Source organism: Rattus norvegicus, chromosome 10, assembly GCF_036323735.1.
Source record: "Rattus norvegicus strain BN/NHsdMcwi chromosome 10, GRCr8, whole genome shotgun sequence".
In the NCBI taxonomy this organism is placed as follows: Eukaryota; Metazoa; Chordata; class Mammalia; order Rodentia; family Muridae; genus Rattus; species Rattus norvegicus.
In genome coordinates, this window is record NC_086028.1 from 15,910,186 (window position 1) to 15,979,163 (window position 68,978).

General features: G+C 50.3%; 3 protein-coding genes and 1 pseudogene across 16 annotated transcripts; 2 read left to right on the forward strand and 2 right to left on the reverse strand.

Moving 5' to 3' along the window:
* The first annotated feature begins 1,096 nt into the window (after positions 1-1,096).
* On the forward strand, positions 1,097-14,029 carry Rhbdf1 (rhomboid 5 homolog 1). 10 transcript variants are annotated; one of them, XM_039085879.2, is made up of 21 exons: positions 1,120-1,235; positions 3,961-4,064; positions 5,073-5,169; positions 7,219-7,359; positions 7,437-7,567; positions 7,783-7,935; positions 8,367-8,580; positions 8,821-9,030; positions 9,132-9,254; positions 9,330-9,487; positions 9,923-10,180; positions 10,268-10,379; positions 10,489-10,563; positions 10,647-10,808; positions 11,722-11,822; positions 11,942-12,005; positions 12,399-12,493; positions 12,704-12,779; positions 12,848-12,948; positions 13,056-13,209; positions 13,383-14,029. In XM_039085879.2, the coding sequence occupies exons 4-21, from the start codon at positions 7,243-7,245 to the stop codon at positions 13,800-13,802; spliced, it is 2,724 nt and encodes a 907-aa protein (XP_038941807.1). In that variant the 5' UTR covers positions 1,120-1,235; positions 3,961-4,064; positions 5,073-5,169; positions 7,219-7,242; the 3' UTR covers positions 13,803-14,029. The 10 variants fall into 10 exon arrangements, with proteins under 10 accessions (XP_038941805.1, XP_038941809.1, XP_038941806.1 ...); XM_039085878.2 differs by lacking the exon at positions 3,961-4,064 and having other exon boundaries at positions 1,103-1,235; XM_063268949.1 differs by lacking the exon at positions 7,783-7,935 and having other exon boundaries at positions 1,131-1,235.
* Positions 14,030-14,746: 717 nt separating this feature from the next.
* On the reverse strand, positions 14,747-18,094 carry Snrnp25 (small nuclear ribonucleoprotein U11/U12 subunit 25). Of its 5 annotated transcripts, none has more exons than NM_001398566.1 (5): positions 17,847-18,067; positions 16,910-17,000; positions 16,169-16,274; positions 15,290-15,364; positions 14,747-15,023 (listed from the first exon to the last, which is right to left on the reverse strand). In NM_001398566.1, exons 1-5 carry the CDS (start codon positions 17,886-17,888, stop codon positions 14,966-14,968), a joined length of 372 nt encoding a protein of 123 aa, NP_001385495.1. In that variant the 5' UTR covers positions 17,889-18,067; the 3' UTR covers positions 14,747-14,965. The 5 variants fall into 5 exon arrangements, with proteins under 5 accessions (NP_001385495.1, XP_063124641.1, XP_006246140.1 ...); XM_063268571.1 differs by having other exon boundaries at positions 14,750-15,023; positions 16,169-16,257; positions 17,847-18,094; XM_006246078.4 differs by having other exon boundaries at positions 14,750-15,023; positions 16,169-16,257; positions 16,917-17,000; positions 17,847-18,071.
* Positions 18,095-25,970: 7,876 nt separating this feature from the next.
* Il9r (interleukin 9 receptor) lies at positions 25,971-37,428 on the forward strand. The gene is made up of 9 exons (NM_017021.2): positions 25,971-26,010; positions 30,848-30,955; positions 31,275-31,380; positions 31,467-31,645; positions 32,117-32,262; positions 32,598-32,808; positions 33,257-33,362; positions 33,938-34,022; positions 34,719-37,428. Exons 1-9 carry the CDS (start codon positions 25,983-25,985, stop codon positions 35,151-35,153), a joined length of 1,404 nt encoding a protein of 467 aa, NP_058717.2. The 5' UTR covers positions 25,971-25,982; the 3' UTR covers positions 35,154-37,428.
* A 5,769-nt stretch (positions 37,429-43,197) lies between these two features.
* Positions 43,198-44,086, reverse strand: Rps2-ps36 (ribosomal protein S2, pseudogene 36; annotated as a pseudogene).
* Between the last annotated feature and the right edge of the window lie 24,892 nt (positions 44,087-68,978).

Sequence of the window (68,978 nt, forward strand, 5' to 3'; positions counted from 1 at the left end):
TGGGTGTGTCTTCACAGTGAGTCTCTTGTACGGCTTCTTGCAGCTGGGAATAGATTTCTAGGTCTAGGTGACCCCTGCAGCACCCACAGCAGGAAGAGGAGGGACCTAGAGGCACTAGATTCCCAGCTGTGGCGGGTTCCTGATTTTGTGCCTACCCCACACCTCTAGCCAGCCCAGTCTGGGCATCCAGACCCTGCTTATTCCTAGCATGAGTCAAGAATGCTAGGTATGGAGATTGTCCCATCTCTGGCTTGGCATATGTGGGCTATAGGAGCCCAGAACGACTGCACCACGACAGCAGCCTTCTTCTCACTGGTTTTCAGCCTCAGCTGAGAGCAAAGGAGCACTTCGTGGCCAGCGTACAGGGGGATGAACTATGCCAGACGTGATGCGTGAGCACTGAGGCAGAGAGGAGAGAAGAGTGAACGCACACGCGGATGTGCAGATCAGTGCTATCGCTCAGCACAATGGCTTGAGGGGTGGCAGGTGCAGCCTGACCCTTGTACCTGCTGGGAAAGAAGTAGGGGAAGGGATAATCACTGAGCTGCGGTTCCCGTGACACAGTGTAGCAGGGTATGAACGTGAGGGTGCACACGTGTAAATGTGTTAGGGTAGAGAGTGTGAGCCCATGGGAATGAATTTTGAATAGGTGCGCGCACGTGTCTGTGTAAACAGATGTGTGAGGGCTTGAATGCGTCAGTATTTATTAGAAAGATCAGGCGCGTGTGCACTGGGGAAGTGAGGGCTTGGGGACCCTAAGTCATGTACCAGTGCGTGCCTTCGGAAGGGGCGTTCAATCTGGCCTTTGGGTCCCTCCCACCCCACCCTCTTGCTCTGGAGGTCCCCTTCCTCCCTTCCCAAGCACAGGGACAGCACGGGGTGAAGAAGTCTGGAAAGATGAACCCATGACAGATGTTGTGATCACAGTGGTCGCCGGCGAGCCCGACTCCCAGCTACAGGTGTCTCTGCGAGACCCCTGGCAGAGCGCAGCCGGAGGTCTTCCCGGAGGAAGCGCCCCGGGCTGGCGGCGGGCGGCGGGCGGCGCGCATTCCTCAGCCCTGAGTCAGGCGGCCGCCCCTCGGCCGGGCCCGCCCCCGGCGCGCACGCCCCTCGGCCCGTGGCATTCCCAGGCGGACGGGCCGGGCCGGCGCGCGGGCGCAGGCAGGGACTAGGCGCGGGCGCCCTCCCGGCCGGCGGCGGCAGCCGGTGCAGACCCCTCCGAGGACCCTGCGGCGGTGAGTGGCGTCCGGGGTCTTTGCGCGGGGCTCTAGGCGGGCGGGTGCAGGGCTTAGGTTCCGGCGCGCGTCCTCCGATCGCTGGCAATCGGTGCGCGGAGTTTCCCGAGCGCCGGCGGAGGCGGCGCGGCCCGGATTCCAGCCCGGCGCCCCACAGAAATAGCCCGTGGTCGGATCGGCGCGGCCTGGCGGGCGGGGCAGCCGGGCATTGGCCTCGCCGGGTCTCCGGGGCCGGGAGTCCGAGGGCCGCAGTCGCCCGGAGCAGCTCCTCTGCTGCCAGCCCCTCCCCCCATGCCCTCCTTGCTCCCAGGCCCCCGAAGGTGGCGTCTGAAACTCTGCGCAGAGCGCGCGACTTCGGGCCACCGGGTCCGCTTCCTCCCACTCACGGGAGTAACAGCGGCAGCTGCGGGCCGGGGAACTCGGCTGGGCCTGCACGACTCGCTTCAGCCCGGTTTGCATCGGGAAACTCGGGAAGTGCTTCCAAAGACCTCTCCTGCCCCGTACAGTGGCCCCGAGGCCACTCTCGGGGTCTTAAAGTAGTCTGGGCGCGTTGGGGTGACCACGGACCCTAAGTGCCCTGGGATAGGCGAGAGGGCCTGTCTGTCCTGCTGGGAGCATGCTAGTAGAGCTGGGTGGAGAATGGTCAGGGGACTCCCCCTAGGCTTTCTTTCCGCTCAGATAGTCCCGACCAGAGTTCCTGCTCCGTGTGCCTCTTGGGGTAGTGTGTCTGTCTGCGTGGGCGGGGCCTGGATCCGGAGGTCCCCCCCCCCCCCGCTCTGTCCTGGGAAAGCCCCCCCTCCCCACTTCCTGTTGAAGCAGGGAGAAGATTCTAGGATGAAACTGGCTTTTCAGGTTTAGACCAGCTAAGAAGTCGGGGCAGTCCCAGGCTAGGTGCTCCCCACCTCCATGGGGCGAGCCACAGCCCCTTGCCCCCGCCCTTAAGCCTAGAGGATGCTGGGGAACTCAGCAGCTGGCGGGTTCTCAAGAGGTTCCAGAGCTGAGTCCTATGCTACCAGGGTCATTCTGAGCAATCCGGGTAAGAGGGCAAGGGTGTCCGGTAGGCCCAGATTGAAGGTACAGGTTCTGGCACCCTTCCACAGTCCTCCAGGCGGCCTCCATGGCTGGCTAGCTCCTCTGCAGGAGCCTTACTGGGAAGTCCTCTTGGGTGAGCCAGCCATAGCTCCCCTGGTGGGGGGGGGGGTGTCTAGTGGTGCGGTTTGGGTCTCCTGTTAAGGGACAGTCAGAGCCCTTCCCTCCTATCGCCCTGGCTCTAGTCTGTCCTCAGCGTGCCCCTTCCCTGCAAGTAAAGACTTTGCCCAGCTCCAAATGCTTTGCAGCCACTGGAGCTAAGGATCCCTCCCAGTTCCCTGGCAGACCTGACCGAGGTGCTGAACTCCCTTGAGGCCCTGTAACCTCAGGCAGTGAAAGGCCTCTCTGAGTTAATCTGTAAAATGGGTGGACATGGTGATCACCTTTTACCATCGGTTATTACATCACCAAGGCTAGTTAGGCTCAGGTCTGAGGCAGGTGTCCCTGGCCTGTGGTGACTGAAGCTGTTGTTGCAGACTCAGTTTACCCTCCTGGAGCCTCTCCAGTTTTGTCCTGCTCCTTGTGGTTTCTGGGAGGCGTTTCTGAGTCAGTCAGGGCAATTCTGGATCTCAGTACCTCTCCTTTCACTCAGAGACTCAGCTGTGCTGCTGATTTGGGACCAGAAGTGTCCAGCTTAGTGGGCACTAATCTAGAATTTGACCTACGGTTAACTCCTTACTCCAAGCCCCTTTCTGAGAGCCTGGCTTGGGCAGGCTCCCTTTCCTCTCTGAGCCCCATCTGGGTCCGGGACTTTGACTGGCCACCAGGGACGTTTGAGTTATGGTGGGTGCTGTCTTTTCCAGGGATGGCTTCTTTCCTCTTGTGCTCTCCCATCCCTTGATCCCTTGATCCCTTGATTCCTTGATCCTTTGGGTCCCAGGGCTCCTCTAGGGACTAGGAGCTCCCCACATACCCCCTTGTTCTGTTGCCCTCTCTGTGTGTTCCTCTCTGAGATGGTGACAGGTGAGGAGTGATGGGGAGGGGCAGAATCTAGAGTGTACTGGGGATGAGAGAGGGCCCCCTGCAAATGCTTGCCCTGTTCTGCAGCGCCCTGTTCTGCAGCGGAAACAAAAGGAGTCAGAGACAGCCTAATGGTTCACAAAGGGCCCAGCCAACACTCCACATGATCCCATTGATAAATGAGGCAGAGAGGCTGGGGGAAGTCACAGTGTCACAGTGCCTTGTGGCGATGGACCAGCGGAGAGGATGTAGAAAGCTGGTCCCTGGCCCCTCCGCCAGGCTGAGGCTGGGTATCCGATTGGGGGACAGGTCTCAAGTGGGATGCTGGAGTGCAAGGTGGCCGTAGCCCACACCAGAGGATGCAGTGTCACGGCAGCTGCAGTCACTATGTCCTGAATGTCTGTGCTTCGTGACTGCACTTTCCTACACTCTACGTGTAGGAAACGTGCAGGGTGCGTCTTCGAGACCGCGTCCGTGTCACAGCGCCAGCTCCCACCTGCAGCTCCGATATTTTTGTCTGTTTGTTTGCTTGTTTGAGACAGTTTTCATTATGCAGCCTGGCCTGGCTTCCAATTCAGAATCTTCCCTCCCGAGCTGGGTGCTGGGGTCACGGTTGTGCAGTACCATGCCCGGCCACACCGGAAAAAAAAACTTCGACTGTCTTCTTCCCACTCAGGCAACCGCCCCTTCTGACCATTCAGCTGCTGCTTACTGAGCACATACTGTGTGCCAGGCACTTTCATCAGCCCTTTTCCAGATGAGGAAATGAAGGCTTGCCAGGTGTGGCGGTGCATGCACATCTGTAATCTCAGCACTTAGGGGGTGTAGGCCAGCATGGGCACACGAGATTCCGTCTCATAAAACCCAGAAGAGAAAGCCCGGGTATGCTGTTTGTAAGGGGTGGAGACTACGGTGTAGGTTATAATATAGATTTTTGACCCGTTGTTGTTCCACCTGCCTTCTGGTTTCCTGGCTGTTCTAACCGGACTCATGAACGGGGTAGCCTGAAGGGTCTCTTGTCCCACCGTGGGGTAGACTTCTATCTCCTCCACAACCTCCCTCCTACCCGTCACAGTCATGTCCACCGGCCAACAGTGCATTCTGAGATTTGCTGCTACCTGAGCTCCGGGTTGGCTCTTACCCTCCACTGGAATCTTGCTTAAGCTGCTTGGGTCCCTGACAAGGGTCTGTCGCTGGACTTGACTCCATTCCCACCTCCAACCCCTGAGCTTGCTTTCCAACTCGTCCCACTTACTCTGGATCCCTTTTGGGTGGCTCCTTATGCTTCTGGGGTGACTCATGGTGTGTGACCCCAGGCAATCAGCCTCACCATGGGCCATGGTTTCCCACTGCACCGGGGCCAGCAGAGGAGAGAGTAAGGGCTGTTTGGGAACAAGAGCCCACTGTGTGCCAGGGGAGATCTAGACACTGAGCCACTGTGGGCCGGCAGCACGCTGCTCCTTGGCCTAGACTCTTTGTCTGGCCTGGTATGCCCCTCCCCCAGGCCTTGTGAATCCCACTAGCTTGAGGCCCTTTTAGGAATAGAGCTTAGGGTGGGGCAAGTTGGGAACAGGGCACTAGGGAAGGGTGGGTGTCCTTTCTCCAAACTGCAGGCCTAGAGTGGTGTGTGTGGGTTCTCTTCTTGTGTTTCCTTTCACCATAGTGAGGAAGGGGACCCCAGGAAACCCAGATGTTTGGGCAGAAGCTGGTCATGGGGTAAGGCCCATATGCTTGCTCACAGCCCTCTCAGCTTGTCCCCTCTTTCCCGCCCCTGTCACACTTGCCTAGGCTGGTCAGCTGTTCTCTCTAGGTCCTGCTAAAGGGTCATCTTCCAGAGTCCCCACATCCCGACTCAGGAGAACTGGCGCTGCCACCCTGTGCTAAGGTAAGGCAGCACCAGTGGACAGCCCTGGAGGCAGGTAGAAAGCACATTGCAGGACCCATGGAGAAGAAAGGGAGGTCAGAGAGAGTCGTTGGTTAGGGGGATGGAGTCATGGGTACTGGGAGTTTTTACAGGCAGCAGCTTGCATTCCCGAGAAAGGCACCAGTTCGATACCTCCTAGACGTGCTGAGCACAGGCACCTAACCTGTTGGAAAGGCCAGTTTCCAGCGCTCACCTGTGGTTTACTCCCTATGATCCCGTGACTGCTCTTGGCCACGTTCCCTTCTGGAGCTCCCGAGTGGCTGCTTGGGATGGACCAGAAGGCAGGAAATGTTAGGTGTCCTCCATCTTCTCTGGTACCTGGCCCCCTACCCACTGGTTCTCACAGGGCTCAGCCCTGCTTTGGGGAGTTCACTGCTTTCTGGGCCTCATTTTCTCAGTTTTGTAGTGAGAACGGAGCCTCTGTCTCCTCCAAGCATCGAGAGGGAACAGGCTGGTTACACGGTCTAGAGTCTGTTCGGGTCTGCAGATTCGAAGGTCCAGGCCTTTGAGTCTTCTGCCCTCTGAGCCTTAACTTCGAGGAGCCCTACCCTTGCCTGCGTCCTCATCTCCAATTTAAGGCCCTTCACTTGGAGCAGGGGTTACGTGTATATCTGCTGAGGCTGTCGTTTATAAAGGGGGAAGTGAGAGTCCCACAAAGGTCAAGACTTCCCTGACAGTCTAGAGCTGGGCCCTTCTGCACTGACTGGAACCTGGCTGGTCTCAAATGCACAGACACCTGCCTGCTTCTGCGCCCTGAGTGCTAAGACCAAGGGTGTGCAACCGGATGCCTGGCTATGTATTTCTTTCAAGACTGGGTGTCACTGTGTAACGCTGGCTGTCCTGGAACTCACTGTGTAGACCAGGCTGGTCCTGGACTCACAGAAGCCTGCTTTTGCCTCCCAAGGGCTGGTACCACCAACCAGGCTATCTTCTATCTATCTATCTATCTATCTATCTATCTATCTATCTATCTATCTATCTATCTATCCATCCATCCATCCATCCATCCATCCATCCATCCATCCATTCATGCATCCAGAGGCCGGAGGACAACTTTGTGGATTCAGTTTTCTTTTCCACCTTTTTGTGGTTTCTAGGGATTGAACTCAGGCTTATGTAGAAGGCAAGTGCTTTTCCCTTCTGAGCTGCCTTGGAGGACCAGCCTGTGCGATAGGCTTGGGTTCCTAGGTATTCAGGGTGCCTTCCCCAACCTGTCCCTGCCTCACTGCCTTTTTGGGCAGTTGGCGCCACCTCGTGGTCATTCACTGTGGTTTCTGCTCCAAGAGAATTTGTTTCGATTTGTTTTGTTTTAGGCAAGGTCTCATTGTGTAGCCCTGGCTGGCCTAGAACCCACTGTGTAAACTGGGCCAGCCTCAAACTCACAGAGATCCACCTGCCTCTGTCTCCTTAGTGCTGGGATTACCTGACACTGTGGAATTTCTCTTTGTAAAGTCCTCTGGGTACAGGAACCTGCTGCCCTAGTTATTGCTCTGAAACCCCAAGGAGTCCTCTCTTTCTCTAAATGTGGGGCGTCTTCTGTGTAAGTGTGTGATCGATCGTGAACCCCACAGAAGTGGAAGTCACGGTGGCTAAGATGGCCTAGGACGGGAGGGCCAGAGCCCCATGCTCACAGATTTTGTCCTCCTGCTCCCGGATGTGCACAGCCTTCCTTATACCCACTTCCGGCTGCCAGGAAGTAAATCCTCACTGCCTGCTGCCAGACAGACTGAGCACATCTTTGTTTGTAGGGAAATTGCTACCCAGGCTTTAAACTTCAAGAGAGCAGGGGTCCGTTACCAGCGTGCATTCATAGTAGGTTTAAGTGTGTTTCACCTTAGATTCCTATTGTCGGAGCCCCTATCTGTGGGGAGCTCAGGCACAGGGTGTGCCAGCCTAGATCAGGAGCTGTGAGCACCTCTGTTGGGCTTGCAGTGCTCCTTCTAGGTTTAGACCCACTATGTCCCTGGAGACTTGTCAGGGTTGTCACTCTACATAACCCTACACCCCCAGGCCTGTCTCACTGCACCCGGAACCATGAGCGAAGCCCGGAGAGACAGTACTAGCAGTCTGCAACGCAAGAAACCCCCGTGGCTCAAGTTGGACATCCCAGCTGTGGTGCCCCCAGCAGCAGAAGAGCCCAGCTTCCTGCAGGTAGGTTCCGGCCAGTAGGAGTTTTGGAATTTTGGGAATTCCCTGGCCTGGCTCCTCACCGCAACTCTGTGGTCTAGCCCCTGCGGCGACAGGCTTTCCTGCGGAGTGTGAGTATGCCGGCTGAGACAGCCCGTGTCCCGTCACCCCACCATGAGCCTCGGCGGCTGGCGCTGCAGCGTCAGACATCCATCACGCAGACCATCCGCAGGTACCACACCGTCCTGGCTGTCACCCAGGTTGGGGGTAGGGAGGGACCCGAGAGGTGGCATACAGAATCCTGTTAGGTACTGGGGGTGGGGGATGGGAACGGGGCAAAGGTCCCTTCTCTCTGAGCTTTTCTTCTCCATCTTAATCCCAACACTTGGGCATCCTCCTGTTCTGGGGACCCACGGTTGGCCCTCCGTCTGCCTCTCTGTTCCCCAGGGCACACACCCTCCTTTCTCCCTACTCTAACACCCTGGCTCCTCGTAGCCGGCAGGTACGCTTTGGGCGTGTTCATACTCTGCCTCTTTTGAGGCCCCGGGCTGCTCGCAAGGCCCACCCACAGCGCCAGTCTCTCTCTTGGTCCTTGCTCAGGTACCTTGCGTAGGTCTTGAGTGTGTTGGTGTTTTTCGGCACGTGCATGTCCTGTAGCCTCTTGGAGCTGCTGGAGTGCTTGGCAGTCTCTGGCTGTTCATGGCAGGGGCAGTGTTTTTATTTGCATGTTCAAAGACCGTGGCCATCCTATTGCTGCTGCCGCTACTGCTGAGTTCTGTAGTACCTGAGGGCGATGGGGGCTGCCTGAGGCTGAGCCCTCTCCCTGGACTCCGGGTTGGGTGAGGGCCTATGGGAACCTTCTACTGATTAGTAGGAATTGGGGTGGCCACAGTTGGAACTCCCCGGTCCTATCCTTGGAGTGACTGAAGCCTGCCGCAGGGCCCACTACCCAGGTTGGCCTTTGAGGATCCTTGACTGGGGAAGGGGGACAGGAGATATGGCTTCCCCTTGCTGAGTCCTTCTCATGCCAGGGGGACAGCTGACTGGTTTGGAGTGAGCAAGGACAGTGACAGCACCCAGAAGTGGCAGCGTAAGAGCATCCGTCACTGCAGCCAGCGATATGGGAAGCTAAAGCCACAGGTCATCCGGGAGCTGGACCTGCCCAGCCAGGACAATGTGTCGCTGACCAGCACTGAGACACCGCCTCCACTCTATGTGGGGCCATGCCAGCTGGGAATGCAGAAGGTGTGTTACACACTCCTCACTCTGCTCCTCTACTTGGGGTGGGAGGAAGAGAGGGTTGAGGAGAGAGAGAGTATCCCTCTGAGACTGTGGCTGGGAGAGCAGCCACAAAGTCTTAGAACAGCTCCTGAGATACCCCCAGCTAGGGACCCTAGGAGGAAAAGAGTCATGGTATCCCATGACTCTTCGTGGAAGTCTTGCCTGGTTCTGTGTACTGACCTAGCCTCTTTTCCATCCCACCAGATCATAGACCCTCTGGCCCGAGGCCGGGCCTTCCGCATGGCCGATGACACCGCCGATGGCCTGAGTGCCCCCCACACTCCCGTCACACCAGGTGCTGCCTCCCTCTGTTCCTTCTCCAGCTCCCGCTCAGGTTTCAACCGGCTCCCTCGGCGTCGCAAACGTGAATCCGTGGCCAAGATGAGCTTCCGGGCCGCTGCAGCGCTGGTGAAGGTAAATGCAGCAGTCTGGCCAAGGTTGTAGGTGTGGGAGCTGAGCCCGCTCCGACTTCCAGGGCCTCAGGTCACCTCCTCAGGTCACTTCCTCGTCCCCAGGGTCGGTCTATTAGGGATGGCACTTTACGAAGGGGACAGCGTCGGAGCTTTACTCCTGCCAGCTTCCTGGAGGAAGACATGGTGGACTTCCCTGATGAGCTGGATACATCTTTCTTTGCCCGGGTAAGAAGAGCCTGGGAGGTGGCGCCCCGTCTCCCTCTGTCTCTGGATCCCCTTTGACCTCACTTATTTGCTCAGGAAGGTGTCCTCCATGAGGAGCTGTCCACGTACCCAGATGAGGTGTTTGAGTCCCCATCAGAAGCAGCGCTCAAGGACTGGGAGAAAGCCCCGGATCAGGCAGACCTTACGGGTGGGGCCCTGGACCGCAGCGAGCTCGAGCGAAGCCACTTGATGTTGTGAGTGCAGCCGGTGGGTGAGGGGAGCAGAGGGAGCAGCTGGGCTCTCGGGTGCGATGCTACAGTGTCCATAGCTTGGGCTAGAGACCTTGGAATCTAGCCTGACCACAGTGGGTATGTCCAGGGCTAGGCACAGCCCTACTTCGATGCCCTCCTACAGAACTCCCAGAGCCCAGGGGCTAGAGTTTAGATGGGAGAAGACCATGACCTAGTTAACGCTGTTGAGAGACAGAGCCCGAGTCTAGGGGATCCCCATTCTCTCCCTTCCAAGCTGCAAGGGGCTTACTGGGAAGGCGGAGATGAAGAGGAATGACTCGCTGGGTGTCTTCACCCCTCGGAGGGCCGGAGAGACACTGCACAGTGCTCTGGTTCTGCCCAAGAGAGAAGGCAGTGTGTAGGTTCCGGGCAGGAAGTGAACACGCTGACCCCTTCCAGACCCCTGGAACGAGGCTGGAGGAAGCAGAAGGAAGGCGGCACGCTAGCCCCGCAGCCCAAGGTGCGGCTTCGCCAGGAGGTGGTCAGTGCGGCTGGCCCCAGGAGGGGTCAGCGTATCGCTGTGCCAGTGCGCAAGCTCTTCGCCCGGGAAAAACGGCCGTATGGTCTGGGGATGGTGGGACGGCTCACCAACCGCACGTACCGGAAACGGATTGACAGCTACGTCAAGCGGCAGATAGAAGACATGGATGATCACAGGTCGGCTGTGCTGGGATAGAGGCCGAGCTAGGAATCCCAGTCAGGACGCTCCTGGTCTCACCCCCGTCTCACTTACTCTGTCTTCAGGCCCTTCTTCACTTACTGGCTCACCTTCGTGCACTCCCTGGTCACCATTCTGGCTGTGTGTATCTACGGCATCGCGCCTGTGGGCTTCTCGCAGCACGAGACGGTGGACTCGGTGAGCCCTGCACCCAGATAACATGGAGTCTAGGCTGTGGATGCCGTGGTCCGGCTCTGGGAGGATGGAGCCCTACAGATTTGGTCTGATCTCACTTCCTACTTTCCAGGTACTTCGGAAGCGGGGTGTCTATGAGAATGTCAAATACGTCCAGCAGGAGAACTTCTGGATTGGCCCCAGCTCGGTGAGGGCAGGGCTGGGGGTGGAGCTTGGAGGTGCCCCACCCATCCTGGGCTGAATCCACAGCTGCCCTCTCCCTCTCCACAGGAGGCCCTCATTCACCTGGGTGCCAAGTTCTCCCCCTGCATGCGCCAGGACCCACAGGTGCACAACTTTATCCTTGCTGCCCGGGAGCGTGAAAAGCACTCAGCCTGCTGTGTGCGCAATGACCGGTCTGGCTGTGTGCAGACGTCGAAGGAGGAGTGCTCGGTGGGTGCCCTGTAACTGTCAGTGCTGTCTGCTCTTAATTTCAGACTTAGGCCTCACGGAGTTCTTTCCCAGCTCCTCTCATCCTTGCCCGTCACTCCTAGTTTCTGTGGAGGATGCTCATTGGACAAATCTGGTCTTGATTTGGCCCTGCTCTCTCAGCACATGATTGCATTATATCTTTTTTTTTTTCTTTTTCTTTTTCTTTTTTCTTTTTTTTCGGAGCTGGCGACCAAACCCAGGGCCTTGCGCTTGCTAGGCAAGTGCTCTACCACTGAGCTAAATCCCCAACCCCGATTGCATTACATCTTAAGTGGATAGGACTCATTTTCCTCTACCAATTTAAAGCTGGACGTGGTGGTGCAGGACTGTAAGCCTAGTCATTAGGGAGCCGAAGTAGGAGGATGGTTCAGTTCCAGGCCAGCCTGGGCTGCATTTCATGGTTCCAAAAGGAAACAAGAAAGAAAAATGCATGGGGCTGGAGAGATGGTTCAGTGGTTAAGAGCATTGACTGCTCTTCCAGAGGTCCTGAGTTCAAATCCCAGCAACCACATGGTGGCTCACAACCATCTGTAATGAGATCTGATGCCCTCTTCTGGTGTCTGAAGACAGCTACAGTGTACTTCTATATAATAAGTATAATAAATAAATCTTTAAAAAAAAAAAGAAAAATGTAAAAGACTGGTCCATCTTTGGCACCATAGTTGATGTCCCTTTTCTAGTTCAGGACGGAGGCTGTCTCTATACCTCGGTTATGCCCTAGGGCACCTTGTAATATTCCCCACATGTTTCTGAAGTTTAACTTAATAGCTGTGTGGAGCCAGGAGTTAGTTCCGGGGCCTTGCCTTTGATTCCTGACTGTTGCTAACTGAGCAGACGGTAGGATCTGACTGGGGCTGACCCCCTGTCCCTACAGTCTACGTTGGCAGTGTGGGTGAAGTGGCCGGTTCATCCTAGTGCTCCCGACCTGGCAGGCAACAAGAGGCAGTTTGGTTCTGTCTGCCACCAGGACCCCAGGTGAGTGCTCCTAATTCCCCTCTTACAATGCCCGTGGCATTGGTGTAGAGGATTCGTTGTTTGGGTGAGGAGGGTGGCATCATTGAGGACAAAGACTCTAACCATTTGGGCTCGTGCAGGGTGTGTGATGAGCCTTCCTCTGAGGATCCCCACGAGTGGCCAGAAGATATCACCAAGTGGCCGGTGAGCTGGGGTCTTCGAATTGCTGAATGGGGGAGGGCACACCCGCATCTTCACACTGCCCTAGCCTCTGCCCAGCCTGTCGGGCAAGGCTTGCCTCTGTGAGCAAGGAGTCAGGGCAAGGGAACTAGGTGAAGGCACGAGAGGTCAAAGAGCGTTATTCTGGTTTGCAGAAGGCTCAGCCCGGGCTCTGGGTGTGACCTACTTGACTCAACGGAGGCCTGGTTTCTATCTGAGTCTTACCTTTGTCTCGGTTCCCAATAAGGGTTAGGCCAAAAGGCGTGCCCTTCCCCTCCCCCGCCCCTCTCTCTCTCTCTCTCTCTCTCTCTCTCTCTCTCTCTCTCTGTGTGTGAGTGTGTGAAGTGACCCTGGCTCTTGTTTTTCTTTCTTACCCAGATCTGCACCAAAAACAGCGCGGGGAACCACACTAACCACCCTCACATGGACTGTGTCATAACGGGCAGGCCCTGCTGCATCGGCACCAAGGGCAGGTGGGTGCTCCCGTGTAGCTGGCTCAGAGCAGCACTTTTCTCCCTCATAAAAGCCCGACATAACCCGATTCCCAGTCACAAGGAGTAAGACTGGGCCAGTGGAGGCGGGTGGGTCTGAGATCCTCCCGAGTAGTGGGCAGGCGTCCGTAGACCTCAGCAGCCTCCATCTGCCAGGCTGGGCGCCCTCCAAACCCTGGCGTGACCCTCTAGGTGTGAGATCACCTCCCGGGAGTACTGTGACTTCATGAAGGGCTACTTCCATGAGGAGGCCACACTCTGCTCTCAGGTAGGCCTTGAGGGCACGCCCCTCTCCGCCCCCGCCCACTGTGGAGGCTGACCAGCCCCTCTGCACAGGTGCACTGCATGGACGATGTCTGTGGCCTCCTGCCTTTCCTCAATCCCGAGGTGCCTGACCAGTTCTACCGCCTGTGGCTGTCCCTCTTCCTGCACGCTGGGCAAGTGGGACTGGGGGCTGGGCTGGTGGTCTCATGCCCTAGGAGTAGTGGGACTGGAGGCAAAAGGGAAGCCGCCTTCTCTGCTGAGTGCCCCTCACTGCCCACAGGATCCTGCACTGTTTGGTGTCCGTCTGCTTCCAGATGACGGTCCTGCGGGACCTGGAGAAGCTGGCAGGCTGGCACCGCATAGCCATCATCTACCTGCTGAGCGGTGTCACGGGCAATCTAGCCAGCGCCATCTTTCTGCCGTACCGGGCAGAGGTAAGATGCTTCTCAGGGTGGGGACCCTCTATAGGTGTGCCTGTGTCTAGCATGGCCCCATCTGTGTCGGAGATCAAGTACACTCTGAGAGGTGGGATAGGAAGATGAGCTTCTGCAGTGGGGGTGGGCTGGTGCAGCCTCAGTGGCTTACGGCTCCCATCCCCCAACATCAGGTAGGTCCGGCCGGCTCCCAGTTTGGTATCCTGGCCTGTCTCTTTGTGGAGCTATTCCAGAGCTGGCAGATCCTGGCCCGACCCTGGCGTGCCTTCTTCAAGCTCCTGGCCGTGGTGCTCTTCCTCTTTGCCTTTGGGCTGCTGCCCTGGATCGACAACTTCGCCCACATCTCAGGTTTCGTCAGCGGCCTCTTCCTTTCCTTTGCCTTCCTGCCTTACATCAGCTTTGGCAAGTTCGACCTGTACCGCAAGCGTTGCCAGATCATCATCTTCCAGGCCGTCTTCCTGGGCCTGCTGGCCGGCCTGGTGGTCCTCTTCTATTTCTACCCAGTGCGCTGTGAATGGTGTGAGTTCCTCACCTGCATCCCCTTCACAGACAAGTTCTGTGAGAAGTACGAGCTGGATGCTCAGCTCCATTGAACCAGCGGTGGACACCCCAGGCCACCCCGGCCTCCTGTGGCCGAACAGACGGGTGCTTCCTGAACACTGACCTCTCGTGCCTCGAGCTCCCGTTGAACCCTCACACTGCTGGACATTATCATCCGAGTCCCCATGATAACCTTCTAACTACTCCCCCCACCCCCCTTGACAACCACCTCAGGTGGTCAATAAATGGACTGGGAGCGTTTTAGCTGCCACTAACGTGACCGGGGTTGCCACTCTTTCCTGATCTCTGGCTGGGGTCATGGGGGATGGCCTTGGACATACAGTTCGACAAGTCAGTGGTTCTCAACCTGTGGGGCATGACCCCTCTGGCAAACTTCTATCTCTGAATATTTATGTTCCGATTCAAGAGAGTAGCAAAATTAGTTATGAAGTAGCAACAAAATAACTTCATGGGTTGGGGGGCAGTCACTGCAACATGAGGAACTGAATTAAAGGGCCGCAGTGTTTGGAAGGTTGAGAACCAGTGTTCTAAGTCGAAGACATCACTGGCTCTCACCTCTCTGTGAGGTCTCGTAGGATGGCTGGTAGCCAGTGTTGGAACATGGATCTTGGGGTGTCCTGCTGTGTCCCCACAGTGGGGAGCATCTTCTACCCCTGTAACTCATTCCTTGTCATGCTGTCTCTTTCCACGGAGGCTGGGAGAAAAACTGCTATCGGGAACCTGCGGGTGGAGGTTTGCGGCCACCGTCACCACAGGCCCTGGGGTTGCAGGCTCCCGTTTCCCCGCAGCAGAAACAGCTGCTCGATGTATATTTCCTCCTTGCTGAGAGGCCGTAGTGAGAGAGGTGAGCAGTGCGGTCCCAGGGCTTAGGTGCAGCCCCTGAGACTTTACTGCTCCCCAGTACCAGCCACCTCTGCCCTCACCTCCCTCTGGTATGGGACAGATCCAGCTCACCCACACAGATACTACGGCTTTCTGGTTTTTACAAGATACAAAGCAAACATATTTATTCTGTAGTCCAGGCCCACAACCACATAGGACCCTCGGGCCAAGTTCAAAGGGAAATAAAGGGCAGAGGAATTTCCCACATTCCACCTGGGCACTCCAGGGATGCAGCTACACCAACACCCTTTCCCCTGAGGACAAGCAAAGGGCGCCATCTTGCTGGGGAAGGTCAGCTCCATGTGTCTGGTGTTCACTTTTGCCTAAGCTTCTTGATAAAGGAAACCTCATCTCGGTTCCGGATGCCATAGCTGGAAAAAGACGGAAGGGTAGTGGCTGACCTCCAGAAGGCTCACCTGGGCTTAGGAGGGATCAGGAATAATCGAGTAAGGGCAGCCATATTGTTCTTCCACCCCCAACACCAGCTGCTGTGAGAACAGCAGGGCTGTTTCTCTGCCCCGAATTTCATGGGAGGTCTCAAGGAAATGCCCACAGGACAGTCAATCCAGCCAGGGACCCTCTTACCACTGCAATTTGCTGGGGCACAGGGCACCATCCCACAGACCTACAGACTTACTCTCTGAGCTTCTTCCTGTCCTCTGTGAGCTTCTCCCCAGCTGAGGTCAGATGGTACGTCCGCCACACATAGGACCTGCAAGAAGGACGTAGGTGATGCATGTGCCACCCCCCAATCCTCTGGGTGGGTAGACTGAGCGGCTGGGATGACAGAGGCTGGCAGCACATAGCCCAGGGCATTGGGATAACTACATTCTCCTTCTGGACACTTTCCCTGCATGACATAGGCCCAAGGCAGTTGCAGAAGGCGCCGGACACATCTTACTAACAAAAAGGTGACAGACTATACTGAGGGATTTCAGATAATGGGATACTTGATCTGATAGAATAGTCAGAGCCAACAGCACCCTGGTGAGGAGGGAAGGGGGCCGCTGACAGGTAGGTATATACCATCTGTTAACTAGGGAGACATTAAGGTGTCAGGTGTCGGGCTGGAGAGATGGCTCAGTGGTTAAGAGCACTGACCGCTCTTCCAGAGGTCCTGAGTTCACCCAGCAACCACATGGTGGCTCACAACCATCTGTAATGGGATATGACACCCTCTTCTGGTGTGTCTGAAGACAGTTACAGTGTACTTATATATAATAAATAAATCTTAAAAAAAAAAAAAAAAGAGTGTCAGGTATCTCCAAGTGACACTATCCATGGGTAGGGCCATGTCAGTGAAAGGGCATGTTGTGAAGGGACCACTGGGGCAGGACTCTCAGACATAATCACCCCACTTTGACATGAGAAAGCTCTCGTGATATGGGACTGTCACCGCATCATTGGTAGTGGGGCACTGGGTGGTACACACATGAAAAGCTGAAAGTTGTCTCCTTACAGAGTGCCCTTGCAAGCCCAGGAGTGGGCACAGGGAAGGCATTTCTGCCCCACTCACCAGCTTATGTGCTGAACACCTCCTTCCCTCTCCTGCTTGAGCTGCACGTATCTCTGGATAGCCTTCTTCAGGTCCAGGACTGTGGCATTCTGTACAACGACCACAGCTGTAACCATGGAAACATGGGAGAACATCCATGTGGGTGGCCACACACAGAGCCCCGGGTGATGGAAGAGAAATCCAGGGCTCTGCTCTGTTGGTCAGGGTGACTGTCCCAGCACACGCACACCCAGACATGGTCTGAGTTTCTCACTGACTAGCTCTCGTCTAATTCCTTGCTGATGTGAAAGCCCAGGCTCAAAGAGAGAAGTATGGTTGTGGCTTGAATGAGAATGACCCCCACAGACTCAAATATTTGAATGTTTGCTTTCCAGTGGAACTGTTTGGGAAGGGTTAGGAGGCGTGGCATTGTTGGGGGCGTGGTCTTGTTAGGGGAGGTGTGACCTTGTTGGGGGAGGTGTGTCACTGGGGGTAAGCTTTGAGGTTTCAGAAGCCCACACCACTGCAATTAACTCTCCTTCTGTCCCATGCCTATGGATCAGGATGTAAACTCTTGAGTTACTGCTCCAGGACCACGTTTGCCTGCCTGCTGTCTGCCTGCTGCCATGCCCTCTGCCGTGACGGTTAGGACTGCAGCTCTCTGCGACCATAAGCTGTGGGGACAGCATTTTCTTTTATAAGTTCCCTTGATCACAGTGTCTCTTTCTAGCAAAAGAAAGTGACTAAGACACTGGTACTTACGCATTACCTCTCCATCCATCTTGCACACACGGACAGTCATCGCCTGGCCATATTCCAGTGCGATCTGGGAGTTGACCTCTTCTAAAGTAACCTAGGGAGGTGAATATGCCAATTCGTTTAACACCCCATCAACAAAGGAAACCAAGCTTGCCTACTGTGTGTTAGGAGTTTCAACTAACACTGGGCCCAGCGATTCTGAGAGTACTGTGTCAAGAGGCTCCAGCCTGTGCCTCAGGACCATGTTGAGGCAGGGCAGGGCGCAACTGACCAACTACCAAAACCTTGTGATAACAAAAACGCTTTTTGTTTTGAGGCAGGGACCCACTAGGTTACCTTGGCTGGTCTGGAGCTCTAAATGGATCGGGCTGACCTCAAACGCACAGAGATCCCCTTGTTTCGGCCTCTTGGGCTGAGATTAAAGGTCCAGCCAGTTCAAGAGATGTTTTAATAAAACACCGAGGGAAGTACAAATAAAGTTGTGTAACTCAGTGGTAGAGTATTTATTTAGCATTCGAAAGGCTCTAGGTTTGGCCCCTAGTTCTGTGAGCACAGAGACGCTAAATAAGGACACCATTGATTGGCAAGGTTAAAAATTACATTAAATAACTACTAAGCCACGCATATTAGAAGTTTCAGGCAAGGGTTGGGGATTTAGCTCAGTGGTAGAGCGCTTGCCTAGCAAGCGCAAGGCCCTGGGGTCGGTCCCCAGCTCCGAAAAAAAAAGAAAAGAGGAAAAAAAAAAGTTTCAGGCAAGTTAAAGGCTAGTCACACTCACTGATAATTGAGTTAAAATCTTAGTGTTTGTTTAATTCAAACTTCACGGCTAAGAGGGAGTGTTTTGGGGTTCCTCACCCTAAGCTTTACGCTTACGCGCAGAAGCGTCTTTCGCTGGCGGGACCACCAGTGCCCGTCCACACCCCCGAGCCCGGTTGTGCACCTGGATCGGAAGGTCGCAGAGCAGCGGGTCTTGCACCACCATAGCGAGACCTTCTTGGAACACGTCCACAGCCTCGGAATGGGGCAATGTCTCCTCGTCATCCTCGTCGTCCTCAGGCACCTCTGGTCGAACCTCAGTCTCCGGATTCTCCAGGGCCGCCAGTCTGTTGCTTTTCCGGCGCTCCTCCAGGCGGCCTTGCCTTCTAGGTAGGAAGGCAAAAGGCGCGTGCGCAGTAACTGTGCTCCGCCCAGACGAGATAGCTCAGCCATTGGTTCACTGCGTGGCTTCCGTAACCAATGAAATGTGCGAGTTCAGGGAAGGGGAGCCAGCAGACAGCAGGTTATTGGCCGGATAGAGTAGGTCACGTTGCACGGTGCGAGCGGCCGAGGAGCTACGAGCAGTCTGGTCCTCCGGGGTTGAGCTATGGTCCTCCGGGGTTGAGCTATGGCCAGACTGCTCTTCTCTACGGAATGGTCGTTAAGGAAGGCCAGCACTGCTATCGTTTCGCACAAGATGCCCGGACCCCGTTTTGCGCAAGACACCCGTGCCCGTGTACAGCATCACTCTACAAAGTGACGCTGGGAGGTGGGCGCCTCCTGCAGCCTGGGCGCTGCCTTTGCCAGCCAGGTCGCAATCGACCGAGATTCTACCTCCGGCTCCATTCCAAAAAGTGGCTTGAAAGGTCCACCTTAGGAAGCCGGTCATGGTGGAGTCGCCAGAGAGTGGTGGCACACGCCTTTAATCCCAGCGCTTGGGAGGCAGAGGCAGGTGGATCTCTGAGTTCGAGGCCAGCCTTGTCTACAAAGTGAGTTCCAGAACAGCCAGGGCTATACAGAGAAACCCTGTCTCAAAAACAAAACAAAAAGATAATAAGAATAAAAAGTGAGGTGGAGCCTTGGCGTGGTGGCGCTCACCTTTAATCTTGGCAGTCAGGAGGCAGAGGCAGAAGCAGAGGCAGGTGGATCTCTATCTGAGTCGAGAGCTAGGTCTGTATAGGAAAGCCGGGGCTACAGAGAAACCCGGTCTAAAAACAAAAACAAAACAAAAAAAAAATCTAGGCGGGACCTGTGGTCCTTGGAGCTGTCCAGGGCGGAGGTGCCATGATCTACAGTCCTCGTGTTCTTCCTATTGCTCTTTTTACACCACCAGTCACTGCAACAACTGTTGTTATGAGGACGCTGTGGAGTCAGCACTGAGGGCTTTTGTTTTGCCCCCGTCACGTTTCCCTGGATAGCTACTTTAGCCACTTGTCTCACTTTTTAAATCTTCTGTGTATGGGTGTTTTATCTGCATGTATTCCTTCTGGGCATGATGGGTGTGCAATAGTCCCAGAGGTCAAAAGGGGGTGTCAGATACCCCAGAACTGGAGTTATGGACACTTGTGAACCATCTTGTGAATACTAGGAATTGAACTGGGTCCTCTGGAAGAGCAGCAGCCAGTGCTGCCTCCTTCCCCTTCCCCCTTCTTCTCCTTCCCCTCCTCCTCTCCCTCCCGCCACTCCCTTCCCTTCTCTCCCCCATCTCACTCCCCCTCTTCCTCCTCCCTCCTCCTTCTTCTTCTTCCTCTCTCTCTCTCTCTCTCTCTCTCTCTCTCTCTCTCTCTCTCTCTCTCTCTCAATGATAGTTACCCTATTTAAAACTCTAACTCTAACTCCCGTGCCAAACCTGTTGTGTGCCTCTAATCCTAGCACTTGGGGAGACTGAGGCAGGAGAAATGGTTTAAAGTCCACAAGCAGAGATAAAGAAGAAAGTAAGAGGAGCAGGGTTACCTGGGGGAAACCCTGTCTCAAAACAAAATAAACAGAAAATCTAAGGTATAGATTAATGTGGGCCTAAGTAAGCATGATTTATCTCTTGTCTGTGACATTTTTCTTGTCGATATTGTTAGATTACGTCCTGCTGACTAGGGGCTTCCAGTTCTTTGGGGGCAAGTTTGATCTTCCTCATCAGGACATCCACTTTCTCCTTTTTCTCTCTTCGCACATAACTACTTGACAAACTGCAACAGAACGTGACCAACAGCATAAAACCACAAACCAGCCAACCAGAATTCCCTCTACCAGGGCCCTGGCATTTATAAACCCTCTGAAAAGTCCCCAGAATTCCAGATGTCACACACTCGCAGAAACCATCTGCAGCTGGCAAAGCCACAGCCCCTGTCTGAGTAGGAGGCAAATCACCATCAGCTGCTGGAGAATCTGAAGTAGCCCCTCCCCCACGCCTTCTGGGGTCTTTTTTTTTTTAGATTAAAAAAATTAATGTATGAGATAATTCAATGTATTTAATGTATTAATTTATTTAATTTAATGCATGTACACCTGTATGCCAGAAGAGGGCCCAAGATCTCACTATAGATGGTTGTGTGGGTGCTGGGAATTGAACTCAGGACCTCTGAAGGGCAGGCAGTACTCTTAACTGCTGAGCCATCTCTCCAGCCCGTACTTCTGTGTTTTGTTTTGTTTTTTTTTTTCTTTTCTTTTTTTCGGAGCTGGGGACCGAACCCAGGGCCTTGCGCTTGCTAGGCAAGTGCTCTACCACTGAGCTAAATCCCCAACCCCTACTTCTGTGTTTTTAAAAAGCCAAAATTCTCACTCTGTAACCCCATTGACTATGAATGTGTTCTATTGGCTCTGTCCCTCAGGGGCCACTGGGTGATCCAGAAGGACGTATCACCTCTCTGACATGAAACCCCCATTGTGTATTAGGTGCTGAACCATGGGAAACTGCACAGAGATGCACATCCACTCGGCCAACGAACTGAGAGCCCAGACGGCTTTGCTCATTCTACATACTGAGGTGTCAAGAAGCAACAAACTACCGACAATAGTAATAATTAGTAAAAATAACACAGAGTGCAGGCCTCGAGGAAGGTTTACATCAGGACTCTGAGGGTTTACAACACGAAGATCTGTTGCAGTTAGTGCTTTGAGTATGATAGATTCCTCTTATCGTCTCAGCCGTTTCCTTCTTTCTGATTTTTGGGACAGGGTCTCATGTAGCCCGGGCTGGTCACTATGTGGAGGAGAATTATAATAATGCATCTGTGAGCCTCCTGACTCTGGCTCCTCATGCAGGACTACAGGGTTTCTCTGTAGCGTTGGCAGTCCTGGAGCTCACTCTGTAGACCAGGCTGGCCTCGAATTCACAGGGATCTGTCTGCTTCTGTCTTCCAAGCCGTGGGATTAAAGGCATTCATCAACAAATGTTCGACTCTTTTTTCTTCTTTTCTATATCTAATAATCTTGCTTTTATCTTGAAAATTAGGAATGACTGATATTTCCGAGACTCTAGATTCTGCTTTATTTCTCTGGAGGATGGTGATTTTTGTTTCTGTGTTTTTGAGACAGGATCTCTACCCTGGGCTGACCTGAAGCTCGCTCCTGCCTCCTGAGTTCTGGGGCTGTAAGCGTGGCCCACGTCTGTGTTATATGGCGCCAAGGATTGCAGCAGGGCCTCAGGCATGCTGGCCAAGACTCAGCAGCGAAGCGACAGCCTCAGACCCTTGCTTTGTTTTTTAAGATGGGTGACCCGGGATGGCTTGGAACTTGTCACCCTCTTGCTTCAGTTTTAGAGCCCTGGGATTGCAGGTGTGTGCTGCCACACCTGCCTGTGATTATATATGTGTATGTGGATATAATGTATGTGTGTGAAAAGATTTATATGGAGTATAGAGATCCTGTCTCAAAAACAGAAACAGAAACAAAAACCACCAGTCTTCAGAGAAACAGAGCAGAATCTACAGTCTCAATAACGTTAATCATTCATAATTTTCAAAATAAATAGAAGACTTAGCTATACATATATGTGTATGACTATGAGTTAAGGTATCAGTACATTTAACTCTGGCTGTCCTAGAACTCACCACGTACACCAGGCTGGTCTCGAACTCACAGAGCTCATCCTCCCTCTGCCTATTGAATGCTGAATTAAAGGTGTGCGTCACCATGCCTGGCTTTGTCCTTGAAGTGGAAGCAGCGGGAGTCTCTCTAGGGCTGTGTGGCCCTGGCTGGGCTGCTGGGAGCTGGCTTGCACACTTCTAGTTCAGGGACATTCAGTCATTTAGAAATAGGGGCTTCCTTCTGTGCCTTTTTTTCCCGGGTTTTCTTCCTTCCAGTCTAACCCTTGTGGTTTTCACAACTGGGATTATGGTATGGGTGGTAAGGCTTGCTGTCATGTGTGTGTGTGTGTGTGTGTGTGTGTGTGTGTGTGTGTGTGTGTGTGCGTGCGCGTGCGCGCGCTACCCATGCCTGGTGGTCTACTCTCTTAAGGCAGTAAATTTCTGCTTAACCTACTTAACCACAATGAAGGGACACTGGGAAAAAGATGGTTCTTCTCACAGGATACCACAGAAGGGTGCCTCAAGGAAGTAGAAAGCATATGTTTGTAACAGATGTGTTGGAGATGCCCTGATGAGGACTTCAACACGAAAGAGATGTTTGTCCTGTGGTCACTGTGGAGCTGGTTGTCACTCAAGTCTTTGTTTCCATCTCCCCTAGGCCTGGAGTTGCAGACTTCAGGGAGTCTCCTCTCTGTGCCATTCAAGGTTTTATGACAAGGCACACACATAAGCACACAGGAACTCACACACGACTGCATATGTGTACACTCAAGTGTAAACACACGTGCACCCGATGTATGACCTGTTTGGCTCTCTAGAGGGCATACATACACATGTAACAGTAAACTCATTCATGCTTTGTTAGACTTAGATTGATTCAAGGAAGTGCAAAATAAAATTTGGCCCTGAAATGTGTTTGTTTATCAGCCTTGCAAAGATGAGTGGCTGATAGTGGGGGCTGGCAGAGCTGCTCGGCGGTGGAACATCTGCCCAGCCTGCACCACGCCCTGATTCCTTCAGTCAGCTTGCAGCAGACACCTGGTGAGGCTCACACCTAGCTCGTCAGGCGAGGGTCTTCTCACATCAATATTAGCAAGAGAAGCTGGTACAGTATATTTTTGAAATCACACTTAGACTTTTTTGTGTGTGTGCCAGGCTTAGTATGAGAATGTGTGTGTGTGTGTGTGTGTGTGTGTCTGTGTGTGTGTGAGAGAGAGAGAATGTGTTAGTGAGTGTGTGTCTGTGTGTGTGAGAGAGAATGTGTTAGTGAGTGTGTGTCTGTGTGTGTGTGAGAGAGAGAGAAAAAGAGAGAGAGAAAGAGAGAGAGTATATGTGAGTGTGTGTGAGAGTGTGTATTTCAGTGTGTGTCTGTGTGTGTGTGAGAGAGTGTGTATGTGAATGTGTGTGTCTGTGTGTGTGAGTGTGTATGTGAGTGTGTATTTGTGTGTGTGTGAGGGAGTGTGTATATGAGTGTGTCTCTGTGTGTGTGTCTGTGCGTGTGTGAGAGAGTATGTATGTGAGTGTGTGTGAGAGAGAGTGTGTATGTGAGTGTGTGTTTGTGTGCGTGTCTGTGTGTGTGAGAGAGTGCATATGTGAGTGTGTGTGTGAGAGAGAGTGTGCATGTGAGTGTGCGTTTGTGTGTGTTTGTGTGTGTGTGACAGTGTGTGTATGTGTATGTGAGTGTGTATGTGAGTGTGTGTGTGCGTGTGTGTGGTGTTGGTATCAGTGCTTATGGGGAGGGTATCAGTCCTTGACAGAGGACTTTCTATGGCTGCCAGCATGCTGCTCAGCTTTTCTGGCTTTCTCTTAGCATGGATGTGCATGGCAGGACCACACTATTTTAATACTCAAGGCTGGTGAGACAGCAGCCTCCCGAACAAACACAATAAATCAATAAAAGATTAAAAAAAATCCACCAGTCCAGCATGGTGGCACACAGCTGTATTGACAACACTCTCAAAGCAGAAGCAGGGGAATTGTGAATTCTGGGATAGCCTGGGTCACACAGTTACAAAACAGACCAAACAGCCAACCAACAAAATAATTTTTGGGGTGGGGAAAGGTGGGATTGGTGGAGATGGATCAGTGGATAAGGGCGTTTGCTGCCAAGCTTGAATGACAACCTTGATTTCTGGGACCCACTCGGTGGCAGGAGAGACTAGATCCTCATGATTTGTTCTTTGACCTCTACATGTGCACCACAGCCCTGCACAAGTGTGCACACAGACACACACACGAACACATATATACAGATGCAAAAACATACAGAGACATATACACATGCCTGCGTACATACACACACACATTCACACACACAGACTAGCCAACACAATAAGTAAATAATGTTTAAGGAAAAACAAGAAGGCAACGCTGGAGGCTGAGGCTTGAAGGTTGCTTGAGGCCAAAAGTTCAAGATCAGTGTAGGCTACATGTTAAGAGCCACTCTCCAAGCAGAATCAAAAATTCCAAACTTGTAGCAAATTTCATGAGGTACTGGTTCTGTTCATTAAAGATCTGCGCTCAGAACGTTTGTCTCCTTTGTGTTCTTAAGGGGAGCACACGGCCGTGGAAGGTGTGAGATGCTGTGCGCCCCGACCCTGAAAGATGTCGCCAAAAGCTAGGGGTGTAAAGAGGCTGGCGGAAAAGCTGGCAGCACCGTGATTCCAATGAAAACAAAAAACGTCCTTGACTTCAGTGACCTTCAGAAGCATCAGTGGCATCAGTGCTGGGCTGGAGAGCACTGGCTTCTCTTCCAGAGGCTCTGGCTTGAGTCCCAGCCCCCGAGTCGGGGCTCACAACCAGGGTTCTGACTTCTTTGGATTGGCCTCTGAGGGCAACAGGCACACACACGGTGCACAGACGTATGTGCAGGCAAAGCATCTATACACATAAGAAATCCCTCTGAAATGAAATGTGGCGATGCGCAACTTCCAGCCGAGCGCTCAGGAGGCAGAGGCAGGTGGATTTCTGTCAGGGTTTTGGGGTCAGCCAGGTCCAGGGTAATGAGAGTTCCAGGGTGGTCAGAGCCTCATAGTAGAGAGGCCTTGCCTCAGATAACAAATTAATAATAATAATAATAATAATAATAATAATAACAACAACAGGGTTGGGGATTTAGCTCAGTGGTAGAGCGCTTGCCTAGCAAGCGCAAGGCCCTGGGTTCGGTCCCCAGCTCCGAAAAATAGAAAAGAAAAAAAAATAATAATAACAACAACAACACATACATACATACATACATACACACACACATACATACATACATAGAACAAAAAAACTAAATAAAAATTTATAAAATTGTCTGCTCCCATGACACCTGTTGGGGAGAGTAAAGGATTTCCCATTTCTTTCTTTTTTTTTTTTAAGAATTATTTATTTACTTTTATGTTTAGGAGTGTACTGTAGCTTTTGTTTTTGTTCTAAGACCTATTTTATGTGTGAGTACACCGTAGCTGTCTTCAGACACACCAGAAGAGGGCATCAGATCCCATTACAGATGGCTGTGAGATCCCATGTGGTGGCTGGGATTTGAACTCAGGACCTCTGGAAGAGCAGTCAGTGCTCTTAACCACTGAGCCATCTCTCCAGCCCCAGGATTTCCCATTTCTAAATTTCTGTTGTACTGTTTATTTTTCTTTCTGTGCCTTTCCTTATTATCTATTCATTCTCCCTTCCTTCCTTGGAGTGGGCTGTTTTGAGACAGGGTTTCTCTGTGTAACAGAGCCTTGGCTATTCTGGAACTGACTATATAGATCAGGCTGGCTTTGAACTCACAGAGATCCACTTGCCTCTGCCTCCTGAGTGCTGGGTCTAAAGGCGTGTGCCATCAAGATACATTGTTGGTTTTCCTTGACTGAATCTCTCCTTATATTTAGCACCACTCAGAGACTTCCAGTGCTTGTGACTCAGAAAAACCTCAAAGGGGAAAAACCTAGTGAGGGTTCTGCTCAAGAACGGCTCTGTTCCCAGTCCTCGCCTCCTGTGCTGAGCCTGCTGTGTTTCCCAGGAGGATGTGAGCACTCTGTCATTCAGGAGACAAATGTCTGCAATGCTCAGTGTCAATGGAGTGGAATTCTCGCCATTCTCTGGCTTGCAACAGGTGGCGACAGGCACCTCTGAGCTCTGTGGAGGACAGTAGCTCTGTGACAGTAGTTCTTGTGGTTTTTGATGTGGGTGGCCCTGTGTCAGCCTGCTGAGAGGTTCGTCTCTCTTATCTCCTGGATCAGGTAAGGGGCTTTGCAGTGCACCCAAGGACAGTTGGCAGTAAGTCACCTCCTGGCTGGGGCTGCGTGAGACTCTCCATGGCCCTGGGAAGATGCTTTCCAGAAGGTGAGTCTGTATTTAGGGCTTCCTTGACATGAACTTGAGGAGACAAGGAAGATACCGTGTCCTCCGCAATGTGGGTAACATCACCCTCCTTTGACCTAGTCTAGTCTTGAATATCTCCCAGACATGACATCTTCCCAAAGATAATCATGAAAAGAGAAATTGCGATGTTCAGGGCTGGGGTGGGGGGTAGGGGTGGGACGAGGGTGTCTGTGGTCAGTGTGTACGTGCCCTGAGCAAGAAAGGGAAGGGCACCAAGTTTGTCAGCCTGTATTATGGAAGAAGCTTTACTTTCTGAAGTGATTGAGCTTTTTCGAGGGGAGCAGAACCTAGCTGCGTAGGCCCAGGGTTGGTTAAAGTCCTCTAAACCTCTCCATAGCTCTTGAAAACTTTGTGGTAGGAGAGGGTCTGGGAGGCTGAGTTTGCTCATGGAATTCCAGAAGATGAGCTTGGTGGGGCTGGGAGAGCATACGTCGGTAAGTAGAATCCTCTGTTTCTGGTTACGGAGCTTTAGAAGGTCTTTCTGCTGGGACTCCCCCCTTCCCCCCAGCTTGATCTTCCGTGGACACTGATGCTCTAGGCTTACTCTTGGCCAGGGCTCAGCCTCCCAGGAGTAAATTATAACCCACGACACCCACTCTGGTAAAAAGGTATGGATACCACGGCCAGAGGCAGGGTGGCTTTGGTAGGGAGGTGGGAAGGGCATTTTATTACAGAGTTGGACTGGGTGCAAGAGACTCACAGTATCAGGTGCTCACCCTGGATTACCAGACTGGCTTAGTCAGCTTTGCCTGCAAGTGGCTGCCGGGGAGGCCCCTGCTAGTGCAGGGAGCACAAGGCACAGCAGGCACTTCCTCACGGTGGCAGAGGGAGTAGTGGAGCACCATTTCCTCCCTCCCACCCACCCACCCTGCAAGTGTACACTGTCAGTACATCTGCTTGCGTCCTGTCTTCTTCAAGTGCTGGGGGGGGGGGTGCAGAGCCGGCTGAGCCTGGGTGCAGACATCCCATCAGTCAAGGGAGCTGGGCTGGAAGGTGGGCAAGCGCTTTAGGATGGGTACGGAAGCCAGAGGGAGGCACAGAGTAATAGTGCCAGGAGGAGCTTCCCAACCCCCGTGCCCAACCACTTCTCAGTGCCACTCAGACACATCCCTCTTTTTCTTCCCTGGCACATCCATCACATCCGGCTCCTGCCTCTTCTCCAGCCACACGTACCATGGATATCTAGTTGCCTTTTCTGTAGGAAGTATACGGGAAGGTGCTGTTGGAGGGCATCTTTCTCTGCTCCTTCTGGCCTGTTACCCTGGTCCTCACCCACTGCTGGCTCCAACCTTCCAGCTAGTAGCATCCGACTGCATCAACTCATCAACGTCCGCACACCCTGTGCTGTAGCACAGGGATCCCCTGGTGCTAGAGGAGGACCTCACAGTCTGCAGTACTCCAAAGGGAAGCTGTGTCCTGTGCCCACCTCCAGCCCCATTTCCTGGCACAACTTCCATATATCATAGGCCCCCTGATGCTTCTGGAGAGCAGGGTGTCTGCACTGCTGTCTTCACCTCCAGAGGGAAGACGCTGCTGGACAAGGCTCACTTTCAGAGCGGCCTCCTTCCGTCCTCCACTTCTGTGGACTTTTCAGGTGGTCAGGGGAATGGGGAGTTGCCCCACCCCTGTTAAGATAGAGGGCAGGGTGCAGGGCTGTAACTCAATTGGTAAGTGAACGTTCAGCATGTACAAGGCCCTGGGTTCAATACCCAGTGCTAGGGGGAACAAAGAGAAGAGGAGACAGAGAGATGGGTTAGCGGTTAGGAGAGCTTGCTGTTCTTGAAGAGAATGAGGTTCAGTTTCCAGCACCACACAGTGGCTCACGCCTATCTGTAGGCATGCATGTACTACATAACACACACACACGAGCAAAACACTCGTGCACTTAAAATAGGTAAACCTAAAAAAAAATAAAGAAGAAAAGAAAAAAAGTTGTAAGAAGGATTCAGGCCAATGGTACAGTTCTGCCATTTCAGCTGCCTGGGAGGCTGAGGCAGGGGAGCTGTAAGCTCAAGGGCAGCTTGGGCAACTTAGTGAGTGCCGTCTTCATTAGGTTTCTTATTGCTGTGCTAAAACACTGTAAGCAAAAGTCACCCAGGGAGGAAAGGGTTTATTCTGTTTACACGTTTACATCAAAGTCCACAAAGGAAGTCAAGGCAGGGGCCGGTGTGGAGACCATGGAGGGGTGCTGCTACTCACGGCTTGCTCAGTCTGCTTTCTTTTACACCCCAGAACCACCAGCGCAGGGATGACTGGCTCTACTGCACCCAGTCACTAAACGAGAAAATATATTACAGACTTGCCTGTAGGCAAATCGTATGGAGGTATTTTCTTAAGAAATGTTCTTCCTCAAGGACCCCAGCTTGTATCAAGTTGACATAAAATTAACCAGGATAGACCCTGACTCAAAATAAAAAGTGGGAGAGAGAGGACCAGGAATGTAGTCCAGGGATGGAGTATGAAAGTACCTTATGCGTGCGTGGACACGGATACAGACACACAGACACACAGACAGACACACAGACAGACACACATCAGGACTTGGCTACAACTCCTTGTAGAGTTCTTACCTAGCCACAACTGTGCTGTTGTTGTTGTTTTTGTTATGTCATCATTGGTTTTGTTTTGGAGAGGCTGAAGGGGCCGTGTTCTCAGATCTGCTGTGAAAAGCCTTTGCTGGTGGGAATCCTATAGGAGGACACCTACCAGCCAGGGAGCATTCATTCCAAGATGGTAGATGTTGGTCTCTTTAGGATCTATGTGGTTCTATGGCCTAGTGCGTCTGGGTTGTGGTCAGATGTTTTTGGTCCCAGCCCAGCTTCTTCAAGGACCAGTGAGTATTCCATTGTTCACGAATGTCCTAAGTACCTGGTCCAAGGTCTGCCTGTTAAGGTAGGGAGTCCTCCTGTCAGTGATACGTCCAAACCCGTGGTGGTCGAGCTCCAGGGAGAAAGAGGCTTATGCCACCTTTGGCCTCATTGATTAGGTCAAGCCCCGGGACTCATACATTGCTCTCAGGAAGTTCATGGATGTTGTGGGAGTTTGTGGGACCCCCTTCCCCAAACAGAAGGGCCAAGAGTCACTTGCTGGTTTAGTCTCCGGTTTCTCTGGGTCTCTTCTCATCATCAGAAGGGTAATGACCCCACCCTCTCCAACAGAGCAGGTGGAGGTGCCTGGGCAGAGGAAACGTCCGCCCACACAATGGCTTTATTTGCATCAGATTGCATCAGACCATTTCTAACTCTGGTGCACTTGCCTCTGTCCCTGGCTAGAGAAGGGGTCCATTGGGCCAGAAGTCACTCCACTCCCTGCTCTCAAGTCATCTGCTCACAGGTCAGCCTGAGACTGCCGTGGACTGATTCCCTTCAGTGGTGGCAAGGTTATCCCTGAGGTCTGCGTCAGTTCTCGGCTGGATGTGGTGGCAGTGCCAATCCTCTCTCCAGGTCCTGGCACTCCGGATCCTGCTCTCATATGTTCTAGGACCGGGCTGAGACTCTCATCCCCACTGTGCCAATAATTATCCCAAGAGGAGACAGATACTGCCCAGAGAGCTTAGCTTTGATACCCTTGGAGACCCAGGGGGCAGCCTCTATCCCAGAGGAGGGCAAAGCCTTAACAGTTTTGTCTAGAGATACAGATGGGCAGGCTGCTGAGCTGTGGGTTGAAGTTCACACAAGTCTGTCTTGAGGTTGTGAAGACTGGGTTTCGGGTAGGTGGGTCAGAGTGCTGTCTGCAGAGGCTGTGCTGGCTTCTGAAAGGCCAGTACTGTGGTCTCTGTGCTTGTGTTTCCTTCTCCCTTATCACTAATCAGACTTGTATAACCAGGGTGGCCCTGTTTCCTGCTCAGAGACTATCAGTGAGCCATCTGTAGATGCAAATGACTCTTCTGACAGGGCCTCAATAGAATCATGCAACCAGGCACTTCCTAAGACTTAGCTTCTGGTCTCCAGCCACTTGTGGTTCCCCAAGGTTCCCAGGGTTCAGGGGCTCTCTCTGTTCAGGAGGCTCCCTTTGGTGAGACAGCTCAGAACAGTGGATGACAGGCAACTTGCTGTCTAGACATCTGCTGCCTGCCTTCCGAGGGCAGAACTCTGGGATGAGCCTATTTCAGGAGTAATGAGGGAAGAGAATGTGTACAGGCTTACCCTGTGACCCAAGAGAAGAGCCCTGGTCCTCTTTGTGAGTCTACTCTGCATAGTGAATGAACAGCCTTTCACATGAGAGTTGTCAGAACCGAGGCAGAGCCAGTGTGGTGGCTCGTGCCTTTAACCCCAGCATCCCTGTACTCAAGAAGCAGAGACTGGAGTGGAGGATCTCTGAGTTTGAGTCCAGCCTGGTCTACACAGTGATTCCAGGACAGCCAGAGATACATAGACTCTGTCTCAAACCCCCTCAATGTCCCCCCACCAAAAAAAAAGACAAAAAAAAAAAAGAACCAAGCCAAAAAGTGCAGGTATGGCAGAACCCAGGGTAACATAGGGAGAGGTGCCCAGTCTCAGAGGACGGCACGAGACTGTGGACACGCTGCTACCGGAGCCTAGGATCCTGAAGATCTGAGTTGGAGGGGACTGCCTGCATGCGGAAGGTCCCAGCCTTTGGTTGGTTGGGCCAAGGGTCTTTTCTACACTTCAGCTAATCAGGGAAGCTGGAGAGATGTGTCCAGTCCTGTCCACAGGACACACTAAAGGTACCTGCTGGGTAGAATCCTGTGGAAAGCACACCTCACACAGAGTGCCTAGCACAGGGGGCACCTCCCACAGGGTGCCTAACTCAGGCCCTAGAGTTTTGTCTTTTGCAGGTTGTACCGTGGAGGGAGCAGCAGTGAAACAGGTCTCCTGGTTCCTGATCTACAGCTGTGTCTGCTCCTGTGTCTGCTGGGGAGTCTCCGTCCCAGCGCAGGAAGGAGGTAAAGGCTGGGTGCCACATCTCCCTCAGGTGGCTGCATAGAGAATTAGGGGAGTTGGGGACAAGTTAGCACCTGTAAAACATGGGCCCAAACTCTGTTGGCACGTGTCTTCGAGTATCCCGGGGTTTCCTACCCAACAAAGCTCTTAGGTCTGACTGGCCTACATATCATGTTCAAAACCCAGCCACCCCCAAGCCTCTCATCCTGCCCCTGACCTTCCCTGGGGATTTCCTTTGGAGTCTGTCTGGTCAGATCCTCCCCACCCACCTCAGCTCTGCCTTAAGGCCCTACTATGTGCTCCCACCATCTCCATTCCCAGGGCGGAAGGCTGGGACATTCACTTGCTTCAGCAACAGTGTTTTCAGGATTGACTGTCACTGGTCAGCTCCAGAGCCTGGCTCCAGGGCCTGGCTCCTCTTTACCAGGTGAGGATGGAAGGCCTACTTGGGGAGGACACAGGGTCCCTGTGGCGGCACCGTCTGAGCTACTAACACACGGTCTTCCTTCCCAGTAACCAGGTGACTGACATCAAGCACAAGTGCACCTTCTGGGACAGTAGGTGTACCCTGGTGCTGCCCAAGGAGGAGGCGTTCTTGCCCTTTGACAACTTCACCATCACACTCCACCGCTGTGTCATGGGACAGGAGCAGGTCAGCCTGGTGGACTCACAGTATCTGCCGAGGAGACACAGTGAGTGGGGCAGCCCTGACCGCTGTGAGGTCACGGCCTTGAGCTTTTGACTCTTCCTGAGAATCCTAACCCAGCAAGATGCAGGACCGGAAGCAGATTGGACCCTGGGAAGGGAGGGAGGGCGTGATGAACACCAGGGTCTATGCAGAGAATGGAAAGACATAACCTGCTGGGGGTAGAGACCACAGTCTGAACTGCTGGAAATGTGTGTCAGACACAGTGGGAATTACTCCAGGAAGATCTTCCAGTAGCCATTTGTGAAGGAAACCAAAGGCAAGATTCAGAAATTTACCTTGCTGCAGAGGCTTAAGGAAGTTATTGCCTGACTTTCCTGAATTAGTCTTCAAATGAGGCCCTGGTCTGAAGGAGCCTCACCCATGTCCTCTTGGGAATGCTCTTGGTCTTCAGTTCTGGCTATGCTGAGGGTACACAATGACAGCCACAGCCTCACAGGGCCCCTCTTTGTTTCAGTCAAGCTGGATCCGCCCTCTGATCTGCAGAGCAATGTCAGCTCTGGGCGTTGCGTCCTGACCTGGGGTATCAGTTTTGGTCTGGAGCCCTTGATCACATCCCTCAGCTATGAGCTGGCCTTCAAGAGGCAGGAAGAGGCCTGGGAGGTAACATGTTGGGAGTTCCCAGGGGTCTCTCTCCCGGGACTGGCTAGAGTCACTGGTGAGAACAGAGGCGGGTCAGAGCTGGACGTGTGTGTGTGTGTGTCTACAGACAAACCTAAGCTTGTGTGTACGTATGTCTACGAAGGTAGCATGTGGGTGTACCTATTTGTACATGCATGTTTGTATGTGAACCTGTAGATGGGTGGATGTGCTAGGCGGAAGGTGTAAATGTGACACGTGTGTACGTGCACCCATACATGTGTGGGAGTGGGTGTGTTGGTGCATGTGCACCCATTCTTTAGGACCCTGCACTCAGTCAAATGCTTACAACCCTGCAGCAGGCCCGGCTCAAGGACCGTATCGTTGGAGTGACCTGGCTCGTACTTGAAGCCATCGAACTGAATCCCGATACCATCTACGAGGCCAGACTGCGTGTCCAGATGGCGTTAGAGAGTTATGATGACAAGACGGAGGGGGAATATTATAAGAGCCATTGGAGCGAGTGGAGCCAGTCCGTGTCCTTTCCTTCTCCCCGCAGGAAGACTCAGGGTGGGTGCTAGGTGGTGGTTGCTTTGTCACGGCCGGGACTGAGCGGAGTCTCTCCCTTGGTTTCTCCTGCCCTGCCCCCATTTCATCAACCTGCAGCCCTTCCCTCATTTCTGAGACATGTGGAGTCCAGAGATAACGGCCATCCTTAGGAGCAAGTGTGTCCAGGGCTTCACAATGGCTGGAGCTTCCGGCTGAGGCTGGACAAGCCCTGGGTTTCTCTTGTGAGAGTTGGGCTGTACAGTGATGACCACCGGCCGTGTGGCAGACAGGAAGGGGGAGGTACAGAGGAGAGCACCCAGGGACATCAGATGTGACACAAATGCCAAGGCCCATCCTAAACCCTTTCTGCTTTGGCTCAGAGAAGTAGTGGTGACTTCTTTGCCATGTGGACTTGGGAGAACATCTTGGTTCTGAGGCTACTCACCGTTATGGATTCTTCTGCCTACAGGGCTCCTGATCCCACGCTGGCAGGGGTCAGCCAGCATCCTTGTTGCTGTGCCCATCTTTCTTCTGCTGACTGGCCTTATCCACTTTCTCTTCAGGCTGTCTCCCAAGTAGGTAGCCAATGAGTGTGTGTGTGCATGTGCATGTGTGTGTGTGTATGTGCTTGCACGTGTGCGTGAAACTGGGGAACTGCAGCGGCCTGTTCATGGTGCAGACGTGACCTCTGGAACCATTGGCTTCATCTGAGAGCTAAGGACACAGCTAGTTGTTACCAGACCCTGATCCTACTCCTGGGGATGGGTCTGTGAAAGGGTGCAGACCGTGGTGTAAATGGATCCATAGGGCATTAGTCAGAGAGGCCACTGTCCTGGGGTCTGTCCAGAGGCTGGATTTACTTGCTTGCTTACTTGTTTGTTTTTGATGGGTGTTACTATATGCCCGTTTTGGTCTTCAATAAATGGGCTTATGTGATCTTCATGCCCCAGCCTTCTGGGTAGCTAGAGTAACAAGCATGTGTTGGTGTGTCCAGTAGCCCTCCGAGGACAGGTTTGAATACAGTAGGCACATCTGGTAGGTAGAAGAGAGCTCTGGTCTTGGCAGTGACCTAGGTTTTTCTGGAATGTGGCACTGGGAAAGGCCTCTCTCTGGGTCCCTTTGGTTCAGACTTTTCTATTTTTGGCTGCAGGGTGAAGAGAATCTTTTACCAGAATGTTCCCTCTCCCGAGGCATTCTTCCATCCTCTCTACAGTGTGTACCATGGGGACTTCCAGGTGTGTACAGGGCAACTTCAGGGAGGTGGGGTCGAGTGTAGTATTACCGGGGCCGATATGGCTTAGAAGTCTGCCTTGTGTGTGCAGAATCTAGGCTTAGACTGGCGCCATGAGCAAGCATGGGGACCTTGTTCGTGCTCCGAGCCTCTCACAAACATAGTAGGTTTACATTTGTGCCCTAGCTTCAGTGGGCGCATATTGTGTCATTTAGATGGGATGGTGTAATGGGATATAGCAATGGTGGACGGGGTGAGATACAGGGGCATTTTGTGGAGGCTTCTGGGCCCACTGAGAGGCACTGAGGTCTTTGGGAGGTTCAGTTCTCCTGTTGCTTCCAAGGATCCAGGCTCCAGTTCTGTGCAGCTGCATTGGGGGTGGGTTGGGGTGGGGGATGCTGGCTGGGCCTTGGCAGCGTTCTGTCATGGTTTTGGTTTGTCTTGGGCACCTGGTTCATGTTGCCATAAGCTTGTGACCCTGGGCTGAGGAGGGCACTGAGGGACCTGAAGAACTCGGGGCCTGCTGAAGGTTTACACATGGGAGGAAGGTAGACTGGGCACGGGCACTGCTTGGCTGCGGGAGTGCAGGTTGGAGCCTCCTGGAGGAAGGGGTCTGGGCTGTGCAGGGGAGAAAGTCGCTCCCAGAGGGAGTCCCGAGTATGTTGTCTGAGACTTCCTCCTGCCCCCTGTTCTGATGCAGACCTGGATAGGGGCCCGCAGAGCCGGACCACAAGCAAGACAGGATGGTGCCAGCGCTCCGTCGGGAGACTCAGAGTCCAGCATCTGGGAGGCCATCGCCACACTCACCTATAGCCCAGCATGCTCTGTGCAGTTTCCTAGCCTGAAGTGGGAGGCCACAGCCCCTGGCTTCCCAGGACCCCCAGGCTCAGAGCTTGTGCTGCCGGCAGGGTGTCTGGAGTTGGAAGGACAGCCATCTGCCTACCTGCCCCAGGAGGACTGGGCCCCACTGGGCTCTGCCAGGCCGCCCCCTCTAGACTCAGACAGTGGCAGCAGTGACTACTGCATGCTGGACTGCCGTGAGGAGTATGACCTCTCAGTCTTCCCAGAACACACCCTGAGTCCCGAGTTCACACTGGCTCAGCCTGTGGCCCTTGCTGTGTCTAGCAGGGCCTGATAGCTACCAAGGGATGTGGGCATTCTCATCCCTCCTTATTCTCAGATGGCACCAGATGCAGAGCCAGCGTATCTCTGCTAGATGCACCATGTCTGTTTCGGGGAGGTGAACAAAAGGCCCTGGAGCTGGCCCTGGGGCGTGTATAGAACTCCGGAGAAGAGGCAGCTGTGCACCGATCAGAGGCTACGTGGATGGAAGCAACAGACTGAGTCTCACCCCGCTGCTCTGCCTCTCTGGTGGAGATGTCTCCGAGTTCAGCATCTTAACACCCGCCTTCTCTTCTTTCCTCTCTCTGGCTTTTTCCCAGGCCGGAAAAGAGGGTGTGACAGGCAGCCTGGTCTATCCTCGTGCCCCTAAAGGGCTAGCCTGAGCCCAGGGACACTGATGAGACGACATCAGTGAAAAAGTGTTCTTTCTCAGTGCCTTCCCCATTAAGACCGGAAGGGACGCTTTCGACTTTGCAGACCGTGGATGGCGGGGGGTGGAGGGAATGGCGGAGCTTTGAGCAGGTGGGGAATGTCCATCTCTGAGCTTTTGGGGTTCCAAGAACAGCTGGAAGGAGTCTCACCGAATGATTCACAGATGCCTTACCAGTCTGTGGCATTTTCTTTCCTGGTGTTGTGATAAAACACCGTAATCAAAAATGACTTACAGAAGGAAGAGTCGGTTTTGGTTTAGGGTTCCAGAAGTGTGGAAGCATGGCAGCAGGAACCGGAAGCCGAGAGCTCAAGTCTCAACCTAAAGCTGAAGCAGAATGGACTGCAAGCGCTGTCCCCGCCCACTCCAGCAAGGCTCCACCTCCTAAAGGTTCCGCAGCCTTGCTGAACAGTGCGGCGGAATAGAGAGCAAGTGTTCCAGTATCTGAGCCTGTGGGGAACGTTTCTCATTCAAACCACCTCACTGCCTGCCCCTAACCTTCCACTGTTCTTAGGAAAAAAGCTGACACCCAGGGCCATGAGACACGGTTGGGAGTGGCTATTTTTCAGCAGCTGTGGCCTATGAAGAACACCGATACCCCTAACTGCCTCGTGGGGTAGCCGGGAGAGAGCGATGGTGGGCTAGAATGTGGCTGTTATTTTCCTTGGCTTGCCGTAACAGAAGACCAGAAACCGGGTAGCCAACACCGTGGATTTGTTTTCTCTCTGCTCTGCGGTACACGGGTCTGGAATGGAGACACCAGGAAGGCCGTGCTCCTGGAAGGTAGGGTTTGTTTCAAGCCCTGCTTCACATTTACTTTCCTCTGAGCCTCCTCTTCCAGACTGAGACCGGATGTCACCCAATGGCGGGGACAGGGCGTTTGTGCAGATTTGCAGCTGTAAAGCACTGGCCCAACAGAAGTCCTCTTGCTACTCGGAGGGTTTTTAAAGGACAAGCGTGGAAACTGTGTTAAGTGTGAGGATGATTTCTGATCCCTGAACACTGTGCAAGAGAGGGCCGCACTACTACATGGAGGTCATGGAAGAGCGGGGAGGACGGCAGCATTGTGGGCTCAGAGCTGGTGTTCTGGGACTGCTCACAATGGTGACAGTGATCAGGATATTTAGAATAAGTCGGCATTTCTCAGGTAGAAGAAATTTCTAGTTTGTCAGTAAGCCCTCAACTATTTTAAAATTTATCTTTCATTTAAATAATTACCCTTTTCGTGAAGATAGGCACAGTATATAAACCTGCATAAATACTACCCTGGCTTCTACTATTCTCTTCCTGATTCCGAGGCTTCCTGTTATGCTGTATAAATCAGCCGATGTAAACCAGCACCAAGGTTTGTGTGTTTTGTAGGTCATGGAATCATCTGCGAAAACAAGGAAAGAGTAAAATTTTACAAAAGGCAATTTAAGATTTGGGAAACCCGGGCTTTTTAGTATACTCCTGTAACACCATTCCCATGACCATCAGGGCCCTTACAAAAAGAAGTAAGATGTAATTGGTGAGAATAATTGTCAGCAAATATTTCAAAACATTGTAATTAACCCTGGGCAGTGGTTACTGGACAGTCCTCGTGTCTTTTGTCTGGGTGTTAGTATCAGTTACTTAGAAGCTTGAAGAGGATGGAAAAGCTCAGTGTCTGTAGCAATTCATTCAAAAGACAAGAGAACTGTCCCTTATTCTCTGTATCTGTGCTTTTCATCTCTGTGGCAATTATCTTAGGGTCTGAAATGTGAATAAAGGCCTTCCATATTCCTTTTATCTTCAAATAATCATATTCTCTTATAAATAGATAAGTATATCAGGCTGTTCTTTCATGTATGTATTTTAATAAAGATTTTTTTCCATTAAGAACTGTTCTGTGGATAGATGTTTTGCCTGTCCATATGTATGTCCACCATGTGTGTGTGCAGTGCCAGAAGAGGGCGTTAGATCTCCTGGGACTGGAATTACAGATGGCTGTTAGATGCCATGTGGGTGCTGGGAATCGAACCCTGATCCCCTGGAAGAACAGCCAGTGCTCTTAACTGATGAATCCCCTCTCCAGCCTCACCTGGACCTTTCACGGTCAGTATATTTATAAGAATTCTCTCCAGAGTGAACCTCAACATCAAAAAGGTTTATATGTTCATTAAAGGTGCTATCATGCTCCTCACATTTGAAGGGGGCTTCTCCAGCATGAACCTTGCAACATTCTGTAAAACTTGAACACTGGTTAAGGGTTCGCAACATTCATAACATTTGCGGGGCTTCCTCCGCTGTGGGCTTTGATGTTTACTAAGGACTGAACACTGGCTGAAGGATTTTCACATTCTTTTGTTTGTTTGTTTGTTTTTGAGACAAAGTTTCTCTGTGTAGCCAGGGCTGTCCTGGAAGTCCCTCTGTAGACCAGGCTGGCCTTGCACTCAGAGATCCACCTGCCCCTGTCTCTCCAGGCCGAGATTACAGGTGTTCACCACCGCTGCCCGGCTGGATTTTCACAGTCGTCACACCTATAGGATCTCACATCTGTGTGATATGTATGTGTAATTATAGACCTTTTATGTACTAATGCATATTATATATAATTACATATCATGCTTAATAAAGCATGGACATTATTAAAAACCTTTCCATTCTTCTCCATGTCGACATCCAGTTAGACCAGCACCGTTTGTTAAAGACGCTTTCTCTTTTCCATGGTATGGTTTTCGGCTTCTTTGTCAAAAATCAAGTGTCTAAGGGTGTGTGTGCCTGTTTATTTCTGGGTTTTTGATTCGATTCCATCGATCCACCTATGTGTTTCTATACCAATACCATGCAGTTTTTATTTATTTTATGTATGCATACACTGTAGCTGTCTTCAGACACACCAGAAGAGGGCATTGGATCCCATTACAGATGGTTGTGAGTCACCATATGGGTGCTGGGAATTGAACTCAGGACCTCTGGAAGAGCAGCCAGTGCTCTTAACCACTGAGCCATCTCTCCAGCCTGCAGGTTTTATTACTATTGCTCCGTAGTGCAGCTTGGGGTCAGGAGTAGAGAAACTCCAGCAAATCTTTTACTGTCCAGGATCGTCTTGAGTTTTTTGCTTCTCCATACGAAATTGAGAATTGTCCTTTTGAGGCCAGTAAAGATTCGTGCTGGAATTTTGATGGGGATCGTATTGAATCTGTCGATTGCTTTTGATGACATTTCACTGTGTCGCGCCCACCTCGTCCAGCAAGGAAGACGCAACACGGTTGGATTCTTCTCAACAGCCTTTACTGCAGGACACCTTCTTTGTTGATACAGGGAGGCGGCGGCAGCCAGCCCTAAGTGTTACAGCTCCAAGTGTTACAGCTCCAAGTGTTACTGCGCCGAGCGGCAAAGCCGCTCGGCTTATATACACAATAGTATGCTAATCTTCTTTCAGGGATTGGTGGGGCACGAGTCACCCCACTGCCATCCCAGCTACTTGTCCTCCAGAGATTGGCGAGGCATGAACTCCCATTTAGCATAGTACCGCCCCAGCCAGACTGACGTCAGGTGCAAAACTCCACGCATGCTCAGTACTGTTGTTAGGAGGGCGCCAGATTCACCTCATTATCATACAGCTGTCGCACCGCTCCCTACATCACTGTGTTAATCCTGCCCATCCACGAGCACGGGCGATCATTACATTTTCTGATGCCTTCCTCTATTTCTTTCTTCAGAGACTTGAAGTTCTTGTCATACAGGCCATGGTATTTTAGATTATATGTGGCTATTGTGAAGTACATTGTCTCCCTAACATCTTTCTTGGCTTGTTTGTCCCTTATATAGAGGAGGGCTACTGATTTCTTTGAGTTAATTCTGTATCCAGCCACTTTGCTGAAGTTGTTTATCAGTCGTAGGAGTTCTCTGGAAGAATTTTTGGGGTCTTTATGTATACGATCATATCATCTGCAAAAAAGTGACACTTTGACTTTTTCCTTTCCAATTTGTATCCCCTTGATCTCCTTTAGTCGTCTTACTGCTCTGGCTAGAACTTCAAGTGCTATATTAAAGACACAGGAGAGAATGGTCAGCTTTGTCTTGTCCCCGATTTTAGCAGAAATGCTTTAAGTTGCTCTCCATTTAATTTAACGTTGGCTATTGGCTTGCTGTCTGCTGCCCTTTTTTGTGCTGTGCATAGGCTAGCTGGGCTCTGGTGGAGCCATATTGCCCTGGTTCTTGTTGATTGTGTTCTCACAGTGTCCTTTAGGCATCTGGTTTTCCTTGGTGTTGCCTGGATGATCCTGATGGCGGCAGGAATATGGGAGGAGCCATGAACCAGACAATGGAAGTCAGGGTACTCTAATCTGTTGGCTGTGCCTCAGGAAGACCCCCCCCCCTGCAGGCTGTCTTAGTCAGACACAGTGGAGGATGGATCCAACTCTGTAGGCTGTCCCAGGCAGACCAGCTGGGTGGCGGGCAGAGCCAATTAAGATACGTGGTCGGGCAGGGTTCTAAGCTGGTTAGTTTTGGGGCCCTGAAAATTTTCTCAGGGTGGGGAGCAGGAAGCTCTTAAGGTCCAGCCAGGCTCCTCTAGACTGAGGAGTGAGCCTGGAGCTAGACAATGGGGTTCTGGGGACCCCACTCCATGAGGCAACTCTTGTAAAGGAAAGCATTTAATTAGGGGCTTGTTTACGATTCAGAGCAGTGGTTCTCAACCATCCTAGTGTTCTTCATGTTGTGGTGACCTCCAGTCATAAGATCGCTTTCATTGCTACTTCATAACTGCAATTTTGTACTGTTATGAGTCATAATGCAAATATCTATGTTTTCCAATAGTCTTAGGTGACCCTCGTGAAAGGGTCCTTCTACCTCAAAGGGGTTGCAGCCCACAGTTTAGAGGGTTCCGCCCATGATCATCGTGGCAGGAAGTGGACAGGCTTGGCGTTGGAGCAGTAGCTGAGAGCTTTACATCCTGATCTGCAGACAACAGGGGGGGGGGAGAGACAGAGAGAGAGAGAGACAGAGAGAGAGAGAGACAGACAGAGAGAGACAGACAGAGAGAGACAGACAGAGAGAGACAGAGACAAACGGAGACAGACAGAGAGAGGTGTGGGGGTGTGAGAGACACTGGGCTTGGCATGAGCATTTGAAATCCCAAAGCCACCCTCAGTGACACACTTCCTTCAACAAGGTCACATGTCCTAATCCTTCTGAAACAGTTCCATGCTCTGGGGACTAAGTGTTCAAATATATGAGTCTAACAAACAAAAAATGGTTTAGTTCTTCACTTAAATAATGCTGTCCAAATTAAAAACAAACAAACAAAAACCAGTTTGGTTCTTCACTTAAATAATGCTGTCAAAATTAAAAACAAACAAACAAATAAATATATGAGTCTAAGTGGGCCATGCTCATGCAAACCCATACAACCCACATCACATAACTGAAACTAAAATAAAAACCTACAAGGTTCAAGAAGACCAATCACCTGCTGCTAAGTTAAAGACAGAAGCAAAATGACATCCCACAAGTCACCAAGAGGGAATAGAAAATGACCTCTCCCAGGCCAGCAAGGTGGCTCTTCAGGTGGAGAGCGTGTTCACACCTGTACACAAGTGCAAAAACAGAGGCCTGGGGAGATGGCTCACAGTTAAGAGCGCCTTGTTCCCAGCACCCATACGGTGGCTCCTAAGGGTCTGGAGTGACAGTCCCAGGAGATTCATTGCCCTCTTTTGTCTGCACTGGCACCAGGCCTGCTCATAGAGCACAGTCATACAGAGAGGAAAAACACCCACACCACAAAAAGGAATCTGTCCAATTGAGCAGAACTCACAAATATACTTGGAGACGATGTCGTTGGGAGTTTTAAAAACCGACACAGAGACACACATTTAAGGAGAAAAACGAAGAGAAAAGCTACGGTTTTCTGATTTCCCATCTTCTTTTCGTTTTTCATTTGTTTTGAGGTAAAATTTAAATTTAAAAATTTCAATTAATTTAAATTTAATACATGTGGCAATGTATTATTCTTGTTCCTTCCCCCCTGAAAATGAAAGGAAGTAATAAAACATATGTTTGTAATATGGAGGCAAAATGTAATGAAAGCCCCAGCCGCATCATAAAGCCAGTATCTCAGTCCCAAAGGGAGAGCCTTCAGTCTCTGTGCAAAGAGAAACTAAACCCATGGCTTTCCTCATCAAACACAATGCTGTACTCGAGTTGTGACGATAAGAAAGCAATTCACAGGGGAAAGCCAGAGAGAGAAAGAGAGAGAGAGAGAAAGAGAGAGAGAGAGAGACAGAGACAGAGACAGAGTCAGAGACACAGAGGGAGACAGAGAGAGATAGAGACAGAGAGAGAGAAGAGGAGAGAGAGATAGGGAGAGAGAGAAGAGGAGAGACACACAGAGAGAGAGAGACAGAGAGAGAGAGAGAGAGAGAGAGAGAGAGAGAGAGAGAGAGAAGAGGAGAGGAGAGAAAGAACTTTAGCCAGAGAAGGAAATTCTCAGTTGTAACAGGACGGCTGCACTGTACCAAGGACATGTCACTGAAGTGACACCAGTGGCCAAAATAAAGAAAAGTAGAAGCCTATTTTAATCCACTCTTGAGAAGACATCAGTTTAAGGAACGCCAAGCTGCGGGTGCACCTACGCAAACGCCTGCCAATGGGGTGCTGGAAGCTCATGGCGCTCGAGGATGGCGTCTGGTCTTCTCCTCTCTGCACAGTCTCCCAGTGCAGGTCCCTGTAGCCTGGAATGAACCCTTCCGTTCACTTGCCGTGAGATTCTCCTGGGAAACCGTGCACGTTTGCAGCGTGTCACACCGTGCACGTTTGCAGCGTGTCACATCATACTTCATTGGAGGTTTCTGCATTTTTGGAATGGGTCTACATCCCCAAATTTCTACAATTCTTAAAATTTGTGAAGGTTTCAACCACTTTTTTTTAAAAAAATAAATTTTCTGATCCCCTTTCTAAACTCTTCCCTTCTGGAATTAATACAATTTGAACAAATTTGTATTTCTGCTTTGAGGTTTTCATGTATTCAGACAATGTACTTTGATCATATCAACCCCCTGCTACCCACCTAATGTTCCAGGAAACCCACAACCTGTCTCTCTGTAAACTTCGCTATCTCTATTTTACATTTATTATTACTGTGTCCTGAGTCCATTCAGTGCTGACTATAGACGCACAAATGTGTGGTCACCCACTGGGGCATGGACAAACCCTCAGTAGCAAGGTCCACAAAGGAAAAACGACTCTCCCCTTTGTAACAGTGTCCACCTCCAGTGGCTCCTCCAGTTGGGTTGAGGCCTCCCTGTCTCTTTCTTTCTTCCTTCCTTCCTTCCTTTCTTTCTTTCTTTCTCTCTCTCTTTCTTTCTTTCCTTCCTTCTTTCTTTCTTTCTTTCTTTCACATACTTAATTCACTTTATTTATTTACTTTGTTTTTTGGAGGTCGACCAGTTGGCCTCTTTTCTTTTTTCATTTTATTTTTATATATGTGAGTGCACTATCGCTGTCTTCAGACGCACCAGAAGAGGAGGGTATTGGATTCCCATTACAGATGGTTGTGAGCCACCATGTGGTTGCTGGGATTTGAACTCAGGATCTCTGGAAGAGCAGTCAGTGCTCTTAACTGCTGAGCCATCTCTCCAGTCCCTAATTTTTAAAAATAAATAAATAAATAAAATCCTTATGTGGTACCCACAGCTGGAACCTAGGTCCTCTGAACAGAGACTCTGGTGTGGGTTTTCGCAAGAATTCCTGATAGGGAGACCAGGTGAACACGGTCTCTTTCCAGAGGTCAGGGGTCAGGTAGCTGTAGGTCTTGGAGATGGCGTCAAAGGTGGCCTTAGCAAAGTTGCCCAGGGTGGCAGTGCAGACCCTGGCTGAAGTGTAGCAGTCATCTATACTGGCCATCATCAGTAGCTTCTTGGGCACAGGAGCAGAGACGATGCCAGTGCCTCTGGGGGTGGGGATGAGACACACCAGCACAGAGCCACAGTGGCCTGTCACCTTGCATGGCACAGTATGGGGCTTGTCAATCTTGTTCCCCGAGTAGCCTCTCCGCACTGGGACAATCGAAAGCTTGGCCAGGATGATGGCCCCTCGGATAGCAGTGGTAACCTCCTTGGAGCACTTAACTCCAAGACCAACGTGGCCATTGTAGTCCCCAACAGCTACAAAAGCTTTGAACCGTGTCCGCTGGCCAGTCCAAGTCTGCGTTTGCACCAGCATGATTTTCAGAGCCTCATCCTTTAGGGATGCGCACAGGAAAAAGTCAATAATCACAGACTCCTTAATGGGCAGGGAGAACAGGTAGATCTCCTCCAAGGACTTGATCTTCATGTCCTTAACCAGGCGGCCCAGCTTGGTGACGGGGATCCACTGAAGGAAGAGATCAGTCAAAGGGCTGCCTCTCCGTGCAGAGGGTGAGCAGCCCGCCCCATCAGCGGCCGATACCCACCTCCTTGTCTTCAGCTTTACCTCCATGACCATGGTTCATGGCCCCTAAGACCGCTGCCGAATCCTCCGCGGAAAGGAAGCAAGCCATGGCGGCCTCCTAATCCTGGGCCTCCGGGTCCTCTGGACCCTTCCTCTGCACCGGCGTCATTCCCCATTTTGTTTTTCCCAAAGAAGTCCCTGCTGGAATTTTGATTGCCTCGATCCTGGGAGAGTCTTGTGCAGGCAACCAAGGCTGCTGTGAACGGAAGTGTACAATGGTGACGTGGGACAGGCTCTATAATTGAGAGGTTCCTGACAGAGAGGGCCAGGGACTGAGAAATAAAGAAGATAGGAAAGTTTGGGATCGGGAGGTTCTGCACAAGCTGGTGCTCCCACGAGCACGTTTATTAAGTACAGCATCTTATTTATGTTCTGTGGGGGGAGTGGTGGTGGTGGAAATGGCACAGAGTCAACAGGAAGCTATCATATAGTGCTGCACAACGGGGACACAGGATAGTGCAATGTGCCCACACAGGCTGAACACACAGCGGTCTTGAGGGGTCGGATTTCCACAAACTGAATTAAACCTTAACTCCTTCAAGATACCGTTCTCAGCCTCAGACTGGACTTTGCCATGTCTGACCCTTGGCGAGAGCACTGGACTCTTGTTCCTGTTGGCCTTCTTCAGGGCCTCTGACGGCCGTGACCCGGCCTGTCTGTTAGCACAACGGCCATGTCACAACGGCCATGTCATATCCAGGAGCTGCACTTAGCTGCACCCTTCCTCAAGCTCTGGCTTCTACACTCTGCCCCGCCCCTCTTCCGCTATCTTCGACCGGGCTTGTTTGGGGAGAGATTGGTATTTTGGGGAGAGATTGGTATGGATGACCTAAGAATGACTGAGGAGTCACTTATCCTCAGGACTCTGGCTCTGCACTAACTTCTACCCACTGCAATAAGACGTCCCTTTGACCACCATTGGGAACAACAACAACAACAACAACATATGGACATAAACATAAACATTTACAAGGGACTTTGGTAGAGTGACCGTTCAGTGAGACACCACCAGAAGCTTCCCTTAGCAGTGAAGATTTCCCAGTGACAGGCTTTTGATAAACTTTACAGTCCTGGGCATAATAAAAATCCCCACTGGGGGCCAGACATGGTGGCACAGGCCTTTAGTTCCAGCATGCAGGAGGCAGAGGCAGGTGGATCTCTGAGTTTGAGGCCAGCCTGGTGTACAGAGTGAGTTCCAGGACAGCCAGAGCTACACAGAGAAACCCTGTCTTAACACACCCCTCCCCTCCCCCCAAAAATCCCTACCTAAGAGCCCACCTCAGGTGCAACCACCAACCATCGTGCTACCATTGCACCGACGGGCAAACCGCACCTAGCGGGCTGGCACTGCAGCATGGAGGGTCCAACCCTTGGTCAGACCATGGATGTCTTTTCCCTCCCTGCAGCCTGCACAGCACCCTCCAGCACTGTGAAAGACAGACTGCAGGGAGGGCTTCCTGGTAAGTTTAAGACAAGTTCTCTGTGTCCTGTTAAAAAGCCCAACAGGGGTTTATCATTGGTCACCGTCAAGAGCAATAGCAAGTAGCGTGGATTGATTTCTGTGCCTCTGGGGTCTCCCTGCCCAGTGACTGCTGGGGAGGTATCCTGGGCCCAGTTCAGATTTTCCCTTAATAAGGAATGTTTTCTGGGGGCACCCAGAAACATGTTTTCAGGCAGGGTACCTCTGTTCAAACTCATTTTTAATATTACATATTTTAAGAAATCAGCTTACAAATGTGTAGATTTTTACAGTGGTTCTTGTACAGTAAGGCTACCAGACCCTTAACCCCTCCATTCTCCTATCCCTCCAGCCCCCTCCCTGTTGAAACCTCTAACCCTGAGTATCCCACCCCCCAACAGACCTTCATGTCCCGTGTTCTCTCAGCTCCTCTAATTACATCTGTTTGCCTGAGTTTCGAGATTATAGATTTTCACATGGACTTTTCAAAAAGTAGGGAAGGCGCTATGAATCCGCACAGGGATGTTACCTCCACATTATTTCAACCTTAGCACATAACGCTGTTGAGGAGAGCGGAGAGGCCATGATCTGACGGTTCTCCCTCTGCTGACGTCTCCGGTTCCTAGCTCTTACTCTGCTTGGTGCTTTAACTCACCTATTCAAGCACTGACCTTGAATTTCTTAGTTCAGTTCTGGATTTACTCAGTGCAGCTGTTATTTTTGTCTCTTTGTGACGTTTATTTCTTACTAACATAGTACAGGTTTGGGGCTTTTGTTTGGATACGTGATTATGTATTTTAAAGATTTATTTACACGAGTACACCGTTACTGTCTTCAGACACACCAGAAGAGGGCATCAGATCCCATTACAGATGGTTGTGAGCCACCCTGTGGCTGCTGGGATTTGAACTCAGGACCTCTGGAAGAGCAGTCAGTGCTCTTACCCACTGAGCCATCTCTCCAGCCCCCGATTATGTATTTTAATTTTTTTATGTGCCCGAAAGTGGTTATCTTCAATTTTTGTCAAGTAACGCATAATTTAATGTGTTTCAAAAAAATGTAAGAGACTTTTTTTTTTTGGAGCTGGGGACCGAACCCAGGGCCTCTACCGCTGAGCTAAATCCCCAGCCCCATGTAAGAGACTTTTATGAAATCTAATAAGAACTTCATTTTAGGGGGTAGCAGTTCAAAGTGCTTGCTACTCTTGCAGAGGACCCAGGTTTGGTTCTCAGCACCCACGTAGCAGCTCACGACTGTCCACAACTCAGGGACCAGACTCCATCTTCTGATTTCTGTGGGCAAAAGGCGCTGCATATGATGCCCAGACATACATGCAGGGGAAACAGACATACACACAAAATATAAATGTCTAACAAACCCCACACCATGCTGACATATGTAGTCAACCAAAAAAATCTGTTATTCTAACATTTATACAAGTCTGAATAACATTTGTAAACAGGAAACCTTAGGTGTCCTTGGCTTGGCTCAAAAGAACAGGTTTTTTTTTTTTGTTTTTTTGTTTTTTTTTTTAGTCAGAGCAGAGTCGAGTTTGTGGCTGGCAGATGAGATTCTTTTTATTTGTTTATGTATCTTAACTGTTTTGTCACATTAACGTGTTGGGGGGGGTTCTGGATGGTTTTGGTTTTTTTTTGCCTCGTTGAGCAAGAAAATCCTTCGTGTTCCAGTGTGTGCATAAATTTAATGGGTAGTAACTTTTGGGTGATGTTTGGACATCAACGGGTTTAGAAATCAGCCTTCATTGTCTTTTACGCAGGGGAACCCACTTGCGAACCAAGCAAGAGAGTCTGAGGAATTTATGAATTCTTGGTGAGGATGGCGGGGTCTTCTCTGTATTCTCTAATTTCTCTAATTTCTCCAGTTTCAGGCTTTTAATTTTTTAACTCTCGATCTCTGCCTCCCTCTAGTGTCCAACTATGGTAATGCAGTCTCCTGGGCGCTGCGGAGAGATCCCCGAGCTCTTTCTTGGCTTGGAAGCCACCAACCTCTCCTAGCTGCTACAGGGACCCAACACAACAGAATAGGGACAGAAACAAATCCTCCCACAGTCCCCAAGTCCAGGGTACTGACTGCACATCACATCTCTATGTTCCGAGGACGGAGCTGCGAGGTGGAATCTCTGCTCTCTAGAAGAGAATAGCTCACAAATGTAACGCCTTCGAAGTCATTCTGGCTGCGCTCGCCCGGGGGGGGGGCGGCTTGGGGGGGGGGCTTGCCTGGTTAACTTCATTCTTTAAATGCACATTTTTTTGGAATTTCACACATGAGTCCACGGTATTACATCACTTCCACCCCTCCCCCTCAGTCCTCCATCTCCTTCTATTCCCCAACAACCTCCTCTAGGAGTCAAAAACCTACACAATCCATTTAATGCATCTGTATGTGTGGTTAGGGCTGGTCAATCAGGATGGGGAAATCTACTCCGGGCTTGTCCCTCCCACAGCAGCCATTGACTGCCTGTAGCGTTTTGTTTTGTTTTGTTTTGTTTGTTTGACACCAGTGGTTCTCAACACAGGGGTCACTTAAGACCACAGGAAAATACAGATACTTACATTATGGTTGAAAACAGAAGCAAAATTATAGTTATGAAGTAGCAATGGGATAATTTTATAGCCAGGGGTCACTACAGCATGAGGGAGACGGTATTAAAGGGTTGCAGCATTAGGAAGGTTGAGAACCGCTGAGCTGCACTCTCTTATTTTTTCTGGCACTTTAAGAAAATAAAACTCACCCTGTATACTCTCACTAAGTGGGTATCTGTAGCAGTATTTGATTAATCCGCCCTACTCCCCTGCGGCAGCATGCACTCCTTGCCAGCCACCCCAATGCTCTGGATTCTTGGATGAAAGTTGCACACGCTCTGTCTCCTATTTTAATATGCCTTAATCGGTGGCTGGGCCACTCCCAAACTTGTCCATTGCTGACACCTCCCCTCCGATACTCCTGAATTATTACTCACTAAAATCTATATTATGACTTTGCTATCCCGGACCCAGGCCTGCAGCCTTCCTGAGCCCTGATCCCCGACTTTTACATGTTGGCAGTCTCTCTGTCTCTCTGTCTCTCTGTCCTACACTTCTCAGGCCTTGGATCTTCGTCTTTTCCTGGCAATGTCAATTCCCCTTCTTCCTTGGTTCCTTGCCCAAGAATCCTAAAGTCCTGTCTCCCTGCACAGCCATTGGCCACTGGCAACTTTATTTAACAATCAAAGCCAACTGGGGACAGGGATCCTCAGGGTCTCACACGCAGTTGTGAGGGTTCCCCTGTAATTTGGGGAACTGAATTAACAATTAACACACGTGTCTTAGAACCAGTCCACAGCAGGTTTCCATGGAGGGGAGAGGACCTAGGGTGTCCTACTGGTTACGGAGGTATAAATAATACGAGGGTTTGAGGATGCAGCTCTTGTGTGACAGGTCAAAATATACGGGATATTAGTGCACACACATATGAAGTCCAAGGAACTGCAGTGCGTGTGAGAATCCAATATGTGATTCTTTTAGATCTTCCTACTGACAACAAACCCTGGAATGACCGTAAGAGTAAACCAGCAATGACGTCGGGAGAAGAGTGGGTACTAAATATCTAACTGTGTATTAATAGAAAGGCCACACAACAATGTATCTAATGCATAAAAGCATGATTCTTTAAAAATATACTATTTATTTACTGTATATGAGTACACTGTGGCTGTCCTCAGACACATCGGGCATCGGATCCCACTACAGATGGCTGTGAGTCACCATGTGGTTGCTGGGAATTGAATTCACGACCTCTGGAAGAGTGCAGTTAGACCTCTTAACCACTGAGCCATCTCTCCAGCCTGAAAGCATGATCCTTACAATGGAAAAATAGCTATGTGATGAAGATATTGGCGAATACAAATTTTCTCTTTAGCCCGAGGATTTTCTCCCTCTCCAGCCCTTTCTTGCCAAAGAAAACAAAGACACTGTTATTGGAAAGCTCTCTGTTGTGGTCTCAAACTGGAGGGGGGGAGGGGGCAGCTGTAGACCCAACATGTGGTAGGAGGGAGCAGAGGGGTCTATCCGTGCTAATCTTAGCCCAGAATTCTTATGCTGAAATCTAAACTCTAGTATGACGCTGTGTGAGGAAGGGGATGCTGGGGAGGAATCCGATTATGAGGGTTGGACTCGGTATTATCACGGGAATCCTAACACCTGTCTCGTTCTTCTTCATCCAAGGGCAAGGAGGTGTTAGCAGACTGCAAACCGGAAGAGAGTCTTGTGCAGGACAGACCCTGACTACCTGGCACCCAGGCGTCCTGTGAAAGCAGGGGATCCCAGCCTCTGGGAAAACGCCCTTTGTGTCTCACGCACTCTCTGTAAAAGTCTTAAGGATTCCTCTGCTGGGGTGAAGCAACTGTGTGATAACCACTTGGATAACCTACCCACTCTCATTTCCTAGCCATTTAGAAAAGACTTTCTGTTTTACTTTATGTGTATGAGTGTTTTGCCTGCCTGGATGTCTGTGCGCCATGCCTTGCTCCTGCAGAGGGCCGAAGGGAGCATCGGATCCCCTGGAACTGGAGTTACAGATGGCTGTGAGACACCACGTGGGTGCTGGGAATCAAACCTGGTCCTCTGCAAGAGCAGCCAGTGCTTAACCACTGAGCCTCCATCCCCCTTGGTCTTTTCATTTTTATATTTTTAATGTTGTTTGAACAATCAACCATTCCCATTACTTCTTCATCTTCCAGGCCCTTCTCATGGGGTCCTGTAGCATGGGGTGGCTTTTGAGGAGACATGTTGTTTCTGCAGTGAGATTTGCATGTTTCCAGTTAGTTGATTGATGGTTAGTGTCTAGCAACCACTTGCCTGTCAGCAACAGGAGGAACGGTGGAAAGATCTCTTGGGCAGAGACCCCTTACAGGCCAGCATTAGGAGACGGCCTGGCAGAGCTTTGTATGTGCCGGGAACTGGGTGGACCGAAAAGTGTGGGCTGGATGGTTGGGCCTGGCAGAGTCCTCCCTCATCAGCAGCTGGGGAAGGTGGGGACAGATGATTGGTGCCTAACAGGTTCTAACTTGTTGACTGGAGAGTGCTCTCTGGGTTGCTGGGGCCTGGGGACACCTCATCTGTCATGCAGGGGGGCTGTCACTATGGAGTATTTTGATGTCGTAGTGTGGCATTATAATGGCACATGGGGGGTCACTATGCCATAAGGGAACATTGTGATGTAACAATTCAGTATTGTGATGTCATAGTGGAGCCTTAGGTCTTATCGGTAGAGCATAGTAGTGTTGTATTTGGGGCACCACGATGTCAAATTCAACATTGTTACAACAGAGCTTGTCATGTCAAAGTATGGCGTTGTGGTAGCAACAAGCATTGTGATGTCACTATTCATCACTGGGGTGGTACAGCCAAGCGTAGTAATGAAAAAACTCAGCATCGTGATGTCAAAGATGCAGCTTTGCCATGTCCCAGGGCAGCGTGGTGGTGTCACCACTGTGTCACGGTGAGGTTTTTGTGCAGTCGCTAAGTGTATAGTCACATCGGAATGCTTGCTTGTGACACGGCTTCGCTGCATCCTGACACCACAAAGCTCCATCCTGACATTACAGTGCCCCTCTGTGAATCACAGTGCTCTACTGGGGCATCCTGATGCCACACTGTAAAAACAAGAACAAAAATACATGAAAGGAGGGTGAGGGCCTGGGAGGTGGAGGAGGGGCACGGAAGGGGAAGAAAGAGGGGAGCGCGTGGTAAGAAAGTATCCTATGTGGCAAGAATGTATCATATACAGGCATTAACCCAGAGGAAATTGAATTTAGTCATAAATTTTTTTCTTTTCTATTTTTTGGAGCTGGGGACCAAACCCAGGGCCTTGCACTTGCTAGGCAAGCGCTCTACCACTGAGCCAAATCCCCAACCTCTAGTCATGATTTTTTTTATGGCTTTAGGATGTTTTCTTTCGTTTATAAGAACTAGGGGGATATGTGCTGGGGAGAGAGTCAGGCTACACGAAAGGCTTATACAGGCTAAGTTCCCTCAATGCCGCACATGTCCCTTGAACAACTAAATTCTGTCAGTGTCGCCTATGCTCCTGAACACCCTTTCCCTAACATTCTCCCTTTTATGTAATTAACACAAACTTTAACGTACCAGGAACATATGGTAGTCTACTTTCTCTCTTGTTTCTTTCTTTAAGGATCTATTTACTCTATGTGCACGAGTGTTTTATCTGCATATATGTCTGTGCAGGACATGTATTCCTTGTGCCCTCAAAGGTCATAGAGGGCATCAGATGCCCTGGGATTGGAGTTACAGACGCTGTGAACCACCGTATGGGTGCCGCGAACTGAACCTGGGTTCTCTGCAGAGCGGAATGTGCTTTGAACTTCTGAGCCACCTCTCAAGCTCTCCTACTCTCTCTTATTTGTACACGAAGAACATAAAGATTACAGCCTCAGAAAGCCATTCGTGTCCCAGCATGACAGTTTTCCTTTTTCACGAGGAGATTATTGGTTTAGAATCGCGAAGGAACGGATGCTTCCCAAGCAGAAAGAGTTAAGATGGGATAGAAGATTTAGCACAAATGAGGCTCTAGCAATGGCTGCAAAAGGAAAACCCATTCTCCAGATTCTCACGACTGCCTCAGTCACAGTTCTATCGCTGTGAAGAGACACTATGACCAGGGCAGTTCTTAGAAAAGAGAGCATTTAACCGAGGGCTGGCTCACAGTTTCAGATGGTGGATCTGTGATCCTCATAGCTGGGAGTAGGGTAGCGTGCAGGCAGGCATGGTGCTGCAGTGAGAGCTTCGCATTCTCATCCACAGGCAGAGAGATGACTTTTGAAACCTCAAATCCCATACCCAGTGACACATTTCCTCCAGCAGCCACACCTCCCAATCCTTCTAATCCTTTCAAATAACTCATTCCCGGCGACTAGGCTCATATACGTGTGCCTAGGTGGCTATTCTCATTCAAACCACTCCAGACCACCTTTCTTCTTTCAAAGGGTCTAAAATGCTTCCTTTGGTATAGTGAATTCATATATAACCATATGTGCTAGAACACAGAATGTGCTGCTTGTAATAACCCCTCACAGTAGCCTCTCTCATCAGTGTAAGAAGAAAACACCATCTTAGGCTTCCCAGAGTCTCCTAATTACGGCCTGGGTCCTCCTCTTTGCAAATGTAAGTAACGTTATGCTAAGACTTGCTATGGAATATGTGCTCATAAAATAGCCAGGTGTGGTGGCACGCACAGCACAGAAGAGGCAGAAAGAGGTGGATTGAGTTTGAGGCTAGCCTGGTCTACATAGTGAGTTATAGACCAGCCAAGGCTATATAGTTAGACCCTGACTCAAAAAACAAAAGACCATCCTCCCCAAATAAACAGAATGTTGAAGGTAGAGATGCAAATTGAGTTGTCCAAAGGAGTATGAGAAGCAACCATGCTCACAGGCTTTGGAATGCCTTGCTTTCTCAAAGGCTTTGATGCAATTCTGTTTGTAGTCTAACTACCATGCTTCCCCCCCTCCCCTGCCCTGTAGTGCCCACCTCATCTGGCAAGGAAGACACAACACCGTTGGATCCTTCTTAATAGCTTTTATTGCAGGACCACCTTCATTTTGCTAATACGGGGACCTCAAGCAGCAAGAGTGCTCGCCTTATATAGACAGCAGGCTGAGGCTATGCTAATTGTCCTTCAGGGATTGGCGGAGCACGAATCACCTCATTAGCATGATACTGCTCCCTCATTAGCATATTACCGGCCAACTGATGCCAGGTGCAAAGCTTGTGCATGCGCAGTACCGTTGTTCACCACAGGAGGGCGCCCTACTCCGCCCCGCCCCCCAAACCCCCACACACTATATGAAAGTATGGTGGATGAGACCTGGGGACTGTGTGCTTATAAAACAGACCTTGGTTATACTGAACACCTTAAACTGAATGGAGGAGGAAAAAAAGTCTTCTAAATCTTCTTTAGCCAACGTCTAAAGCTGACCCCTTCTGCATTGTGAATACTGACTTAAGGATGGCTGTGAAATGTGTGATCACCATATGCAGGTAGTGGATGTAGGATACGTGGGCCGTGCTACCAGACCGGCATAAGAATCCCGGGAACGTTAGAGATCTGAGATGGCAGGAGTGGGGCTGTCGGCTCCCTGCCCTCTGCGCCTGCTCTGGAACACATAATCATGACCCCTCAACTGAGAGGACCACCACCTGGACCCCCTCTCCATGCTATGAGGCGTCCTCAGTATAGCCTTAGCTTTCTTCAGCCAAGGAGCTTTCCCTTCCTGGATATTCTCATGCCCTTCCCCAAAATGATATAATCCCTGGTTCACCCCGAAAAAAGCATGTGCGTTCACACCCATCCCCAATAAAGAATTATGAACAAGCTAAGGTCATCTCAGAGAGCTGCTTCGTCAGCAATCGCCACAGGGAAGGCCTTTGCCTGAGACGCTAAGACTCTTGGAGAGCGCCTTTCTCTTCTCCTGCTCCCCCAGCATTCTGCACTTGTCCCCAATTGGACCAGATCCTGCTCATCTCGGACACTTTCCCCTTCGAATCTGGCTGCTGTGGCTCTCACATCCTGAAGAAAACACAGGCGGTGGACTCCCGTGCCAGACTTCGACCTGGCCTCAGCGCCTGGCAGAGAGGCAGAACCTGGGACCCACGGCAGGAGTCATCATAGGCTAAGTGTTCTCAATGTAGGTGGGACACATTTACAGGCTGCGGAGCACAGTTTCAAGGCTCTGACATGGTTCTTTTTACAGAGGAGAATGCTCCCGGAAGAGCGTACCCATGCTGGAAGGAAACTGACCTCCCAGTAAATCCTCCCACCGAGTCCCGAGTCTTCTTCTTCTTAGAATCGGCAGGGGCTGAGGCCTCAAAGGCCGCTTTTTACATGGTGAATATGAGTTAAGGGTTAGTGAAGAAAAACCTCCAGGCCACACGCTCAGAAGGCAAACTTACAGCTATCAGACATCCGAATATTTCCAGTTTGGAGAGCAACGGAAAACAGACAACTTTATAACTCAGGAGGGAGAAGTTCTGAATCTCGAAAACTGATTTCTTTTGGAGCAGGTTTCCCTCCTTTTAGTGATGGGGAATGCCAGCAACAGACTGCTCGCTGCCTGAACTAGAGAGTTAGAAAATCTGCACCGTCCACTCGGTAATAGGCATTTTTAAAAAAGATTTATTTATTTATTTATTTATTTATTTATTTATTTATTTAACATATCACGAGTACCCCGTAACTGTCTTTAGAGACATCAGAAGAGGGCATTGGATCCCATTACAGCTGGTTGTGAGCCACCATGTGGTTGCTCGGAATTGAACTCATGACCTCTGAAAGAGAAGCCAGTGCCCTTAAGCACTGAGCCATCTCCCCAGCCCCAAGTAACAGGCATTTTAAAAAGTTGGGAAAAAGATCCTCTGTGCATGGCACCCACAGGACCATCAGAACACACATTACGGGACTATACACAGACACCCGCCAGACCCTAGGAAAGGAACTTTGATTCAGAACTACACAGTACCCAGCAACCTGAAAACCCAGTGGAAGCTCCTTAAACTGGATTCAAGTAGCACTTTAGACAACAGTTGACCTCCTGAAAGTCCATCAAGAGATGTGAGCAGCATCAGAGACTCGTCCTGTGAAGTGCTACACACCGATCAGATCACATCTGCAGCCCCGTATCCCTAAGGAAAGCCCTTAAGAGTGAAGAGGCTTGCCCACTGCAGAGACACTGCCAGCTGTGAGACAGCTTCTGGAAGTGGGCAAGGAACACTGAGAGTTAATCCAGGCATCAGGCCAGGCAGTGTTTACAGTCTGCACTCCTTATCTAGCGCAACTTAGTTACTGCTCTGGTGCTGTGAAAAGACACTGTGTCCAGGGAAATTTATAAAAGGAAAGCATTTAAATGGGGGCTTGCTTACAGTTTCACAGGGTTCGTCCATTAGTCCAATTCTATCATGAGTGGAAATCATGGTAGCAGTCAGGCAGGCATAGTGCAGGGGCAGTAATTGAAAGCTTACATCTAATTCTCATGCAGAAGGTGCAGAGAAAGAGGGAGGGAGGGGGAGGGAGGGAGGGAGGGAGAAACTCACACACATACAGAGAGAGAGTGAGGGAGAGAGAGAGAGAGAGAGGGAGGGAGAGAGAGGAGGAAGGGAGGGAGGGGGAGAGCTTAGCATGGGCTTTTGAAACCTCAGGCTCACACCCAGCCACACACCTTCTCTAACAAGGCCACACCTCCTGCAATAAGGTCACACCCCTAATCCTTTGCAAACAGTTCCACTAACTGGGGACTAAGCATTAAAACCTGTGGGGATCATTCTCATAAACCACCACACAGCTCTCTCTCCCTTCACTCCCATTTTTTTATCTAACACGCAATGTCACTTAGCAAGCCAGCTCTATTCTTGCCTCCCCTCTCTCTTCCTTACTCTTCTTCCCCTAGACTGTCACGACTGAGGAGTCTCTGTGTCTCAGCCTCTTGAGCCCTAGGGCTGTTCTCAGATATCTGATCATCACCATTCCATACTCAGTCTTTTTAGCCCAAAACTGCCTGCTCTCTCTTCCCCATTCATAGTCTTTGTAACTCCCCCCTTTATTTAATCCTTTCTCTGCTTTCTCTCAGCTCAGTGCTAGTCACTGGGCTTATCTATCTTTCTACGCATACCCACAGTAACTCGTGTTTTTATCCATGTGCCTCTGGTATCCTGAGATGGTACTTGGATACTGTCTTAGTAATGTTCCATTGCTGGGAAGAGACACCATGACCATAGCAACTCTTATAAAGGGAAACATTTAACTGGGGCTGGCTTATAGTTTCAGAGGTTTAGACCACTATCATCATGGCGGGAAGCATGGCAGCCTGCAGGCAGACATGGTGCTGGAGAAGGAGCTGAAGAGTTCCACATCTGGATTAGCAGGCAGCAGGAAGTGAACGGCACACACTTTCTCCAACAAGACCACTCTTTCTGTTTTTTGTTTTTTTTGTTTTTTTTCAGAGCTGGGGACCGAACCCAGGGCCTAGCAAGTGCAAGACCACTCTTTCTAATAGTGACACTTCCTACAGGCCTATGGGGGCCATTTTCTTTCAAAGCACTACATTCCACTCCCTGGCCCCCATAGGCTTGTAGCCATATCATGATGCAGAAGGGCATTGAGTCCAACTTTAAAAGTCCCTATAGTTTGTTACAGCTTCAACCCTGTAAAAGTCCAACGTCTCCTTTGCGATTAACCGCAATTCCCTGTAAAATCAAAATCAAACAGCAGGATGATGGCACAGGATTATATATTTCTCTCCCAAGTGGGAGAAAAGGAACACAGTGAGAAAATACTGACCAAAGCAAAACCAAAAAACCAGCCGGGCAAACATCAAACCCAGCAACTCCATGACGTCGAAGCGCTCTTCAGATCGCCAACTCCTCTCAGCTTTGTCAACTGCGACCCACTTCTTTCTCTTGGATTGGTTCCACACCCTGTTAACAGATCTCCATGGCAGGTATCCCGTGACTCTGGAGTCTCCAACATTTTGGACTGGAACAAGCCCCACCCCCACCCCGGTTAAATTACATTTTCACTAGCTTTCTGCTTTTGACGGTTTGCTCTCATTGCATAAACTTGACTGATCTGTGGCTTTGCAGACCAGGATACCTTTGAACTTAGAGGTCTGCTAGCTCCTGCCTTCTGATTGTTGGGATTAAAGGTGTGTACCCTCATGCCTGGACCTAAGATATTCTTTAATTCCCTTTCACAAGTTGGAAGCTTAGCTGGGTGGGATCCTGCCCTGAGGTCACCAATCCCTTTATTCTATTTAACATTAGGCTTTTCTTTAATTTATCTCCTTAAACATAGGATTTAGCATCATGCCATTTCTTGGTGTCCCCTTTCTCCTCAGATTATATATTTCTCCCCCTTACTTGTCTTGCTCTTTTCATTAGAGGTTTTTTTTTTTTTTTTTTTTTTTTTTTTTTTTTTTTCCGGAGCTGGAGACCGAACCCAGGACCTTGCGCTTGCTAGGCAAGCACTCTACCACTGAGCCAAATCCCCAACCCTCATTATAGATCTTCTTACGAGTGAGCAATAATACAACAGAGACAATACTGGGCTGTTTTGAGGTTTCCTCTGCTAATGCAATTAGCTAACAACTCTTTAATTTAGCCTCAGGCAGAATTTTTGGACAGGGCAAAAAGCAGCCACATCTTTGTCAAAATGTCACAAGAACAAGCTCTAGTCTACAGATTAATATTCTTCTCCTCTGAAACCTCTGGAGCCAGGCCCCCACAGTTCAAATTACCCTCACTGTCTCCCATCTTTCTATACAGTGGCCCATTAAGCCCCATTTAATGTGTTCAACTGCCTTTCTAGTCCAAAGTTCCAAAGCCCACATTCCTCTAAACAAAAGCATGATCAGGCCTGTCACAGTAATACCCCACTCCTGGTACCAACTTTTTTGTCTAAAACCTTTTTGTTTTAGTCTTTCTATTGCTGTGAAGAGACAACATGACCAAGGAAACTCTTATAAAAGAAAATGTTTTAATTAGGGCCTGCTTACAGTTCCAGAGGTTTAGTTCATTATCATGATGGGAGGAAGCCCAGCAGCATACAGGCAGGCATGGTGCTGCAGAAGGAGTTGAGAGATCTACATCCAGAATGGCGGGCAACAGGAAGTGACTGCGACACACTTCCTCCAACAAGGCCACACCTCCTAATAGGCCATTCGGTATGGGCCAGAGGCCATTTTCTTTCAAACCACTATAATGCTGTTTTTTATTTGACTGTTACTGTATCCTCATAGGGGGATGATAGTGACTATGGTTGTAGACTGTACTCTACTCTCAGGGAAGTGCTGAGACACAATTGTGGTGCCAGGAAGAGCAGCCTAACAGAAGAAAATGATATCTTTTTTTTTAAAGATTTATTCATTTATTATATATAAGTACACTGTAGCTATCTTCAGATCCACCAGAAGAGGGCATTGGATCTCCTTACAGATGGTTGTGAGCCACCATGTGGTTGCTGGGAATTGAACTCAGGACCTCTGGAAGAGTAGTCGGGTGCTCTTAACCACTGAGCCATCTCTCCAGCCCGGAAAATGATATCTTGACTCGACCAGTCTTACCTTTTTTAAACACTACAAACAACTCCATTGAATGGATAAAAATGACTTATATTTTAAACTGTAGAACTAGAGTTTTAAAAAGGTTACTCATTGTCAGAGTCCGGATGTGCAGGGCCGGATGTGCCTCAGGGAGAGCCAGAAATATGACTTGCCAAACCAGCTATCAGCCCAAGGACATTGACCATCTGTAGCCACCCCCTCCCCTTCCTTCACCCCCCTGAGTGAGATGAGCCACCCTACCTGCCTGCCGAGCTGCTAGAGAGCACGTACTCCTTGCTGATGTAATTTCGCGCCGAAAGTAACTGTGCACCATTTGAATTGACCAATCATGTGTAACCGTGAGAATGCCCCTATATAAACCCCCGAGTTTGGAAGCTCGGGGTTGATTCCTCTGTCTCCTGTGTGGGATACGTATCGACCCGGGATCCCGCTAATAGGGATCTCGTTAATAAAAGCTACCTCCTGCTATTACATCAAGGCCGGCTACTCGTGATTCCTGGGGGCACCCCACCCCGCAATCGGAGTGAGAGACGAGGCTCCCCGCTTAGGGGTACGCTCTTTCAAAACAATAGTCTAACCACAGGTTTTCAAGTTTCAATGCAAAGACACAGAAACACAGAAATCATGTGTCCTCCAAAAACTACCAGCCCCACAGGGTCAGTTCCGAATGACAGGGAACTAGGGAAGAGCCCAGACAAGCAATGCAAAAGAAAGGTTATAAATATATTCAAAGAAATCAAAGAGGACAAAAACAATTTCCCAAATAAGTTTTGAGAACGCACGGGCAGCTAAACGAAGCAAGGAAGTCAGCATTGGCTATGAAATGAAGTTCACTAGGGAGTTGGAAACTTGAAGGAAAACTGGGCCAGGTGATGGTACACGCCTTCGATGCCAGCTCTTGGGAGGCAGATGCAGGTAGATCTTTGCATTCGAGACCAACCTGGTCTACTACATGAGTTCCAGGACAGCTAGGGCTACATGGAGAGAGCCTGTATTCAAAACCAACCAACACCAAGAAGCTGTGTTGGCATCAGGGGTGTCCCTGCAGGGATCAGGTCAGGGGAAATGAAAACTCAGTTCAGCTGGACTTGGCCAGTCAGACTGGATCAAAACTTCTAGAGAGTGACCCTGTGGTCTAATTTTCTTATTCATTTAAACACAGTAAAACTTTGGGGGGAAAACTCTCCACATGACAGTTTTCATAGGAAAGCCCCATGGACGGCTACATCAAAAGTCCCTTGTGAAATACCCTGCTACAGCAAAGTCCCTGAAGCCTTTTGACGGGGAAACAGGGCTCACGGCTAGAACCCAGAGAGAGGGAGAATTTGAAATAAGCATAATGGTGGATCCTGGAGACAAAACCCAGGATCAAGGCTTAAACAAGTCTCAGGATCTGGGGCGATTCAGGTGGAGGTTAGCTCCTGATAGAATAGCAACTGATCACCAGGTTCTTTGACTATTTAGCTCAGCCTTCTGGGTGACTATATGTTACTACTCCTCTTTTACGGAAGTTGAAGAGAGCAAGTCTGTGTGCTTAACAATTCTGGTTCCTCCAATGCTTGCTTTGAGCTGTGCTTCCTACAAGTATCTGTGGTGATTTGAATGAGAATGTTTCCCTCAGGCTCAGGGAGTTGAACACTCCGCCCCCAGTTGGTGGCGCTGTTTGAAGTAGGCCATTTGGAGGACGTATCTAACCAGGGGTGTGTTTTGAGAGTTCATGGTCTCAACCCATCCCCAGTTCACCCTCCTCTTCATGCTGACAGATGAAACTGTGATCTCTTAGCTTCCTTCTTGGCCACCTGCTGCCTTTCACTGTCAACAGTGCTAGCTACAATTGCCAGACAAAATGTGCCCGCTGCTGCAATAGTAGCACATTGGTTATGGAGGTAACCAGTCACCTTCTGACTGAAATTTAACCCTATTTAAAAGACAGAACCTATCCCTGGTACTGTAAACCTGATATAAAGTCGTTGGATGAGGGGGTCACAGGATTGCAGGAGAACCTATAAGGGCATGGACTGACTTCTAACTATTTATGCTTATATCCATATTGGTACTGCTCTGAGCTGTGGTCAGAAAAGCTTCTATTTGCTGCGGGCAATGCTTAATTTGTGGAAAGACTCATAACTGGTTAATGTGCTGAGAATTAGTGACTGCGGAATGTTTGCCCCTAAATGAGGCTCTCCGAGGCTCAGGGAGCTTAGTGAAGAGGAGAATAGCCAGAGCGGGGAGGAGTTCTGTAAAACATTGTCTTCCAGGCACAGCAGGGCTTTGCGTCTATGAACTCCCATGGCTGTGGCTTCCTTCTAAAGGCATGCACAAAACTAGCCCCGCCAGTGTTACAGAGTGGATAGAGGATGAGGAGCTCATAAAGCCACACAGCTCTCTGCAGAGTTAGAGGCGCTGTGGTCAAAGGGGAGAGTGGGAACTCCCCTATGTGTGGCTGCTGGTATGTTGCCCCCACTAAAATAAATAATCCCTTCCTATGCTCATGAAACCATAATTAAACGCAGCACACAGAAGACAGAAAAGCATAATGTCGTGGTTTGCCCTGGAGTTATCTGTATTTTGATGCTAATTCCACTGCCCCAAGGACAGCTGCCCTGTCACATACTCAGGAATCAGGTGACTTCACCTGAACCTTCTCCCCATTGAATTTGTAAAGTACAGGTGAGGGGCAGGTACAGGATAGAAGGAGGCCTGTCATTGGAGGAGAAGGAAGGATGGGCGGGAGAGAAGTTTGAAGGAGGAGGAGGAGAGAGAGGAGGAGACAGGAAAGAGAGAGGGTGAGAAGCCAGGCAGGTGATGTTAAGATTCTGCTCTGTGTATTTACAGGTTGTTATCAATGTTCCTAAGGGATGGATGGTACCAGGCTTTGTATGTTTAAGTGGGCAATTATATCTTACCAATTGGATCTAAGATTATTGTGTTGTGTGTTCTTTTATGTGAGGGTTTGAGTGTAGGAAAGTGTGCAGCTAGCAGATATCTTGGGGCACCGAGGTGTAGACCCAGTGTGGTAAAAGACAACCATACTTTTTTATTTTTATATTTTTACAACAGCGTAATGGTGTCTTGGGAAGAGGAATTTAGTGGGAGAGGGAAGGAAACCAGAAAGGAAAAGGATGTGGCTACAATCAAAGGATGGGTATACATATATGTATGTGAAATTGTGAAAGAACAGATACGTTTAAAAAAAAAAATTCACACCTTTCCACAGTTACTCTGAAAGCCAATGGCCCCAATCGTCTCTCAAAAGAAACAGACTAATAGTTTAGATTAAAATGTAAGATCCATGGACTTGCCTTCAGGGACTCCATCTCATCATAAAACACAGACATTACCTCACAGTGAAAGGATGGAAAAGGTGTCCCAGGTAAAGAGAAACAAGAATCCAGCAGTACTAATGTCTAACAAAATGTACTGTAAACTGGAGCTTTTCGGGAGTTTAGTACGAAATGGGTCACTTCACACTAACAGGAAGCAATCCACCACGAAGATTGCAATTCTAAACACACTCACACTGCACACAGGGGTCAGTAACACAACCACTAAATGTAGAGTGTGGCTTTTCCCCCCAAAAACCGGAAATGGTTGGCTTCAACATCCCATTTTCAACAATGGATAATCGTGGCAAAAAATTAAGCAGCTAAGTATCTGAGCTGAATGGGTTAATAGATGAAGTGGATTTTATAGAAGTGTACATAGAAGAACACGTATTCTCCTCAGAAGTAATGCAACTTCCTGTTTTTAAATTTAAATTTAATTATTACACAAGGTTTCCTCAAAGATTTATCATTTTTGTTCATGCGTGCACGCACATGTGTGTGTACATGTGTGCATGCATGCATTCGTGCATGTGTGTGTACACGCATGCGTGCGTGCGTGCGTGCGTGCGTGTGTGTGTGTGTGTGTGCATTCTCTGGAGCTGGAGTTACTGGCAGTTAGGAGTCACCTAATGCACTTGCTGGGATTTGAACTCAGGTTCTGTGGAAGAGCAGTCAGTGCTCTTAGCTCCTGAGCCATCTTTCCAGACAATATTGCTAATTTTTTCCTTCCTACAGAATGTATTTTACTTTACTCAAACACAATTTTTTATTCCTCTCTAACCACACACCCTTTCTTGGGTCCAGTTAGGTCACCTGTACACATGCGGATGCATATGGATGTAGGACTGTCCCTATAGCAGGACAACATGCCACGGGCCATACCCTTGAACAAAGCTGACTTTCTCCCCTGGTGGCTGTCAATTCTCTGGCTTCTCACCTGGGAGTGGGAGCTTGTGAGATGCCTTCCATCCATGCTCGAGTGTCTACCAGGCTGATGCTGTGCAGATCTTGTGTAGGGAGTCACAGCCGTCAGGAGTTTGTGAGAGCAATTGCCTATCAAGTCCAGAAAGGATTTGTTTTACAACTTTCCCTCCAACCTCTGCCTCTTACAGTCTTTCCACCCCCTCTTCTACGATGTTCCCTGAACCTTAGGGACAAAGGGTGTGACATGGATGTCCCATTTGGGGATGAACACCCTGTAGCCTTTTATTCTCTATGCTGATTTGATCATTTGTGGTTCTCTGTATCAATCTCCTCATGGTTGAACCAGATACACGCAAAAGCCAGAGACACTATCCAGAGTGCTGATGCCCATCCTTGATGTCCTCCCCCACCGGTATCAACCAGTCAGCATCAGAGACAGTGGCTCCACTTGCTAACGCATGACCAGCATAGACAGCGACTGCCCCAGCAAGCCACATTATATACAGATGTAGATCGGCATCTTGGGGCCTCCTGGCTGCAATGGCCATGAAGCTGATGATTTTATCCTTTAAAGGTCACAGTCGGATTCCTGTGCTCTTGGTCCTCTCCAGGGGCTTCTGCTTTGCATGAGTAAAATCTGCATCCTCGCAAAGGCTCTGCACATCTGCCCACGGCCATTTATTCACATTTATTCCTATCCGTGCCACAGTGCCTACCAAGCCGGCAGAGACAGGCTGGGGGAACTGTTTTCAGTCTCTTCTGAGACTAAGGTGACAGAGTTGATCTTTTGCCCCTGACACACACAAACCCTCAGGGTATTCCTGCAGTCCCTGGAGGCTCTCCGTTTTGCTTTTCCGCTACATTGTTTCCAGCAGTCACTGCTACTGGATAGACCAGAGCCCGCTTTTGCTTTGTCTCCCTCTCCCATGAAAGCTGAGACTGGTTTCTGCTTCCCTCCAAACCCTTTCTTTAGTCCCCTGCATGGTGCTACTAGTAAATTTAGTTAATATAATTTAAGCAAGGGAGTCAACAGAGGGTCGAATGAATGAATGAATGAATGAATGAATGAATGAACAGATATTTCCCTACTAACTTGTGATAAATGCTGGAAAAGCCTGGCTCAGTGTCAAGGGATTTGGGTCAAAGTTTTTTCTCTAGAACCATTTTCTTCAAAACTCACCTTGCCACCCCACCTCTGTGTGTGTGTGTGTGTGTGAGAGAGTGTGTGTGTGTGTGTGTGTGTGTGAGTGTGAGTGTGAGTGTGTGTGTGTGTGTGTGTGTGTGTCCCATAGACTTCTTGCTTTCCCATTCATTTCCTAATCTCTGGTGGCTGGAGTTGGGTCAGAGAACTTTGACATGGGAAGGTAAAGGGATATCAGGGAGGCTCTGTTCTCCTCTCAGAAGCAGGCTTGTTGGTTGGTGGGAATCAAAAATCTCACCAGAGGGGTTGGGGATTTAGCTCAGTGGTAGAGCGCTTGCCTAGGAAGCGTAAGGCTCTGGGTTCGGTCCCCAGCTCCGAAAAAAAAAAAAAAAAAAGAACCAAAAAAAAAAAAAAATCTCACCAGAGTCATTCCTGGGTTCCAATATCAGATCTCGGTCTCTGATCTGTGGGAGCGTTTCCGTGCCAGCCTCAGTTCCCTCCCTGCTCATAGCAGACTCAATCTCACTCAGCCCTGAGGGACACTTGAGAAACGTCAGTTTTCCTCTCCATTGCAGAGGGCACGCTGCCCTTGTGGGGAATTGAGGCAAGAGAGTGAATCCTCTTGTCCACAAGTATGGGGCTAACTGCAACATAGAAGCTATTGACTTTCAATGTCTTAACTCTGAGCCCCGAACCCACCCACTGCCAGGGTGACTCTAAACAGTAGGCCCACCTGCAATATGGTTCTGCTGGTGAGCACCGGGGTGGAGAAGACGGCTGTGACTGGAGCTCAAATAAATTCCAAACTCTATGCAGGCTACAGAGGCCGTGTCACCCACCACACAGACTGACACTTATTTAGGCCTTTCTGGGTCAGGCTCTTGGGCCATAAGGAATTTCATTTAATTTAGATAGTTTTTTAATTCAAAAAGATTCATTTTAATTTTAATGATATGTTTGTGTGTGTGTGTGTGTCTGTCTGTGTGGTTATCTGTAGTTGCCTGAAGAGGCCAGAAGAGGGCGTCAGACTCCCGAGAGCTGAGGGTCCAGGCAGTTGGATGGTGGAAACTGAACTTGGTTTTCTGGGAGAGAGAGCAGTACGTTGTACTCTTATTCATCGAGCTATTTCTTTAGTCTGACTTCATTAAATTTAATCATAGCCTAGAAAAGGCCTGTGCTTGGTGCAAAATGGTGGATTCCCTTTGTCTCTTCTCTGTCCCAGAGACTCAGACCTCTTACCTCTTATCTAAGGAATGTCACATAGCCCTTGGGGAAATTATAGGTACGACTCCCTTTCTCCTGATAAGAAACCCTTTCAGCAAGCCTCATTCATAGAATGCCTTCACATGCTAATGAAGCGTCTGGGTATCTTAGCCTTTAGCCAGTGACCTTTGACCTCTCTGGATATTCCTAGCTGATCCCAGAGATAAGACTGTCATCTGAAACTCTGCTCCCTCTGTCTCCAAGGGCCAGTAGCCAACAGCCCTGGGGGGAAGGGGAGGAGCCCTGTTTGGTTTTCCCAGATAGGGTTTCTCTGTGTAGCTCTGGCTCAGTAGATCAAGTTGGCCTTACACTTATGGCCTTAAACTTATCCACCTGCCTCTGTCTCTCGAGTGCTGGGATTACCAGCGTGTGCCACCGCCAGCAGCACCCTTGACCTAGTTTTAAAGAACAGGCATTGCAAAGGCAATTTCACCAAAGGGAGATGTTGTGGTTCAACTCCAAGTCCAGAATCAGGCGCAGCTTTAAGATGGCAGACCCTGGACTCACACCCAGGGCTCTCTAAACCCCAGCTTTGTCCACTACACTGCAGACAGGCCTCCTGAAGAAGGGATGTGTGGTTTTCTCCCACATCAGAGGTTTCCTGCTCAGTCAAGGCAAGACACCGACATCAGTAAGGGGGGGGGGAGGGGACAGTGTGGGGATGGCAGAGCTAATATGGGATGGAAAGTGAATTTCATTGGTCAGAGTGTGAATGAACCCAGGGAATCACTTTCGAGATGGGATAAAACCCAAATATTCCTTAGGAATTTCCTGACATTGACGTTCCCAATTATGCTTACAGATAAAGATTTTTGGTTCCTGAGCCCCGTCATACAAACGCCAGCAAGAGGCAACACTAGATAATGTGGATTCTGTCTCTTCTCCTCACTCCCCTTTCCTTCCTTCCCCCTTCCTGTACGGGCTAAGCCATGCCCCAGCAAAATGTACTCTGTTGAAGTTCTTCTTATCTTGGCAGCTCAAAATGTGGTTGCATTTACAGACAAGTCCTTCAAGCAGGCAGCTAAATTAAAAAGAGTCGGTCAAGTCTCTATTTAACATTACTGGTGTCCTCGTGAGGACAGGAGAATAGCCCACAGTGCCAGGAGGCAGGGCAGACATGAGGGGTACGGGAGATGGTGCCAACGGTGAGTTGGGGAGAAGAGCTCCAGAAGGACCTGGCTCACCTGCACTGATGCCAGAATTCTGGCCTCAGAGGTCAGAATGTACGTTTTCCCCAGTTCGTTAGGCCTGAGGGATTCTGCACTGTCAGTCCCAGGGAGGATTCGCTCCCTTCCTATCTTTCTCTCTTTCACCGTCCCACCCTCCCGTGTCAGAATAGAACTTAAAATGACTGAATTAGAGAAGAAAATGATGGTTTCAGGGTGGATTAGTGGCGGATCTGTCTCTGGAGAGAGGTGAAGGCAAGCCCACCTCCACGCACTTCCGACGATGCAAGCCAAAGGAAAGAGATGCCACAGTTTTAACGTCTGCCCAAGAGTATGGCATTGTTTAGAAACAGTGTTTGGAGGTTCAGTGAGGTCCCAGGAGCGTCCTCAATCGACAAATTGTGCTGTTTGTTTACTAAGTTGACTTCCAAAGCAAGAAGGAAGGAGGCAGAGGAGCCAGAGGCGTGACTGGCAGTGGGCGGGAGGGTGGTATCCTGTGTTCCTCATCCCCAGATACCCTCTAAAATGCTACACTCTGGCTCACCAATGGCCCGGTGACTGGGTGGAGTACGGCTTCTCACAACAATTTCCCTGCCTGCTCCACCAGCCTGTGCTCTTGATGAAAGCGAAACTGAGGCGACTTGGGGGGTCTTGGAGCCAACGAGGAACGAGTGGGGATTGGAACTCGGGTTCACGGGCTCTAGCACACGCTCCCGGCACAGCAGTCACCCAGACCTGCCTGCCCAGATACCGCAGAAAACGTTGTGATAAGAAGCAGCGGTAGCCGCAGAACAAAGGAGCCGCGGGCTGTGTGCACAGAGCGGCCTCGCCACCAGGGGGCAGAGCATGCGCGCGCGCACGGTCGCCTTGGGCGCGGTGGGCCTGTGTCAGCACCCGTATGTCGCTAGTGCCTTAGCGCCCCTCTCCCTTGGCTGCCTTCCTCCTCTCACAAAGCAAAGAAGTAGCTTTTCGTCTTTCAGGCAGGGTTAACTCATGGCTCTGCCCACTCCTCCTTTTTCCTCCTACACACAGAACCAGGCATCACTGGCCACTGCTCGGTCCCTCTGCACAGCCTTCCCCACAGTCTAGGCCTCCCACTCTGCTGTGATTGCTTTTGACAGTGTCAAGTGTAACACGCAAATGCAGAGCTGAGCAATCCCGTATCAGAGGGAACTTGGAGAATTTCGGGGGGCACCTGGACTTCCAACATCTGGAGAATGGTCAGGGCCCACGACTCATGTATTACTGACTACAGGGGGCTGGGAAAGTCTGATTATGGACGCCACCCTCAGTCCGCCATCATCACCTCTTGCGCCATGACTGACTACATCACCTCTGCAGCACGTCTGATTCCGGATTGTTCCTGTGGCTAAGCCTGGGCAGGTTCCCAGAGCCTTAGAGGATCTCTGCAGCCTGTTCTCTAGCAATGGCGTTTCTCCTGGCCTGGAAAGTCCGGTAGTGAATTTTTCACATGGGTACCAGAGCTAGGTGCACAGGGGACAAGGCAACTAGGAGTTCAGCATAGGTGAGCTCCCTCTCCGGTGGCCCGGCAGGCACCACACCTCACCCTGGATTCAGCTCTGCGTGGAGCTGTTCTCCTTCCTGGAAACCACTGCTGTGTGCGTTCCCTCATGTCACCTCATACTTCCCTGCAAAGGAGAAATGTTGTCATGTCTTTTTTACAGGGCAGGAGTGGGGAGAACTAGGCCCCAGCAGGGAGGAGCCTTTCATGCTTCTCCCCAGGAAGTTTCTCAGGGTCCTGCCTTCATCCTGGAACCTTTTTGCCCTCTTTCCCCCTATAATTGGACATGCAGCTTCCCACCAGTGCTGTTCACCCGGCTGATAACAATTCCAGTCGCCCTCTAGAGACAGCCACAGGCCCAACCCACAATGAGGAGAAACGTTTGAAAAAAAAGAAAAAGAAAAGCACACCTCTTTTGAACACGTGCAGATTTCCCCCATCGCCACCCCACCTGCGATGCAGTATACCAACTATTTACATTTTATGGGGTGCATCAGGTCACCTAGAGATGATTAAAGATGCACAAGAAGATGTATTTAGGTTATGTGTAAACACTCTGACATTTTACGTCAGGGAATATGATCGCCAGAGAATTTCGATAGCCCTGTGTCGGCAGAACTCTTGGATTTCACGGAACGGCTGATTTACATTCTCACGCATATTACTGAGACCTTCAAGCGGCTATGACATACCACAGGAAAGCACGCTATAGGTAGAAACATTTGTCCTGATTTTAGAGAACTCAGCCATCTGGAAACCTGCCATCTATAATCCCGTTAAAGGATTAAAAAGAAAAAAGTTCGAAGGGCGTGGCTGCATCACTGTTTCTGGAATACTTCATTATTAAACTAAAGTCCCGGGCTGGAGAGATGGCTTGGCGGTTAAGAGCACCCGACTGCTCTTCCAGAGGTCATGAGTTCAATTCCCAGCAACCACATGGTGGCTCACAACCATCTGTAAAGAGATCCGATGCCCTCTTCTGGTGTATCTGAAGACAGCTACAGTGTCCTTATATATAATAAAT

Bases quoted from the DNA above. Each gene is read 5' to 3' on its own strand.
- Rhbdf1 (XM_039085877.2), top strand. From the start codon at position 7,243: ATGAGCGAAGCCCGGAGAGACAGTACTAGCAGTCTGCAACGCAAGAAA. The intron at 7,936-8,366 runs GTACCTTGCGTA...TTCTCATGCCAG, and splicing joins CTCTCTTGGTCCTTGCTCAG to GGGGACAGCTGACTGGTTTG. The intron at 12,949-13,055 runs GCAAGTGGGACT...CACTGCCCACAG, and splicing joins TCCCTCTTCCTGCACGCTGG to GATCCTGCACTGTTTGGTGT.
- Snrnp25 (NM_001398566.1), bottom strand. From the start codon at position 17,888: ATGGTGGTGCAAGACCCGCTGCTCTGCGACCTTCCGATCCAG. The intron at 17,001-17,846 runs GTGCACAACCGG...TCACCTCCCTAG, and splicing joins TCTGCGACCTTCCGATCCAG to GTTACTTTAGAAGAGGTCAA. The intron at 16,275-16,909 runs GTAAGTACCAGT...CCATGGTTACAG, and splicing joins GATGGATGGAGAGGTAATGC to CTGTGGTCGTTGTACAGAAT.
- Il9r (NM_017021.2), top strand. From the start codon at position 25,983: ATGGCCCTGGGAAGATGCTTTCCAGAAG. The intron at 26,011-30,847 runs GTGAGTCTGTAT...TGTCTTTTGCAG, and splicing joins GGGAAGATGCTTTCCAGAAG to GTTGTACCGTGGAGGGAGCA. The intron at 34,023-34,718 runs GTGTGTACAGGG...GTTCTGATGCAG, and splicing joins TGTACCATGGGGACTTCCAG to ACCTGGATAGGGGCCCGCAG.